Genomic DNA, 72089 nt, shown 5'->3' on the forward strand with positions numbered 1-72089 from the left:
TTTGCACATGTTGCTGCTATTTTTGTTTTATTTACCCCGTTCAAGGCATGCAAATTCCTTATGTGCATATTTCAAACAATCATAGGCTAGAACAGACTATCCTGAACCTGTAAATATCTAATCATTGACAAAATGCACCTACATTTCACTTCTGAGATGCAACACATGCTGGTGTTATGATGGTATCTTTTACTCCACATTTGTGAGTGTGCTTCTTAATGTAGTGTACCACACAATATTCCAATATTTATAACTTTCCTATTTCTAAAACAAATTCTATCAAATATTCTATTAAAGCTATCCAAACTTTCACAAATACTATCCTTTTTTCTGAATAATTTTTTTTTTTAAACTCTTCCAGCACAAAGGCTCATTTTTTCTGTAAAGTTCTAAGGCCCCATCAGAATCTATTAACAATTATGCCTGTGCACGAGAGAAATCCCAAATATATGGGACTCTGGATGGACACATGGGACCACATTAATAGAGCCTAATAAAGGATTTGAGGCCTTACAATGAACATAGAAAAGGTATTTTCAATGGGAAATTACTAATTTAAAAATGGACTTGTACAATAAATATTTGGAGATTGAGCTTCAATTAATTAAATTTACTTAAAGAAACAACTGAACTAAGGTTACTTCTCTTATGAACTTCCTTCCTTAATGAGATCACCCATCTGATATCTTGGACCTCTACAATGTTGTGATTGTTTAAGAATTTCTGAAATATATTTTATTATTGTGTTACGTTTTTCCTTCAGTTGCATACATAAGTTTTAAAGTAGATAGAGGATTTTTTTTGTATTGCTCATCTGTAACTTCAATAAAAAAGTGCCTCTTCAACAAAAAATATTGCAACACTGAAATATCAAAATAATCATTTATTCTGAAGAGATTTAGTAGACATCCAGTGCCAGCCTTCTTCAAGAAGCTTTATTTTAATGATCATGCATTGGATCAGACAAGGTAAGCCCTTGTCTTGTTTTCACATGAGCCACATGCACATACACATACATACACACACAAAGGATACTATCTTGTAAAGATAATCCCAAACTGCCACAGTTTTCTCACTGCCATAGTACTTGGTTTGGGTCATGCAAGCATGAAGCTGCATACAAGGGTAAACTGAAGCTAACAAAGAAATGTGTATACATTGTACTGACATGTAATGGATCAGTCTGACTCCTGATCCTATTGATTTCAGCTTATTGATATATTAAATAACCTATTCAGCTAATAAACATTTTGGGGCAAGGCTTCTTCTTCATATTTGTCAGCAGAATGTGTTGGCACTATCTCGTAAATAAATAAAATAAAATAAATACATTATAGATCTTGCAGTGAAAGCAATAGAACAGGAGTGTGTATGCCAGACAAGCATTGAAAGGGTAAATGATCTAAAAATCGTAGTGAGCAACCCCTCACTCTACCCATTTAAGCAGCATGTAGTAGCTCTTCACTGAACCATTAAACACCCAAGAATAATGATATCATGGCAGTTGTGACAAAAAAGGCTTTTGAATTTCTATAAAGATAACAGATGCAAAAGTACACTCCACCCATCAAACCCTGTCATACCCGTTGCTCTTGAGTGCTCATGGGAAGCATTTGCAGTAGGTTATGAGGGCATTCATATTTCTGAATTGGTAAGGAAAATTGTGTCCAGTTATTAAAGATTTCTTTAGCATTCAATATGAATCTGACAGCACTGTCAAGAGGAGGCAGAATGGTGGGAACTTGTTATAATGTAATGTTTGATGGGTTCAGTGGAGCTATGCAATGAAAAGAAGAATAAAAAATGAGGCTTCTTATTAAGATCTGGCTGAAATATCAGCCATGGGATGCAGTAATATGTAGAGTATTTTTGTTGTGACATACAAAAGGTTGAGGGTTCAGAAGGAAATAATTGTTTATCTTTATAAAACTAGACTGGGCCCATGTGCATGGATAACCACCACATACATCAGGCTGAGGGAAACAGAGTAAAATATATCAGCAATTCTGAATCTGAGTTCACAGAGAGTGAATGCAGCCCTCCAATCCAACACTTGCCTGGGGGAGAGAGGAGTGTGTGCTGAGGTGGTTTGATAAGATTGGTAGGAAAAGGACACCCCAAGGGTCCTGGCTGAAATTGGAGTGAGTGTTGCCCCCTTCACTGCCCCCAGAACCTTCTGTGGCATAGGTGGGGTTTTGGCTTGGACCAGGTTTGCTTTGCCTCTCCCACAAGTAGATCAACCAATGCCACAAGGGTTTCAATTGGCCAAGTTCCCTGCCCATTAGGGGATGGAGGGTATCATTTAAAGTCTCCACCCATATATAGAATGTCCAGTCAGCTCCCACTTTAGTCACCCACTGACCCTCCCTTCCTTCCATGCAAGTTAGGGCTTGTGTACATATATAATTCACAAAGACATTGGTGCAAAATAGCTAGTGTGTGATTTTAAAACACAGCAGCTCTTCCACGCAAGATATGACAAGCTTTCTTCCCATGCAGATGAACCCTAAAAGGCTTCTGTACTTCATGTTCTGGGCTCTGCTGGTTCCCTTTTCAGAGCTAAGACAGACTTTTCCTCATTGCAAAACTGGCACTATGTAGTTTCACTAGAGCTGAGTGGGAAATGATTTTCCCATTTCATGAACATCTTTTAGATTTCAATTTTTCCCCCCAATCCTCATTGAGATAAAACAGACCTTACAAAACTATTTGGGGGATTAAAAAAATCCACTCCAGCTCAAAGTAGAGCAGAGACTTGAACCTGTCTTTTCCATATTCTAGGCAAGTGCCCAAACCACAAAGAAAAGGATTATTCTAGGATAAGGGTAGAGGGAGGTAGAGAGAGAGAGAGACAGACTCTGTGTCTGTCTGTCTGTTTGTCTTCTGTCTGTCTCTCTCTCTCTCCCCCCAAGCCTCATCCTTCACTCCTCACACCTCCCTCCCTTACCCAATAATGAAAAATTCCTGACCAGTTCTACTTTTCACCTTCTTCAGAGCACATGAAGGGGTTGGCTTATATCTGAGGATTCTGTTTTATTGTTGCAAGTTTTTCCAGGAATCCAGTGTGGCAGCAGTAGGGCCAGAGTTGTGATTACTGGCCAACTGACTGGGGACCCTGCTTTGTATTGCTGGACGGTGAGTGGGTTTCTATGTCTGCTCCAGAACATAGTACCTCTCATCTCAATTATCACAGCTTGCGTGAGGAAAGGAGGAGAAGGATCCATTGTCTGCCCAGTCATTGATCCTAGATAGATTTAACAAGAAGAGAATAGGTTAGCCTCTATTCAAGGATTAGGCTTGCCCTTCATGCCACTTTGCCAGGGAATCACTCTGCACTTGCTCTGTCAAGTATTTGTTGGATTTCTCAGTCCTCATCATAGTAAAAGTTGTGGCATTCTTTAAGTTATTTCACACAGGAATATGACTTAAATTTCTTATTGTATCTTTTGGGCCAAACAATAGCATATTGCACAGGTCACATTACAGATGCAGCCTCACCATTGTAAATCATTCATTCCATTAAATCAGCCACTCTTATTACATTGACTGTAGAAAACAAGAAAAAGCAGGAAATAAAGTAAAACAATGGGAAATCTTTGTATAAATTATCATACACAGCTGAATTGTGACCCTAGTAGCAATGTTTCTTGAACCACAACCTTAGGCTGTCTACACTACAGAGCCTATGTTGGCATACTTATACCAGCATAGCCTCACCACCCACCAACAGAAGCAACAGCTCTTCCCCTTGGCCAATCCCAATATTTCTGTATGGTTCTCAGCCAGTGGATACAGAGAAGCTTGGCTATGCAGGCAGAGGGTCAGGAACAATCTGAATAGTTACCTTTCACCTCAACACTACCACAGTATCTTTTTTTATAGCCTTCTGCACTAAACAACTAGTGAAACACAGTGTCTGACTAGTTCACTTCCTCTCTCATGTATAGCATCTTCCATGGTTTTGCAAAATGACTAACCTATACAGTAGCCTCACACCATGCGCACAAAACATAATACACTGGGGAAGATTTTTATTATTCTTTTGAAAGACACAGCTTCATTGTCAAAAACAAACTCAGCATTTTCACTCCCCATATCATTTTTATGTTTTAGTACTTGGAGGCATTCGGATATTAAATTGATGAGGGCAGACTGTACAGGTACCTAGATAAATTTTCAGATATCCATGCACATCCCCTAGACCGAGCTAGTCATTTACACTGCTTTTTCAGTTGTCAGTGCACACAGGTTTTTGCCAAAGCTCCTCACACAAATACTTCTATTATAAATAATCTCTGGTCATGAAATCAACTGTTGGAGGATAAGCTCACATCTCAATGGGCCTATTTCATTCTGCCTATCAAAATACTTCTGTTATCTTGTGTTTCAGTTTTTCATGCATTTTTGGTATAACTATTACAGCAAAATGAACCTATTATGGCTTATGGTAATATGGCTTTTTACACTCCAGCAACTGAAAAAATAGCTTTCTATAAACAAACAAAGAAAGAAGTCTTTCCCTCTCCCACCCCCCACCTCTACCTTGTGAACTGATGCTGCAACTGCTGGTCATGAACAAATTTCCTGTCTACTTTATATTGTCTTATAAACATTGAATTGGTTTTTAGCACATGATCTGACTGTCACTTTAGAGCATATTTGTTTTATTGATGAAAAGGAGAGAAAGTCATTAGTAGTAATGTTAGCAGAGGTACATATATTAGAAGAAGCAAAATGGAAAACACAAATAGAATATTAAATACAACTAGCAGAAATGGAAAGTTAGTCAAATGCAAAATTGCAAGATCAAACACTAAAAAAAAAAAAATCAAGCAGTTACAAATAGCTAAATTTAGTCCAGCAATGCACACACAATATATTTTATGGTATATGGTATTTTATGGTATATGGTATAACAACAACTCTTTTATGGTATAATAACAAAGTGGGAAATGGGAAGATTATTGTGATGGATATTGCAGCTGCATATAGTATCTTTCAGGGTGCATATTATGTTAAGTTTATGAATGGTTTAGGCATCACTGTGACTAGTGGGGAGGGTTACTGCAGCTCCTTCAGGAACTAAAAACAGTTTGTGTGGGGGTGATTAAAATGAATCAATCAAGTTGTAAATACCCCCAGAGAGATACTGCCCCCTTGGGAGGTTTGCATATACTCATTCAAACTCAGTTTTCCAGAGACCAACAGACAAAGAAAGGGCTTTTGGCATAAAAAGGTTGCTTTTAAACAGACTCAGGGCCTACTTTCTGATCCAGCAAACAGACAGGACCTTCTGTCTAAGGAGGGCCTCAACTTTTGTGGAAGGGTTGGAAAGGGCCCCATGAGACTGATAGGTGATCTCTGCTAAGCTTTTAGCATGGCTATAGAAACTTTTATTCTTGCATATGTTTTCTCTGTCATGCTTTTACCTTAAGAATACATGTATTTTGTTTTGTGAAGGCTGGTTGATAACCTTGCTGTGTAGGCTAATAGTTAACCACAGATGCCGGAATCCAATTAGAACTCTGGGGATATCACAGTGAGGTACAGAGGGACTGTAAGCCTAAATCCCCAATCTGGGAGAGAGACCCAGGTTTACACCCAAGAGAGATGACAATTGGGAGCCTGAAACCTTAGGAGGCTACCTTTGAGGAGGCCAGGATCATTGTTGTATTATAATCTTCTAGAGGGGGACAACGTGTGCTCTGGGGTGGCATTCTACCTATAAAGTTCATCATAAGAAAACCCTGAGAACAAGCCATCTCTTATTTTCTACAGAGTAAGAGCATGGATTTGCCACTCACCCCATGGTTGCCAAGGTATAAAGAATGTAACAATATGTGCTCTATCTAGACTTCTAATATGTTAGCCTTTACATGCTTGATCATAGCCACTACAAACTGTTCTACAGCCTCATAAATGTAACATTATATTTTGATTATTTTTATTTTAGTTTGTTTTGATGACACAATAGAATGGAATGTACACCAATTCACAAGGCTGTATCCCCACTTTGAACTTTAGGGTACAAATGTAGGGGCCTGCATGAGGACTTCTAAGCTTAACTACCAGCTTAGTTCTGGTCCGCTGCCACCATTCCCTACCCTGGGAAGCTTTTAGAAACTTTTCACCAATTCCCTGGTGAATACAGATCCAAACTCCTTGGATCTTAAACAAGGAGAAATTGACCCTTCCCCCCTCCTTCCTTTCACCAACTCCTGGTGAATACAGATCCAAACCCCCTTGGATCTTAAAACAAGGAGAAATTGACCCTTCCCCCCTCCTTCCTTTCACCAACTCCTGGTGAAAACAGATCCAAACCCCCTTGGATCTTAAAACAAGGAGAAATCAATCAGGTTCTTAAAAAGAAGGCTTTTAATTAAAGAAAAAGGTAAGGTGCCACAAGTACTCCTGTTCAATTCACAGATATTACCCATAGTAGTTTCTCTAATAAGAAAGTCCATCACCCTTGAAAGACCATATAGCATTACATATGTTCAGCTTGCACTGTGTATGTGGCACTCAGAATGTGCCGTCCTTTAGCCATTCCAGATATTAAGCTGCAAACGGAACGAGTAGAGAACCTCTCAATCTGGTACGCTGAGAGCTACCATACAAATACACTGTCAAAAAGCAGCCAGAAAGCCCTTGCGCATAATTGCTGGGATTCCAAAACAGTGTTTCAGGCAGGAACTTTTTTAGCTGCTGATATTGATTTGGGTACAGAAAAGGGCTTGGGTTTTCAAAGTAGCCTCAGGGTATTATGCTGTCAGTTCCCACTGAATGTCAGTGGGATTTGTTTACCCGTCTCCCTTAGGCTTCTTTGAAGAATCCCTGCCAAGAAGTCTAACAATAAGCAAACCAATAAGCCACACGTCCCCAAGGTACTTCTTAATATCCATTGTGATTATTATTTTAGAGGTAGCATGAAGTTCCATTGTATTATTGAATGCTAATTCAGTTACATTCAGACTCCTAATTTTTTCCTAATTTTAAAATATTTTTCTAGATGCAATCTGTGTACAAATCCCTTCATTAACTCACATGCTTAGAGATAATGAAGTAATTCAGACACTGGTATAATAAATTCTCTCATTCCTCTCCATCTGTTCTTTCAATCCAAAGATCTTCCTATTTTTTCCCCATCTCCTCCAACCTGAGCCTTATTCCTGACATTCTCCTTCCTCTTGAATAAAATACATTCTGTGCCTTTTCTTTTCCCTCCCTTACTCTTTTCTCAATTTTCCATTTTCCATTGTGCACTGTTCCCTCCACTATTAGCCACTCTTTGTCTCTACCTGCTTGATTTTTTGTTTATTTTTCAGAACTGCCAGCAAAATGAAAAAAATCAATTATTCACGCAGTACTACATATGTGGCTCTCACCTCTATAGTAAAAGTGCCTCAGAAGTATTAAGGAATTTATTCTAACACCTCTGTGTGCCTGTGTGCTATTTTACAGTTAAAAATGCCAGCCAGAAAATGCTGATTTTGTTTGTCTGCTAATGATGGAAAAATGGGATTTGCTCAGATTAAGGTCAGTAATGTGTTTCATGCACTCAGTCATTTTGCAATTTACTTGTTCTCACTTCACAGTAAGTAATTACTAGTTCTGCCTTTTCTTCGTGACATACAAGTGTATTGCAGTGGCAACAGGTTACGAAGATTTTATCTGCATTTTTAAGGATTTTGAGTGCTCCCCTTTTCTCCCACTAGTTTTCCTTTAGAATTCAGATTCATTTTACTCATTGAACATTCCATTTAATCATGAAAAACAGTGGGAGGAGGAAAAGAATAGTCTGAACAAACAGATCCGAGGTCTGTCCTTTCATTTTATAAGTACTCAACACATTTTTTTCCAAAACTTGTTTTTTTCACTATGTGTATCTTGACACTTTGCATTCCTTTTACTAGCCCTTGGTTTCATTGCAATTCTGCTATTACTGCCACATTCATTTCAAGGTGTTTGTGCTACACTTAGATCCAATTTAGAATATTTTTGCACTTGCTGCCAAAGTGAGTTATTTTATATTAATAGTCTGTATTTAAATTTTAATTTGTCAAATCAAAGTAACATATCACATCAAAATCCTTTTGAATTCTTTTTAACCCAAGTTCTTCATTTAACTAATATTTACTTGATAGTACAAATTAATTAATCAATGCATTCCATTCACATTAGTCATATCTAGAACTGGGTAAGCTAGTGACACCATGTAATATATTTAATGGAAATAGGCTAAATCCATTTATTATTTATAAGTTTTAACTTATGAATTTCTTAATTATTGAAAATTAGGTGATGAATGGTTTGTCAAAAATATTTCACATAATTGACTGCTTGTGAGCTATTCAGTAGGGGTGAGATTCTCAGTCAGTGTAAATGCCCATTCCATTGAAGTCAGTGGAAGGTACATCAATTTATATCAGTTGAAGATTTGGGCCTGTGACTATTCCTTAGTAAATTTGCTGTTCGTAAGTTCCTTTTTGTGATTTACATTACCAGCTACAAAGCATAATGTGTCTGCTCTCTGATGTGATGGCTTTCCAACTGATATCAAAATAACAGTGCAAACATTTTTAATGTAAATACTTATTTTGTATTAGTATCCATCACACTGACACTTCGTGCAGATCTTTTTTTAATAAAAAATGCTCAAATATTCATTGAAGGTGAATTAAAAAAGTATAAAAACTGAACTGACTTCAGCATATACTGTTTTGAATGACTTGTCTAATTCTTAATAAACACTTGTACTATTTCCTATATAGGCAAAGAACAGAAAAGCTTTAACACGTGAAATACTTTCTCTGATGCTGCCAAAATGCATTATATTCCTTTTAACAATACTGGCCTACAATGCAATAAATGAAGCAATAGGTTTGGGGAACAATCTGAACTTTTAACAAAACTTATCAGGTCCCCATACATTCTGCTATTCTCTGGTCATACAATTTGCCACAGAATCCACCCCTTGCCATAAAAATATGGTTCAAAATCCAAGCTTTCATTTCAAGTCATGTTTTACTCTGACAGTGGTAAAGAAAACCATGAAACTGTGAATGAATGCAAACCAATGCTCTGTTATCTTTGTAAGTCAGAGACAGCTTAAAGCAGAGATTTTCAACCTTTTTCTTTCTGAGCTGCCACCCCCCCCCCCCCCCCAACATACACACCTCGCAACATGCTATTAAAAACTCCATGGCCTACCTGTGCCCCAGCAACTATTTTTCTGCATATCCAGTAGATTAAAAGTCAGGGCCAGCATTAAGGGGTAGCAAGTAGGGCATCTGTCCAGGGCCCCATACTGCACATCCAAAGTTACACAGCAAATCTCTTCTTTTATATGATGTGCACATTACAATTATTATACAGTACATACATGTTTCGTGATTGTTTTGGTCACTTTGTAGGCACCAATCATAACATAAGAAAGGCCATACTGTGTGAGACAATGGTCCAACTAGCCCAGTATCCTGTTTCCCAGCACTGACCAGTGCCAGATGCTTCAGAGGGAGTGATCAGAACAGGGCAATTTATTGTCATCTAGTTCCAGCTTCTACCAGTCAGAGGTTTAAAGATACCCAATGCTCGGAGTTGTGTCCCTAACCATCTTGGCTAATAGCTAATGATGAACCTATTCTCTTTGAACTTATCTAATTCTTTTTTGAACCCAGTTATACTTTTGGCCTTCACAAGGTACACAGGTTGTGTTGTGTGAAGAAGTACTTTCTTTTGTTTTATTTTAAACTTGCTGCCTACTGATTTCACTGGAAGAGCTCTGATGTGCTGCCTACTGATTTCACTGGAAGAGCTCTTTTGTTTTGCAAAGGGGGATAAATAACAATTCCCTATTCACTTTCTCCACGCCATTCATGATTTTATAGACCTTTATTCACACTGAGTCATCTCTGTTCCAGGCTGAGCAGTCACAGTCTTCATAATCTCTCCTCATAGGGAAGCTCTTCCATATCTCTGCTCATTTTTGTTGCCCTTCTCTGTACTTTTCCCAATTCTAATATTTTTTGAGATGGAGAAACCACAACTGCATGCAGTACTCAAGGTGAGGATGTACGATGGAGTTATATTGTGGCATTATGTTTTCTGTCTTATCTATCCCTCCCCTGATGGTTCCTAACCTGCTGTTAGCTTTTTTGACTGTCACTGCACATTGAGCAGATGTTTTCAGAGAACTATCCACAATGACTCCAAGATCTTTCTTGAGTGATAACAGCTAATTTAGACCCCATCATTTTGTATGTATAGTTGGAATTATGTTTTCCAATGTGCATTACTTTGCATTTATAAACATTGACTTCCATCTGCCATTTTGTTGCCCAGTCACCCAGCTACGTGGGATCCCTTTGTAATTCCTTGCAGTCTACTTTGCCTTAACTATCCTGATTAATTTTGTATCATCCAAAAACTGTCCCCTCACTGTTTAACATATTCATAAATGATCTGGAAAAAGGAGTAAATAGTGCTGGTCCCAGTACATATCCTTGTTAGACCCCACTATTTACCTCTCTTCACTGTGAAAACTGATCTTTTATTCCTACTCTTTGTTCCCTATCTTTTAACCAGTTATTAATCCATGAGAAGACCGTCCCTGTTATCCCATGACTTCTTACTTTCCTTTAAAGTGTTTAGTGTGGGACTTGTCAAAGACTTTAAGTCCAAATACTCTATATCTACTGGCTCACTCTTACCCACATGATTTTTGTCATCCTGAAAGAATTCTAACAGATTGCTGATGCAGCGTTTCCCTTTACAAATGCCGCATTGACTCTTCCCCAACAGATAGCATTCATCTACGTGTCCAATCATTCTATTATTTACTGTCATTTCAACCAATTTGCCTGGTACTGAAGTTAGGCTTGTCAGGATCACCTCTGGAGCCTTTTTCAAAATCGGTATCACATTAGCAATCCTCCAATATCTAGAACAAAGGCTGATTTAAGCGATAGGTTACATACCACAGTTAGTAGTAGTTCTGTAATTTCATTTTTGCATTCCTTCAGAATACCATCTGGTCCTAGTGACCTAATACTGTTTAAATTATCAATTTGTTCCAAAACTTTCTCTACTGACATCTTTGTCTGGGACAGTTCCTCAGATTTGTCACCTAGAAAGAATAGTTCAGGTGTGGGAATCTCCCTCACATCCTCTGCAGTGAAGACTGACACCAAACAGTCTTCTCTGCAATGGCCTTATCTTCTTTGAGTGCTCCTTCAGCACCTCTATCGTCTAGTGGCCCCAGTAAAGGTGCGGGACTCACACCTGCGGTGCCTCCTGCTTGTCGTCTCAGGGAATTAGCTCTTTTCCAACCTCAGAGCGCCCTCTGCAGGGCTGGTGTCCCACTTGTAGCTGGCCCTGTGTCCCTCCCGGACCCCGGTGTCCCTTTACCCTGGGGCTGCCCCCTGGCAATACCCCCACTAGTCTCTATGGGTCTCCCTTCTCTGGAACCCCCCCAACCCTCTAATCCCCACCTTGCCTCAGTCTGGGCTACTGCCAGTCATCACCAAGTCTCCACTCCCTGGGGCAGACTGCAGTGTAAAATCACTCATCATAGGCAAGGGGGTTTGGACCTGCTGCCTTTCTCTGCCTCCCAGTACCTCTATGGACCTTGGACCAGGACCTGCAGCCTGGGGAGTTGCCAGCCTGGAGCTCCCCTGCTCCTCTGGCTCTCCCCAGCCCTGCTTCACTCCCAGTACCCTTTTTGCAGGCAGCCAGGCCCTGCTCTCTCCCAAACTGGAGAGAGAGCCTTCTTGGACCTCTGGCTCACAGCCTTTTTATACAGGCCAGCTGTGGCCTGATTGGGGCGTGGCCCAGCTGCAGCCACTTCCACAATCAGCCCAGTTTAGCAGCTCTCACCCACAACCTTCTCCCAGGGCTGACTTTAACCCTTTTTCGCCTGGAGTGGGGGAGCCGCCCCACTACAGGCAGGCTTCATGCTTCTGATGTATTTAACAATATTTTTGCTGTTAATTTTTGTGACAGCTTCACTGTCCACCAACAACATACTTTTTACCTCATCTTACATTCCAGGTGTATCTTCTCCATTGTTCTCTTGTCCATTGTAAATGGTTTCCTGGGTGTTTTCCTTTATTTTAGCTAGTACAGATATTCTGTTTCCAGACTGATGATTAATTTACCTCCATAATCCTGTCTCTCAATAAATGAGGCCTTGCCCATGTCCAATTATTCATATCAAACCAGGCCTAGAAGCAATACCTCTGAGAAGTGTGAATTTACCTCAATAGGTTGCCAAGTCTAAAATCTAAAGGTGACAATTTAAACGTCACTGTTAACAATTTCAGTGCTGAACATTTTAGCAGAAACATCTTGTTAATGCACCCATTCCACAATCCATATTTCCTCAGACCTCCTCAGATGCCCCAACTGCCCCCTCCCCAACTCAACTGACCAAATGTCTATAATCTTCTCCAATGCAATTTGTATTGTCCATACAAATATATTAACATATTAAAAACTGACACTGTGTATGTCATAATTAGTGGCAGTTAAAGGGAAAACAACAACAATGAAAAATAGCTAACTATATCTTCTTTAGACTTTTAAATTAAATATCGAAGGAGAGGAGGTAACTTCACACAGCCACATTCAAAGTTTACCAATATTACCTTCATTCTCCAAGGGCAACATCATAGAAATGCCAGCAAAACCTTTCCTCTTGAGCTGAGGTGTCTTCTATTGTTATTCCCCAGTTCCTTTTCCATATGCCTTTAGAGTAGACCTTTGAGAATTCATATAATTATTTGATATGGCATTTTGTTCAGTGTTCTAAATTATATTGAATTTAATCATGAGGTCACTTGAACCACGTAGTGCTGCTTTTTCTAAACTACTAACTGCACATTTTCTCCAAAATAGGATAGGACCAGTCGTATTAGGGTTTCTGACATAGTAGGTCAATAATTCTGTATTTCATCCATAATTTTATTTTTCATTGTGTCAAGCTTTTCAGAAGTTTTCCAGTTTATATTGGAAAACTGAAATCACTCGTCACCACAACTTGATTGTTTTTTGTTCTTGTCTTCTCTTGTTGTCATAAGGCATATTACTTTTTCTTCTGTACTGTCCACTCTATCCATGAATAACTTGTCCTTTTACCCTAGTGTCTCTACTACTAGATTGTACATAAATGTAACACAAAGTGATATTTCACATTGGTACTTGGGCAGTTGTATTTTTCTACTTGAGCCAATATCACAAACTTTCCATATTTTATGAAGTTTAAACTTTTTTTTCCCCCTCAGAGTCTTTGAGTATGTATAATAGAGACACGGTGCCATTTGGAAGGTGTTTCACACCTTTGGATGAATTTGGCTCTCTTCACACAATTTTTAAATGTAACACCATAACAAAGTATTTCAGGATTGTCATTACAATTTACAACCAAGCTGAATATAAAATAGACTCACCCATCTTTTCTATGCTGGTGATTAAGACAACATATGATATTTCAGTTATCTATCCAAAAAATATTACTTAACAGGACATCAGAATCCCACATTTGAATGCTCCAATAGATGTGTAGTTTTATAAATACCAGACCTGGTTAAACAAATATTTGCATACTTTTTTTTGTCAGGTGTGGCCCCATTTTTGTACACAAATTGTCCATGAACCAATCATGAATTTGACCAATATGAGTATAATTGTTAATAATTTTATGAAAAATATTTGGCCCTCTGAGTTTTCATCTGCTGTTCATACTTGCTCTTAGTACTTGATATTTTAAATTTAATATTCATTCTGGGTGAATGGTACATTGTATAATTTCTACTCCCTGACTGGATGACTTTGCAAACCAGATTCCTAATACCATCATTGTTAAATATAAAAAGTCAATATCAACAGTTTCACAAGGAGAACCTCCAAGGAGAACAGCCCCATTTCTCTCATTGGATTTAAGTACTTCCCGACCCTTATTTACCTTTGCTGCCTTCAGAGACAGATAGCGTTCCTTCTTCAGCAATTTTTTGTGGGATCAGGGCCTCTCTCTTGCAAGGTCTTCAATGCACAAAGCAATCACTAAACCAATAATATAGCTTTAGTGGTTGCCAGGACCTGGTCTTTACTGCATGTGCCAAAACATGTTTTTATATATCTTCTATAAATACAAAAACATTTGCAAGTGTTGAGTACAAAAATTATCTGGTTGCTGATACATTTTAAGAGGTAAGAACAATGAAGGAAAAATACAGAGAACGTTACATAAAAATAACTAAAAACCTGACTATACCGCCCTGTGGGGAAATAGAGCAGGGGGCCCTTCTTTTTGATAGCCAGAGCTTTGAATCTGTAGGCCCCGAAATAAACCCTCCAACAGAGATCTGTTATGCTGATGGCCTTTACACAGAGTAGGGCAGGCCTAAAGCCTGAGCTAGACTAGACTGCACAATTCCCTGCCAAACTCGGTCAAGGGTCATGACCAGAGGAGGGGGGGCAAGGAGGGAAAGAATAAAAAAAAAGCCCCAGCAGCAGCACTAATGAAATATGTTCATGACTAATGAAATATAATAACCGCTTGTGTGAAGCAATAGGTAACTTTAGCTAAATGCAATTTCTTAACTCATGCAGCTTCTCCTTTGGGTGATCTGTGACCCACTCCGTGATTCCAGCTATCTACAAAAATAGCCAATCATAGATCCTCTTTAGGCATCCCATGGAAAACCCCCCCTAATCTTTAACCAAAAGACCCCGGAAAATAACGTGTCTTGAGAAATGTACCCAAACTGGTGCCAAGTACCACCCCTGGGGGAAACCACCAAGTGCCCCTCTACCCAAATAAACACCCAACCCATGCGAAAAATAATGAGGAAGGTACCAGGGGAGAAGGGGGAGGGGGGACTGACCCCGACCCTAGTTTCTTAACTTGCGGTTTAGGGGAGGGACTGACCCTGACCCTAGTTTCTTAACTCGCGGTTTAAGGGAGGGACTGACCCCAACCCTAATTTCTTAACTCATGACGTATTGTTTGTGCTTTGCTTGCGGTTTAATGCAATAAAGCCGCCTGCGAGCGTTACTCGGTGTGTCAGTCTTCGGACTGCACCCCAGTGCACTGGTATGTATGTCAATAAACTGGCCTCAGGCTTGAGTCTTTGAACTAAAATCACTGCGTGGGTGTCTTTGACCACAACAGCCCCCACCCCCCAGTAGCAAGAAAATTGAGAGCAGAGGGTGAAATTAATCAGACTTAGCTTTGTCCTTAACTTGATTTCCTGCGTTTGTAGGTATTGCAAGTTCACCTTCAGTCTCACCCACTGTTCTGCTGCAGCTCTGATTAAGGACTATATATTCTCCAGTCTTGTTAAATGTGTTTAAAGCTCTGTATACACTTTGTATGAGTTACTGCTCCAGTAATCTATGGAGAGGGAGGAAAGAGAATTGAGTATCTGCATAAAGTAATGTTAAGTGAATAACAAGAGAATACTATTGTAAGTAAAGCTGCAGTATTATCGTATTCTAATGAGGTCTTTCATCACTCTGAGTTAATACTTCTGGTTGCATCTGCTTCCTATGGAAACAATGGTTTCTGGAAGAGCTGTCTTAATAAAGAAAACACTTATGCATGAATAATATTCAATGTAAGATAAAGACCAAACAGTAGTGCATGCAATGCATTATTCAACCACCTGTAGTTTCTGATTAACTTAGACTAGATTGGCATGGCATGCAGTTCTATTACACAGTGATATTTTGGTCAACATAGTACACAACTCATTTGAATAATTTGGAGTATATTTTTGGCAACCACACTGAAAAGTAAGCACAGGGAAACCAAAACAAATAAATATGGCTCTTAATTTCAGTATTTAACCAAAGTTATCCTTAGCCAAGGGCAGTCTCTTCCATCTGTTCAGAGATCATGAGATGGCTATTGGGAGCTACTTATCTCTGTCATCAATGGGTTAATCACTGCTTACTAGGGTGACCAGATGTCCTGATAAAATCGGGACCGTCCCAATATTTCGGTGTCTCTCCATTTTGTCCCGATATCCGCCGGCAGCACTGTTTGTTTTTTTTGCTCAGTCAGCGGGCCCCCCCCCATTTGTCCCGATATTTTCTTCCCCTCATCTGGTCACCCTACTGCTTACTAATCTTGGTCTCCTCATTCTTTGGCCTCTATAGTTTCAGAGCCTAATATACTGCTCTTGGCACAGTCATTCTGGTTTCAGGAGGAAGTGCACAAAATGTGAAGTTAAAAAAAAAAAATCAGTGCTGGCAAAGGAAAAGGGGTGAATAAACCAAGCAAAAATACTCAGTCAATTCAGTCGGGGTGGGGTGGGGGGAGGGTAGGTTAGTGTTAGCCAAGGAGAGGGAAAAGAAAAAATAGACTTTTAAACTTATCTCCCTCGCCTTCTTCAGCTACCACTGTCACCACTCCGAGATTTTGAGAAACCTCTCAAGATTATATTCTTGAGCAACTGGCCACCTTTCTCTCCATTCCACCCAGAAGGAGTGGGCTACCTTTACTCTGACTGTCTCTCAATATATGCTGGTACAGTGTCTAGCGCAAAGGGTTCCCAACTTCAGCCTCTAGGTGATGTCAAACTATTAATATTAATAATAACAATTTACTTCAGAGATATATCAATATACACCAGCTGAAGATCTCACCCAAAATGTCTAAGTAACCTTGCATATTTTATCCATTAAACCTATTAAAAGCATTTTTGAAATGTCAAGGTTGTTACAAAGTCTACTAAACCCAAGGAAATCCATAGCTAAGTCTTATCACTATGGTTTAAAGGAAATGAAAAAAAAAAGATGCATTTGTGAGTAATCAAACCACAATATTAGAACCATGTATATGGTGCAGATATATCTAGATAAGAGTAGAAAAGGAGGAATCAGCATGGGTAATGGACAAATGCTATAATTTTCAAGTGTGGGAGACTAAAATTATACTTCTAAATTCATATTTAGTCATCTAAACAGAAATGACTTGATTTTCAGAGGTGCTACACACTCAGTTCCAATTGAAATTAATATTTATATCCCTTTTGTATTTGTTTTTCTGGACATTCAAGCAACCAAGTTTTAATGCTACTAATATTTGTCAAAATAAAATTTTAGAGTCACCTTAGCTATGTTCTGTTCCCCTGCCTGAATTTTATTTATTTTATTCATTGCTAATATTTGCACAGCTCTAAATGCTTTTTTCCTATTCCAGTCATAAAAAATATCAGCAAGATTTTATTAATGTTGAATTGAAAATGGTTTAAATTAAATTACCTTACATTATGCATTCCACTGTTGACCATGACCTGAGAAGGATGGAGGGAGGAAGCATTCCAGTTTTCCACATGCTACAGCTGTCTTGTTCCAACAATATTAATTGTTACCACTTGCAATATCCATTAATTCCTTCTCTGCATGTTTTACTTAACTACGAATAAGTAGAGCCCATCCTTTCTGTATGTTCTTTGTCAATCAAAGGGGAGCATCCATTTCAGATGGAACCTTATGCAGAAAGTGTCTTTTCTCTTCTCACTTGGTAAATCTCGGGTACTTCATCGGCAGACTGATTTACCGTCATTTCTGTTTACAGTAGGTTTTTTGTTTGTTTTAAATCTCAAATGTATAATCACAGTGTATCTTGTAAAATGGTTTAGAAGAACAGGGTAGAGAAAGTTAGCAAGTGAACTTTGTGGACTAGATAAAGCATTATTTTCCTTGACATTATTATACATTTAATATTTCAGGAATTCTTGGTTATTTTTCACTCATCCTATAATTCATGTTCTGTAATGTACATGAGGAAAACGTAAATCATAAGAAACAATTTTTCTGTCCAGCTAAATCAATGTTTGTGAATTTTATTTCAAAAGCTTACCTAGAAGAAATTGACTTCTAATTGTGTCACTATGTAAACTGAATAGAGATTGCTTGGAAGCAGTGCTGCACTTAGCCTTGTCAAACATACTGGCAAACATAGTTTAGGTACATTATCTAAAAATTTTGAGTGAGAAAAAAAGAATATAACAAGCAGAATATTTGTAATACAGTAGTAGAAGATTTCAGTTCTATTCGTCATTTCAGTTCTGTTCGTCATTTGTCCTAACAATGTGTCCCCAGTTCCCCTTCCTCCATTCTGTTCCATTATCCAGCACCTCCTTTTAATGATGCCTTCCCTATGGGGTACCTGCATTGGACATCTGCCACAAGGAGGGGCCAGCAATTTGCTTGGCTGCCTCCCTGCTCCCCCACCCCCACCTAGTCAGGTTCTCAGACATCTCCCAATGGACTCTTGTACAGCAGCCCCAATAGGTGAAGCCCCATTCTTTCAGAAGATCCCATTGTCCCTTGCACCATGCTAGGATCATCAAGGGCACCAGCAACTGGGTTGTCCTTGACCAGGTACCGCAACTACCACCCTCCGCAGTGGGCAGTATAGGTGACCCACTTTGATCCTTAAATTGAAATAACTCATTAAAAACCAACTTTTTGCATAGCTCAGCTGAGTTCCCGGAGTCAAGAATCTCCATGTCACTGACTACATCATATGACAAGTTTCCATAGAGCCAGAAGCATCTGCTCGGGTTCATTGCTAGCTCCTGGTGCAAGCTCACAAAAACTGCCAAACTGGAAACGAGACAAAGCATCTCTATGCCATTTTCTATGCTGGGCACACGCTTGGAAGAAAAACAGATGTTGAGGTTTAAACATTGTAGAACAAATGCTCTCACCAACTTCATAACCCTGTGTACTCTGGAAGTTTGGCGATTGATAACCTGTACCACTGCCATGTTGTCACACCAGAAACACAGCTCCGGTCCCCAAATAACCACCGCAACTAAAATGGGAAAAAATTCCAAGAAAGTCATATCACGCACAACCCCATTTTGCATTCAGATGGCAGGCCATTACTGGGCACACCACCTGCCTTGATAAAACACCCCCAAACCTGTACCCCCTTGTAAACCCCCTTGTAATAGCCATTCCTCCCTCCACAATGATACTGAAAAAATGTTCCCACGCCTTCAAATCCTTCTTCATCTCTCTATGCAGTGGTTCCCAAACTTGTTTCGTCGCTTATGCAGGGAAAGCCCCTGGCGGGCCGGGCCGGTTTGTTTACCTGCCACGTCCACAGGTTCAGCTGATCGCAGCTCCCAGTGGCCTGGAGCAGTGAACCGCGGCCACTGGGAGCTGCGATCGGCCGAACCTGTGGACGCGGCAGGTACACAAACACAAACCAGCCCGGCCTGCCAGGGGCTTTCCCTGCACAAGTGGTGGAGCAAGTTTGGGAACCACTGCTCTAGTGGCTTGGCTATGCCTGGTGTTGCCACTGCCATCCGGGCACAAAATGCCCTCCCCGGGGCAACAACCCTGCAGGCAAAGTTCAGGTGCCCCAGAATAGATTGCAGGTCTCACAGTTTGAGTTTTTTGGCTCCTACTGGTCTCCTGATCAATCCCAATAGCTCCTGAAGCTTATCCTGCGGGAGCCACAATATGCCCTCCCTGCTGTCTAGCTCAATCCCCAGGGAGGCCAATGTAGTGGAGGGGTCCTCTGTTTTTTCTTCCATTAGGGGTACCCTCAACTGTTTAGCCAGGACCTGAAATGAACACACTCATGTGACCTGGCTCTTCTTGCAAACAAAAAATCATTCAAATAATGCACTACATGGCATAGTCCCGCTGCCCGCACCACTGCCCAGTACAACATTGTACTAAATTTTTCAAATGCTGAACAGGATACCGAACAGCCTATGGGCATAGCCTTGTCAAAATAAAATTGTCCCTCAAAAAGGAAACCCAAGAGGTCAAAGTCCAATGGATGCACCAGCAGAAGTCAAAAAGCAGACTTGATATTGCCTTTAGCCATTAGTGCCCCTGGGCCACAAGCCCTAACCATACGAATGGCTTTGTCAATGGAGGAATAGCGCACAGAACATAGCGCTGGGTCTATCCCATCATTAACAGAGCCACTTCATGGGTAGGACAGGTGATGAATTAATCGGTATGTCCCTGGAGTCTTCTTGGGGACCAAGCCCAGCGGGGCCCTCAAGATTTAATGGGTAATTGGTCAAATGGCCCAGCCACCCTGCCCTCCTTTGATTCCTGTGTAATTTTCTCTTGAACAATATGTCCCATCCCAGTTACTGACTTTAAATTTTTTGACATCACATGAGTCCTACTTCCCACAAGGAGATCCGAAATCCCACAGTAACCCCCCCCACACACACATACACACACACAAAGTTGCCCCATCTGCCTTGTTAGGGTAATCTAACTGGCGTTAGAGCCCATGCCCATTGCACCACCCCGAGCTCCCCTCCCCCAGCTTGTGCTCTATGTCCCAGACCCTGCTCCACCCGCGCCAAACCTGCGGGTAGCACTTGAGCCACCCCCAGTCCTGTTTCCTCCTTGTGATTTCCTCCTTGTCCCTTACCGCTCTGGCAAGAACGGGCTGAATGGGTCCCAAAACATGTCTTGCAAACATGCCTGTATCTACAGGTGCTGCGAAAACAACCCCACCATCATTAAATGCCCAACAAATATTATTACATGATTCAGGCCCCTCCCAAGCTTGCTGTGGTATGAACAAACCACTGTCTCTGTGAACTCCTGGCCCCCTTGGCGTCATCCACTCCAGTCACAGTGTGTGATGAGGTATGTCCCACCGGATCCCAGTTTGTGTTGCTGCCCTCAATCGAAACTGTTCATCATAATTAAACCAGGACATGCCCTCCTGTTTATGTCCATATCCTTAAACAAGCCCCGGCCTCCCTCTGGGTAGATAAGGAAGGCAGCCTCCCAATTTTCCCATGTTCTAGGGACCGTTGGCCACTTGGGAAACTCCCTATTCTGCTTGCTCTGCCCATGCTTACTCTCTGTCAGCATCTCCCTGTGCAAGAGGGATAATATGTCCACGTATTTCCCTCTCAGGATTTTATCCTTAGTTGACGGGCTCCATCACAGAGGCCCCCTTGGGACTGCCACCTGATGTGCTGAGACTACCTCTGAGCCCGTTTCCCCTGCCAGTTTGGGACTTCAGAACCCTGTCTTCTTGAGCCAGACACGCTAGCCTGCTCCAATACAGACCCAGGGCCTGAACCACATCCCCCAAAAGCTGCAGACTTAACTGAAAACGGCTTAGAAAGTGCTCCTGTCTCTAGCATCCAGATACCCAGTTCCCAATGGGATCCAAACCCCAAACAAATCCATTTTACTCTGTATAAAGCTTATACAGGGTAAACTCATAAAGTGTCTGCCCTCTATAACGCTGGTAGAGAGATATGCACAGCTGTTTGCTCCCCCAGGTATTAGTCACTAACTCCGGGTTCAATAATAAGCAAAAGTGATTTTATTAAATATAAAAAGTAAGAGTTAAGTGGTTCCAAGTAATAACAGACAGAACAAAGTAAATTACCAAGCAAGCATCCCCATCCCCTCGAGCATCCCCATCCCTCAGTCCACGAGGCTGCCTGGGATGATCCAACACACCACCCTGGGCTTCACCAACCTCTGTCCTGGTAACAGCTCCTTGCCCCTGCTGCAATGATCTTACCCTTGAGTCCCCCTCTAGCCCTTGAACTCCATTCAGACTGCCCTGAAAAAGGGCTTCCAATGCCCAGGGCTTGCACCTTTATAGCCTTCTGACCTCACATTCCTGGGGGGTGAGTCACCACCAAAGCTGACCACCGCTCACCTTTTGCAGCAGTTTCTGACGTCCTTCCTCCCCTCCCCCTGCCCAGCCATAAAGCACTGCTGCCTTCCTTTGGAAAGCTCAGACAATGTTCCCCCCGCTTCAGGTGCAGTGTGGTCATTTTTGTCACAAAACTTCTGGCGCTATCTCCTGTTATCATTGTTAGGAAGATCAACATACAAAGTGACTTTAAACATATGATTCTATTTGGCATGTCAAAAATCCAGGCCGTTTTGGCATAGCTGTTGCTAAACAAGATTAGCGCCTGAGCACTAATGAAGTGGTAATTAAGAATTGCCACATGGAAGTCCATCATGTTTTTTCATATGTGAGCTTACCATATGCTCTAGGTCTGATTTACTACTACAGAGAAATTAAGAGGGGTCAAAGTGAAGATATCTGATAACCCTTTGTGCCTTTGGGTATCCTGACATCCCAAAATACCTGCCATCATGTAATTGTGGCTATTCTAATTTGATGAGATTGCCATATGTTTATATTCCATTCCTCAAAGTAATATATCAGCTCAAAAACCTGCTTCTGGAAACTGTCACAATAATAGACAATCAGAACTGACTGGAAATTTGAGCCCGGGATAAGCCAGAATCATAGCTGAGGCACAGGTATTTATGCTCTTGCTAATACCCCCTGGGCCACTAAACACCCAAAAAAAGACAGGCAGTGGCATAGAGGAAATGAGGCCATGATCCTTCCTCCAAGAACCAGCCTCAAGGGATATAACAGTGGGTACACTTATGTGCATCGCCTCCTACTGGAACAATACTGCACTGTGCGGCTGTGTCTTCTTTTTTGAATAGGACCAAGAAAGGAGATGTACAGTCAAGCTCATGAGGAACAATGCCAAATCTAACCCCAATCAGCAAGCACGGGGGGGGGGGGGAGTGTTCACTCTTATTTAATATAGCTGTGTGAAATATACATTGTAAAAACCAAACCACACAGCTTTGTATTCCATTATAAACTTGAAACTCATGCCAGATTCATTGTAAGAATCTTTAAGGATCATGAACTTTTGAGTGAAGATGAGTCTACTTCTGAATGAAAATTTTATTTATATAATTAAACTGTCACTTTTGTGTAGAAAGTATGAATTTTTATTCTCTGATTGCGACTCAAAACAATTAAATTCACAAACACACTTCTATGGCCTTTTAGATCGAGAAGCCCAGTTGTTAAAATATTTATAAACCTACTGGTAACAACAAATGTCCAAATAGATGACAGTGTGTATGTGCCCTTTGGGAAGCATGCATTATGGATACAGAATTGATGACATACTGCATCCTAGAGTACCCATGTGGTGTACATTAGTGGCTTTTTGGTACTGCATTTGATCACAACATGCAAAGTTCAAAGGTTATCTTCATTATTAATACACTGTTCTGACAATTTGCAAAGCATACTTTCCTAAAAAAACATGTAAAGTACACAGGGATAAACTGAGAAACCAGAGAATTGGGTGTTTATCTGGTTTATGTTTTCCTTGTTTGTTTTAGAGCTTAAAGCTAAATACCAGGTTTTGTCAGCCAATATTCTGATGTTTAATATTACAGCCTGGTGTTATAATACTAAGTCATTATACTCATCTGGTGAAAGTCTAAAGTTATTAAAACTAATATATTTCTGGTTTCTGCAACTACAAAAATGTATGTGCTGAATAACATCAATGAAACGGTATAAGGTTAGGGGTAAATGAGAGCAGAATTTATTCCAGTGCTGTTGACTTATTGTGAAAATTCAATGTTCAGTTTGCATCAGGATTTTCCATTTCTGATATGTGTTGATGTGGCCTACTGGCAAAATTACATTGTGTTTTAAAAGAGGTACAGGCCTAATCCTTCAACTCTTATTCATTGAATAGCTCTTAGGCAAAATCACACATAGTCTCAATAAAGAAATATTCACATGAATAAGGAATGTAAGGTCAGGTCCATAGCAAGCACTTAAAACATTTTTACACTGCCTGAAATGTAATCTGTACTTCTTTACTTATCAAATGATACTGTGTTTGGTTTTGGACTGTGTATATTTCTGTGTATCAAATTCAGAAGGCATAAAAGAGTTTGTAAAATTGTAATGTGAAAGGAAAATGAACATTTATGGTTGTTTAATGGTAGTAGATATTTGAGGTGCTATAGTTGGGAAGACAGTGATTATATAACTTTCCCTTAAATAAAGTTATATTTTAGCGATAGTGAGCTAGGTCCTCCAGTTTAGCAAAGGTGAGCTTGGTAAAAGATCAGAAGGCAGGTTAAAAATATAGCTAATGTAAGCCTCCATAGTTGATCAAGCTTAAGGCTACATCTTCTTTTTCTGATCTATCCCATAGTGAGGAAAGTATGCTATTGAACTGACCTTCAAGCAGCCTGGGAGGGAAATTATAACATGGGGAGTCATAATATACCTTTTCATCTCCCCCTTTCTCTGGTTAGGGAATAAAATGCAAACAGTCTATACCCGGGTGCAGTATACACATCATTGACATAACTTCACCCCAGGTACATGGAGGAGTAGTGTTATGTCTCTGCTCAGTCCTAATCCTCTCATTATTTTTCATGCATCTGCACAAAGAGGCACATAGTGCTTGCCACTGTGTGCAGGAAGGAGTGTACAGTGCACTATCACAATGGTGTATTTCCCCTCTCTTCTTTGTTGTTCTGCCATGCAGAACAAGCCATGATCTGGCCCTTAGCAAAGAAAAGATGTGTAGATGTTCCAGGCATGCAGGAATGTAATTTTTAACTTAGTAAAATCAATAGAAATTATACTGTCTGTATTATATAGTTTACTTATATGTACATAGGTATATGTGTGTGTAGCGAGAGAGAGATGCCTAGATAAAGTAATGAGAACTTCAAAAATTAATGAGTGTTAAGATTCCAAACTCTCTTCATAAAGTTTACCAGAAGGACTCCAAGAATTAAAGTCTCATTGACAGATAGTGTCGATTTTGTAGAGAAACCAGAGCTGGCAGGTTCTGCATCTGTAATGTTAAGTATCACAGTGTACTGAGTGATCTGTAGCCTTAAAAATGAAATTGGGAGTAAGAAAAACAGAACATAAAACATTTAAGATTCATTTGTTCATCTACCTGGTGTGTATTTCTCAAGCAAGCAATTAAAAGCATGCCATAAAAAAGCATGCCCCATAGCATAGGGGTAAACAACATCTCCATTATGGTAAACAAATGGAAGTCAAGGAAAGATTATTCAGTAACGGACACAAGACAATAGGTACTTAAGCCTGGGTAAACAGTATTTGAGACCTCAGCTGAAATAGCCGCTAATTAAGTGTGCACAGAAAAATTGTAGCTTAATTTGTTTGTAACTGTTCATTATATATACAAATACTGTGTAAAGAAATATTTTAACAGGTGCACCTTTGTAATTTCTCTAGGGAGAAACAGGATTGGATTGATCTTGGGGACATTCATGGTAGCCTGCTCCCACCCTTCCCCTATCTTAGCATTCACAAACAAAACCTGTAAAACATTTATACAATCCAGGCATACAATCTGCCCCTTGTCCTGTGCAGGGAGTCAGAAAAGAGTCCACCAGAATCTTCAGAAGACCTCTGCCAAACTCTTAGGAAGGCATATTGTTTGCATGGAGATATGAGAAAAGGATGATAGTTTAATAACTTCAGTGTTGCTTCACTGACATTTTTAAGCCATTTCTTAATTTCCTTAACAAAAAAAACAAAACTTGATCTTGACCAAGTCATTGTCTGCTGGTTAGCAAGGCCCTGACTGATGGGAGGAGGGTTGGTTCTGAAAGAACAATATAGGTAATTGTTTAGAATCTGGTCTGTAATTGAGAGAGAGAGGTTCCAGTGTAGGAAATCCACCAGTTTGACTGGTGGCACTGTATACCAGAAAAGCAACCTCTTTATAGTTCACAGGAATATCTCAGAACAGCTGACAAATTTGAGCTAACAAACGAAAATGGCTGTATCAGGGAAAGTTTCTGGTATTTGTTAACATTTCCAAACAAAAGTATTTCTAAATACGCTCATATGCCATCAGTGTGCCATGGTGCCCATAGTACATTACAATAAACTGAATATTTGCAAAATATGGCACATTCCATTAATGCAAGTATAGCAAATAAGATGCAATACTGAGCAGAATTTAAATGTGACTTTGTGAGAATGAAGTCTAGAGTAGCTCAGGGAGAAGAAGCATAATCATAGAATTATAGAAATATAGGGCTGGAAGGGACCTTGAGAGGTTATATAGTCCATCCCTCCTCGCTGAGGCAGGACCATGCATACCTAGACCATCCCTGGCATCTGTTTCTAAAATACTCCACTGATGGGGATTCCACAACTTCCCTTTGTAACCTATTACAGTACTTAACTATTCTCATAGTTTGAAAGTTTTTTCCTAATATCTAACCTAAATCTCCCTTGCTGCAGATTAACCTGATTGCTTCTTGCCCTATCTTTGATGGACATGGAGAACAGTTGATCACTGTCTTCTTTACAAGAGCCATTAACTATTTTGAAGACTGTTATCAGGTCCCATCTCAGTCTTTAAACCTTTCCTCATAGGTCAGGTTTTCTAAACCTTTTATCACTTTTGTTGCTCTTCTCTGTACTCTCTCCAATTTGTCATAAGAACATAAGAACGGCCGTACCGAGTCAGACCAAAGGTCCATCTAGCCCAGCATCCTGTCCACCGACAGTGGCCAATGCCAGGTGCCCCAGAGGGAGTGGACCTAACAGGCAATGATCAAGTGATCTCTCTCCTGCCATCCATCTCCATCCTCTGACAAACAGAGGCTAGGGACACCATTCCTTACCCATCCTGGCTAATAGCCATTAATGGACTTAACCACCATGAATTTATCCAGTTCTCTTTTAAACACTGTTATAGTCCTAGCCTTCACAACCTCTTCAGGAAGGAGTTCCACAAGTTGACTGTGCGCTGCGTGAAGAAGAACTTCCTTGTATTTGTTTTAAACCTGCTGCCTATTAATTTCATTTGGTGACCCCTAGTTCTTGTATTATGGGAATAAGTAAATAACTTTTCCTTATCCACTTTCTCCACATCACTCATGATTTTATATACCTCTATCATATCTCCTCTTAGACTCCTCTTTTCCAAGCTGAAGAGTCCTAGCCTCTTTAATCTCTCCTCATATGGGACCCGTTCCAAACCCCTAATCATTTTAGTTGCCCTTTTCTGTACCTTTTCTAGTGCCAGTATATCTTTTTTGAGATGAGGAGACCACATCTGTACACAGTATTCGAGATGTGGGCGTACCATCGATTTATATAAAGGTAATAATATATTCTCAGTCTTATTCTCTATCCCCTTTTTAATGATCCCTAACATCCTGTTTGCTTTTTTGACCGCCTCTGCACACTGCGTGGACATCTTCAGAGAACTATCCATGATGACTCCAAGATCTTTTTCCTGACTTGTTGTAGCTAAATTAGCCCCCATCATATTGTATGTATAGTTGGGGTTATTTTTTCCAATGTGCATTACTTACATTTATCCATATTAAATTTCATTTGCCATTTTGTTGCCCAATCACTTAGTTTTGTGAGATCTTTTTGAAGTTTGTCACAGTCTGCTTTGGTCTTAACTATCTTGAGCAGTTTAGTATCATATGCAAACGTTGCCACCTCACTGTTTACCCCTTTCTCCAGATCATTTATAATTAAGTTGAATAGGATTTGTCCAAGGACTGACCCTTGTGGAACACCACTAGTTACCCCTCTTCATTCTGAGAATTTACCATTAATTCCTACCCTTTGTTCCCTGTCTTTTAACCAGTTCTCAATCCATGAAAGGACCTTCCCTTTTATCCCATCCCATACCTATCTTAAAGCGTAGTGCCCAACATTTGACACATTACTCCAGCTAAGGCCTTACCAGTGCCAAGTAAAGTCTTACATATGATACTCTTGTTAATATACTCCAGAATATTAGCTTTTTCACAACTGCATGATGCTGTTGTCTCATATTCAATTTGTGATCCACTTTAACACCCAGATACTTTTCTGTGGTACTACTGGCTAGCCAGTTTTCCCCATTTTGTATTTGAGCATTTGATTTTTCCTTCCTAACCTTAGTACTTGTCACTTTTCTGAACTGAATTTCATTTTGTTGATTTCAAACAAACTCTCCAAATTATCCAGATAATTTTGAATTGTAATTGTCCTCTAAAGTGCTTTCTACCCCTCCAAGCTTGGTGTCATCTGCAAACTTTATAAGCATACTCCCCTCCCCATTATCCAAGACATTAATGAAACTATTGACCAGTACCAGACCCACAACACATCCCACTGGGACCCCACTAGATACACTGTCTGACAGCGTACCATTAATGACTGCTCTTTGGATACATTTTTTTAACAGATGTACATCCACTTTATATTAGTTTCATCACAACCACTTTTCAGTAGTTTGCTTATGAAAATAGTCTGTGGGACACTGTCAATAGCTTTAGTAAAATCAAGATGAATCATGTCTACTGCCTCTTATCCTTCTCCCCAGCCAGTAACCCTGTCAAAGAAGGAAATTAAGTTGGTTTGGCTTGATTAGTTCTTGCCAAATCCATGCTGGCTATTTCTTATCATCATATTATCATCTAGGCATAGGCGCCAAGACTCCATGGGTGCTCCAGCCCTGGAGCACCCATGGGGGAAAATGGTGGGTGCTTAGCATCCACTGGCAGCCCCCCATCAGAACCTCTCCCTCCCCACAGTGCCTCCTGCCCACTGGTGGGCCCACTGATCACTGCCTCCCCCTCTCTCCCAGTGCCTACAGCCTGCCGCGGATCAGCTGTTTTGTGGCGTCAGGAGGGGCTGGGGTGGGAGCAGGGAGGAGCGAGGGTGCAGTACGCTTTGGGGAGGGGGCAGAACTGGGTGGGGAAGAGGCAGTGCGGGGGTGGGAAGAGGTGGAGTGGGAATGGGAAGAAGCTGGGTGGGGTGGGGAATTGGGGGAAGGGGAGGAGTGGGGGGGTGTGGCCTAGGCAGAGCCTGTGGGGAACACCCCCCGGCCGATTAGAAACTCGTTGCCTATGCCTCTAGGTGCTTACAAATTGATTGTTTAATAATTTGTTCCAGTATCTTTCTAGATATTGAAGTTAGGGTGACTGGTCTATAATTTTTCAGGTCCTCTTTGTTCCCCTTTTTAAAGATAGGTAGAATGTTTGTCCTTCTCCAATCCGCTGGTACCTCACCCATCTTCCATGAGTTCTGAAAGATAACTAATGGTTCCAAGATTGCTTGAGCTAGTTCACTAAGGGTGGATTTTGTCGGGCCCTGCTGACTTGAATACATCTAACATCTAAATATGCTTTAACCAATTCTAGCATGTGTTCCTTATCTCTTGTTGTTAATGTTAATTGTGTTAAGCATCTGGTTACATTTAGGGTTTTTTCTTCTTCTGTGAAGACTAAAGCAAAAATAGGCATTAAAAACCTCATCCTTCTTAGTGTCATCCATTATTAACTCTCCTTCCCCACTAAATAGTGGATATATACCTTCCTTCATCTTTCTCTTGCTTCTAATGTGTATATAGAACCTCTTTTTATTGCCTTTTATGTCCCTTGTTAGGTGTTACTCATTTTGTGCCTTGACCTTTCTGATTTTGTCCCTACATGTTTGTTCTATTCTTTTGTTCTTGTCCTTTTCAATTTGTCCATGTGTCCATTTTTTGTATGACTCTTTTTTGATTTCACATCATTAAAGAGTTCCTGATGTAGCCATATTGGCCTCTGGCTATTCTTCTTATCTTTCCTTTGCATCAGGATAAATTGCTGTTGTGTCTTAAATACTGTCTCTTTGAGAAGTTGCCAGCTCTTTTGCACTCCTTCTATACTTCAAATTTTCTTCCCGGGTGGCCTTACTTACTAGTTCTCTGTTTGTTAAAGTTGGCTTTTTGAGGTCCATTGTCTGCTCTCACTCCTTTCCTTTCCTTAGAATCATGAAGCCTGTCTTTTTTTTTTTTATCACTTTCACCCAAGCTGCCTCCCATATTCAGACTCTAAACCAATTCCTCCCTGTTAGTCAAAATGATCTTCTGTTTAAGGCACTAGACTAGTGTAAGAATAAATAGATTTTGGCTCTGCCACTGACTTCAAATGTGAAATTAGGCAAGCTATTTAATCTGTTATTTCCTTATCTCTAAAAATTAGGGATACCATATATCCTGTCTACAGCCCTCTGTCTGTCTTCTCTCTTTAGACTGCAACCTCTTTGGGTCAAGGTGTGCCTTTGCTAGATTTATGTACAATGCCTAGCACAATAGGGCCTCAGTCTCAGTTGGGATCTCTAGATGCTACTCTAATAGAAATAAATGATAACAAAAATGACTTATTAATATAAAGAAATAAAACTGGATGCCTTCTACTTATTTAAAAGTGTATGGCAATGAAAAATGTATTAAAATAGCTCAAGATAGTGAGTTCTGATGTGCCAGACAAATCCCGAGGCTAAGATGCAGGTGCTGCTCTGCTGATTTTAATCAGCAATCAGCACGAATGCATTTACTCATGGGTACAAGCTATCTGACCTGCATGGATATGTGCTAACAGAACTCTGTCCCACCCTTCTGTTTCCTTTGATAAAACTACTTAAATCAACGTTTAAAAAAATCTAAATAAACAACAACAAAGAATGAAACGAAGAAATGACAACTTAGAAAAATACATTGTGCTATAGTGAAGAATTAGTCTGATAGCTAAAGGGAAAAAAAGCCCACAGGAATCCTCTAAAAGCACAGAATTATATAAAAATATGACTGATATTCCAGGTGTGTCACAAACTGCTAAAAACCTGCTGTCTATGCAGCCTTCTTTGTTTGCATACAAAGAAACAGAAAATACATTTTGATAATCAAGATGAAATATAGTACTATGAACGTTATAAAAGATTGTATGAAGCAATTAAAACTATACAGGTGTTCAAAGTGATTTTTTTTAGGATCTGTTGAAGATCATATTGAAACATACAATTAAACCATTAGGATGAATGACCTGAATGATAAAAATGTCTGTCTTAATGAAAAAATGTTTTGCCATATCTGTCTTGGGGTAAGGTGGTAGCTTTCAGTTCAGTCCTTAAAATCCTGATTTGATTATTTAATGTATCCATTTTAAAACATTATGTCTGTAGGGATATGTCATGGGGCACTGTAAGCTGTTTTTGTTGACAGAAGCATCATAAATCAGTGCTGACTTGCACATACTGTGTATGGCAATATATGAGCTCTCTGGATTTCAGCCCAGTCCCCTGTTTTGCCCTGAAACTATGCATTGTGCTGCCCATTCAGTGATGTTGCAGCGTCTAGTACCTACTTGCATAGTCCTGTATTCCATGGCAGAACTCCCTCTGGCCACCCATATATTGTGCACATTCCTGCCTAGGCTGCTTTCCCCCATTTTCTCCCTTGTGCTGTACAGGCTAGATCAGTTCTTACTCCATGGTGTTTGTCTACTATAAGCATTTTTAGTTCTTCAAGCTGTAGAGACACAATTTTTAAAGCGTGCATAACTTGTATTAACCTCCTAAAACTTGTTTTAAAAATTCTGAGAATTGGATGTGATCTGGTCCTAAAAAAATAGGGGATTTTTTATTTTTCGTGATTCTCTGAGTATATGGAAAAATTACAGAATCTTGATGCATATTCCACAAGGATTTTGAAATCAATATCTCATTAGAAATGTTAGCTTTAAAATAGCATCAGCAGACTTTCTTAAAAATATTACTGGTTTGTTTAAAAAATGCAAAAAGATAGCTAAATAAAAACTTCCTTTCCCCTTACTATTGAACAGTGTTTGAGAGAAAAAGTAATTTATTATTTGATGGAAGTGAGGTTTTATGATATTCTACTGTGTAAGAAAGATCACTTTAATATCTTCTCTGCCTATTCCATTTATTTAGAAAACTGAAACTACCATCTTAATGCAGTTGTGGGCACTATTGTAATGTGAAATCATTATTGTCTCAATCCTATAAGGTGCTGAGAGCTTTCTGCTCCCACTGACTTCAAGGTGAGTTGTTGGCCCTCAGCACTTTGTAGGATCAGCTCCTAAAGCTGTAAGGAATAATGTAATAATTCAAGGCATGCAGAAAAATGATACAGACACGGGGTGGATTTTAGAGCAGAAAATCACAACTTTATGAATTTTTAATTTTATTGGGAGGATTAAAGTGCTAAAACAAAACAAAACAGGCATTTGTCTCTAGTGTGGTATTAAATGATCTCTTTGACAAATAACCAATATTTAGGGTTGGCCCCTTCAGCCTAACCCCAAAGATTCATCCCAACTCTGAAGCTTCTTTCCTGCCCCCATTCAGGAGAGTCAGTGAAGACTTAAGTTCTCCCCTTCTAACAAGCAAATAGGCTGTGCAGTCCTCTCCTGGGTGTTTCATTCATGCTTGCCTATGGGAGCTGGCTCCTTTGAACCTCAACCCCACTGGACACCAGAGCAAGCTGTGATTTAACATTACAAACTCACTTATAATTTACAATTGTATACCCTATCCCTACTAACCCAAAACTGGCCTTCAAGCATGCTATGAAGAACGTGAAAATACTGACCAGACACTTGCCAATTTTGCCACAAAGGAAAAAAATCCTTCCTGATCCCCCAAACCCATGATCCCACAGCTTCTTGGAAACAGAGTTCAAACTATATCTCCATTGTAGGGCAGGCCCAGACACAATCACCATATGCATTTGCAGCAGGAGGGAGGGGAGAAGACTCCAGAAGAGCCAAGCCCTGCAGCTCCCTTCCCCTCTACTCTGATAGCCCTAGAAGTTGTCTCCCCCCATGATACTCTAATCAGACATTCCTCTCGCTGAGATGGTGATGGTATTGCCATTGTCTATAACATCTTTCACACTCCTCAATTATTACTTATTAAATGTGATTTTACTCTTCATATTGCAGACTCTGATGAACAGTATGGCTGCCATAGACCCAACAGGCTTGTTCTAACATATGTGAATAATCCCACTTTATCATTATAGTTAATTGTTAATAAATATTTACATTGCACCACAATTTTGCACAGCACTTTACAGAGATTTATTTTTTTAAAGACATAGGATGAAATCCTATCTCCATTGAAGTCAATGATAAAACGCCTATTGACCTCTGGGGGACCAGGATTTCACTCATAGTTCCTGACTCCCTTCCCTGAATTTTTCATAACCTAAGGGCTTTATTCTGCTATGCTTACTCATGTTCAGTAGTACTCTAATACGGGCTACGTTGTGCAACCCCTACACTCATTGGTGAGCACTTCCATGAGTAGTTCAATTGATCTCACTTATACAATACATATTGCTCAAAATATGTGACGAGGCGGCAGTAGCAGAGTCCTTGATTTAGACAACAGAACATGAAGATTGATAAAGGCGGAGGGAGTGGAGTTCTCTTCACTAAAGCACAGAAAGCGTGTATTTAACATTTAAACATTACATAACTCAACACCTGGCTTTGGTTGCTGGTGTGTTTAACTGCAGCTTGCAGCTCCCTGCAGTCTAGAGCTCCATCTTCCAAAATGGAGGACGGTCTTTTGTCTTAACACTTACCCCCCCATACACCTCCCCCAACCACCCACCCACCCACACCATGACATAATCACAGCTCCTCTGTATAAGGGATAGGGAGAAGGTGACCTGGATCAGAACAAATGAAATTTTGAATGAGTGAATCTTATAAACGTCATGCTTTCAAGTCATTGTTCATTGGAAGTTCCTAGAATAAAGAACCTTTTCCTCCGTTGCTTTGTTCAACAGTATAAAACAAAAGCTGCATGCTTCTCTGAGCCTAATGACCTTTCACCAACATTCTGTATCAAAATACAAGCAGCTGTTCTTATAATCACTTTGAATCTGATTCTTAAAAGAATTTTAGACAATAACAAAATGGTCTAGACACCTAGAGTTTTCAAACTCTGCATGCCATAGAATCAACAGTAAAATGTTCAGTGTTCAATCATTAAAAAATCATTTGATATTAATTGCAACAGCATTAATCATAATGCGTTCATTTGGCAATCATGTGGCTGTCACGTGTAAGAGTTCAATTATAATACACATTAGCTAATGATCTTATGAAGTGTTACTAAATCAACATAGCTGTGCAACATCTTATCTGCATTATTCATATACTGCAGGTTTCAAAATCTACTAACAGCAAGTGGGGTGGCATGTTAAAAAGCAGTAATGTATCACAAAGGACACATTTTTGATGCCTTGTTTTTAAATCACTTTCATCTGTCTATTTATGCAAGTTTTCATGTGGCCTCCTCACAGTAGGATCTCAGCACCTGGAGACTTGCCTAGGGCTTTCACACATGCCTAAAACCATACCATCTCTCTCTCTCTCTCTCTCTCTCTATATATATATATATATATATATATTCCTATTAATTGCAATGTGGAGTCAGGCCACATAGTATAGCACAGCATATAGTCTTTCTATGAATGTCTCTTTGTGGGCTGTATATCATGGAGGCATAAATGTGATTTTCACATTGAAGTCCATGGGACCAGGATTTCACCCCAGGCAATTAGAGGGTCTAAAACAGTGATCTAGGATTTAGTCTACACAATCCGCTACTCTAGGTGTCTAGACCATTTTGTTATTGTCTAAAATATAAGCTGCTAAAACAACTTAGCCTAACAGCTTGTCCAGACTTTATAACCAGTTAGAGACATGGTTAGCATATCCAGTTGCAGAAGCAGGATTCTGTTTACAAAGCTGCTTTTCTTCCTAGCAGCTGCCATGGTCCCTAACAATGTTTGTATAAGTAGTACATTTTGGGAAACACTGGATACTGTTTCAGAGATGCAGCACCCCAAGGACCAGAGCAGTACCAGCAGCATGTGGTGGAAAGCAAGCTGGGATGCCCAGTCACATAAATCTGGGAGTAAGGAGTACTGCTAGACTGGTTACAGAGAACAGTCGGGGGATCTGCCCACATTGTACAAAAAAAAAAGTGTGTTCATCCAGTTGCAGCAACACAGACATATTTCCATACAGGGATCTGGGAAGGTGAAATTCTATTAACTGCCAAGGCTACTAATCAAGTTTTAACCATATAGTTAGGTAACTGGTTTCAACATTAGTTTAAAGTTGAAGTATGCTCAAGGCCTAGAATAGAAGATGCTTTTATAATAGTTTATTACCGTGAAATTTATGAATTAGCTATTTCAATGATCGCTTAATCCAGATAATTCCTTATTTTCCTTTCCCCTTTTGAAAATTCGACCATGAGAACCTATATTTGCATCTGGGCAAACTTGTTCAGACAAAATATGAATGAAGCCAAAATTTAGCTGTCACTAGAACAAAAACAGAATACATTTTTAGGCTTAAATGTGGTTGTCCCAATGGTCTACTTATTGAGTGGATTGTGCCAGCAAACCTAATCATACCTGCCCTTTACTAATACATATGAGTATCACTTCACTAGCGGTATGCACTTCATGTGGAGCCTTGTAGGAATAATTGTTTACAAGATACTTGTTTAGCCTACTAGAAGCATTATATTCCCCGTACTGGAAATGAATCTGTCTAAAAGAACTTGTATTTGGAGTCTTGACCGCCACCGTTGCTCCATCTCAGAACACAGCACAAAAAATAGCATTCTTTTTTTTACCACTACTGAGATTGCTATGATTATGGTATCCAGAGTAGTATAACATGCACATTTTTTAAAATATATATATCATTTTTTAAACATAACTATTTGACAGAATATCGTGTCTGGGTTATTAACATGAAAATCTTGGGGAAAAGATTTTTGATTTTTTTTTTTTTAAATACAAATGCATAGAGGCAAAGGTTAGAAATGTAATTAAAGCATGCAGGCTTATCTATTTGACCTGGGCATACTTATTTTCTTGTGTCATTTTTAGAATCACAAAACTGTCAGAAACAGATCAGCTTCTTTGTTATTGTTCACAGGCAGCTGTTTATGGAGATATTGTTACTAACAACTCCATTACAAAATTATTTTTGATCTTGGAATAAAAATCAAAAATTTAAAAAAAAGTGAAATAAAGAAAGCTTGAAGCCATATGACCTGAAAAATTGTTTATTTCAAAGACTATTACTAAGAATTAATGATTGATGACTCTCTTAAATTCTTTGAAGGCTCAGTTTGGATAAGCAGCCAAAGGTTTGGAGGCTTATCTGAAATATTCAGCCCCAAACTAAAAGGAAATCTCTTGAGAACAAGCTTTCTTTCAATACTTTTTGCACGTAGTTAGATCAGAATTAACATGAGAACACATCTTTTTGCAGTTTACTGGCATTTCAGATTTCTGTTTTGGATGGGACCAAGAATTGTTTCCAAAAAGAAAATATTAAGTGAGCTTTTCCATTGTTAAAATAATATATATTTAGTCAGCATCATAATCAGTCTATTACTATTATCAGTCAATGAGAGATGTAAAAAAACAACAACAGGACTTCAGCACCCAGCAACTCCCATTGAGATTAATGGGAGTGGTGGGCACTGGGCACTATTGAAAATCTATCCACTTCAGCTAGGTGACTAAATGGAAGCTGTTGGGTGCTGGGGTCTCTTGAACATACTGGCCCAGTTCTGCCCTTGTGTACATGTGTGCTGCTGACATTTCTTCTAATGGGAGCTAAGCATGTTCCATCTGAAGGCAGAATTTGTCCTTAGAAACATTGTTGGAAGATTTGCACTTTCCAGAGGAAGAAACTAAAAGAAACTGTTGTTCTGAAGTTCAGAATAGTTTTCTTCTGTTTCAATTATGCTTTAGTTTAAGGTTTGGGTTAGGTTCTTGTTTAATCTAAAGCAGATCATCCATCCTACCTCATTGTTATCCATTGTGTAACAAGTGAACAAAGTAGTAGTAAGTTGTACTCTGAAAATTATGTGCAAGAGTGGTTAATGTGCAATATACACTTCCTATACTAATTTCAAAAATGAAATGCACCCTTCTGTACAGGGAGAGTTTAAAGCAATCGTGATATTTGCACCTTATGTTTACTGAGGATTTTTCAAATATCCAAACAAGAACCAAATATGTACAATATAACAAATATCATAATTCACTGCACATCTCCTTTCCATTGAGGATCTCAGAGCACTTCGCAAATATTAATTAAAATATTAATTATATCTTAGTTATACTAGGTAAATCTTAAACCCATTTTGTAAATGGGGAAACTGATGTACAGACTGGATAAATCACTTGCCCAGATTCACAGAGCTTGTCAATGGAACGTAACTGGGCAGTCATGACTCCCATTTCCCTACTCTAACCACTATATGTGTGTGTGTGTATATATATATATATATATATATATATATATATATATATATAGTCCTCTCCCTGACAAATATTGCTTTTTTGGCAAAAGTTTATAATTCTACAGTCAATTGAGTCTATTACAAACTTCTGTGTGTTCAAGGCTTTTAATTCAGCTCTGGGTAAAGTGTTCAGGGTTCTAAATTGTCAGCTCAACAGATACAGTATTTGATTTGTTTTTGTTTTTTGTTTTCTAAAAATGTAGCAATTAGCATTTTAAAATGGTTTCATTTAATTACATAATCATGAAAGTGCTCACATAGCCAACTTCTGCTCTCTAGTTAGCAGTCACACCTGTGATCTACATTCCTATTCCATTTCTTACAGATTGCTGTTTGCTCTAAATGTAACTCTCTCTTTCATTACAATATCCTTTTCCCCATCTTCAATGCTTGCATTATATGGTCCATGCCTCATTTTGTAAAGTGTTAAAAAAAGAAATGTGGTGGTGGTTCATAGTACCATATTGCACTATGCTGTTTCATTTTTCTGTAGTGGGAAACATATCCACCATGTGTTATAGGTTTTGGTACAGTGGATTTATCTGTTTTATTAACAAGTAGGTGCACAAAATCTCACAAACTCTTTGCACAGAAATTCTTGTAACCCTTGAGATTTAAGTATTTTATGCACCTTGCTTTTTCATTTTTTTGTGACTCAAACATGCTTACTGTATTTTATTCATTGAAACTAAAGAATGTTAATATATAGGAGGAATTCTCCTCTTGCATTTAAAGCGAATCATCAACCAAGCTCTTTCTTGAAAGAAAATCCATCTCAGGCTACAGCTGTTGGTGGAATCTGTTTGGTTGAAATCTGGATTTCTGTGCATTTAAAAATAATAGTTTTATCTGTGACTATTTCATGCAGTATATCTGAATTCTGCCATTACATCCCACTAACAAGCCTAAGTCATTGCTTGTGTGAGTGCAGAATCTAAGCATATGTTTGTTTTTTGTTTTGTTTTGTTTGTTTTTTAATTCTGATTCTGTCCTAAATCTGTGGCTGGATCCAGTAGCACAGAAATTTATGCTCAAGTAGATTTTGTTGACATTAGTAAAACCCCTTATAGGCTGAAGGATCCATGCTTCTGGATTCAATTGCACAATCAAGGCTTTAAACCATATGTGACCATTCTAGAGCAGATTCTGATCCTCATCAAGGCAAATCCCAAAGGGACATAGCATCCCTGCAGATTGAACACCACTCGAATCAATCTCTACCTAGGCCCTTAAGATGGTCTGGCTGGATGTTCAGTCTACATCCATCATTGAGATCTTATCACACTACTGAAGCTTTTGATGACCATGTGATCACTGGATGTGGCATTCCAAGAAAGCTGCTTAAATCAAACCAGTGTTGATAGAGGCTGTTGCTGGGTTTGATTTTGATATCCTCATTGCTGATCTAGTCCTGCTACTCAATATGAAGCATCTGACAAAGGCCAGTCTGCTGCTTTTCTGCTTTCCCAAATGTCTACATTTTGCTGCCATAATGTCAAGTCCGTATGCCCATGATTCTATAGATTCATAGCTTCATGTCATGTCCTCCACAGAGGACACTGAAGAGTCTGGAGCATGATGGTAGATGCTGCTATGTGAGCATTCATATCTTTCATAGATCCTCCAGCACTGTCTATGACTTCCCTAGTATTTGATAGTTGCCGCCTGCTCATTATCTCATCTGGACAAGTTATTATGGAGCTGGTTGGAATCTAGAATTGGAGGCTGCTTGATGGTAATGCCCAAGGACTTTTGTCTGGATTAAAAAACAGGACAAATGAGTGCTGCTGGTTGTAGGGACAGATCAGCCTTTGATTCAGATACTAATGTAGCTCTTTGTCAAATCTCAAGGTGTTCAATAGAAAATATATTTTCATGAAAACTGAAAAAAAGCTCACGGAAATCAATACAATGGAAAAGATATGAGTTTTGGCTATTCATGCTCCTTTAAAACATGCTGCTTTTTCCTCCATTTTGCTCTCGGCACCACTTGACACAAAAATAGCCTTAACAAACTGCACTTAGCTACTAAGATATAAAATTGATTATATTACATAAGCATACCCCAACATGATGAAGTATTTTTATTTGCGGGTGAACATAGGCATCAGACTATGTGCATGTAAACAAAGCTAAATCACATATATCAGGTATGTGCCCTCTCATCAGACTACTACTTCTCCAATCTCTTAAAGTATTTTCTCTACTCTGATGGTCCTGTGAAGCCTCAGAGAGGGCTCTCTAAACCATTGGTAGTGTATAGAGGACAGGAATTATTTCAGAAAATGACTGTACCAATAGATTCAGGCCAGAGTGACCTCTCAAGGGAATTAATAAACCTGTTTATCACTAGTACCCATCATGAAAGTTGAGGTATTTATTAAAGGAGAGTGAGAGAAGATAATAGATCTTTGACTCCAATAGCTCCTGATAAGCTTAGAGGGAAAAAGATTGCTCAATACAGGTTTATCATCAGGGAAGTTTTCATTTAAAAAAAAAAATCTCATGCTTATTAACATGGGCTGATGTTTTGCTCAATCTGCAGACAGAATGAAATAATAGCTGTAAGGTCCAAATCCTGTAAGGTCCCCTTCAATGGGAATGGAAGGTTCTAATCAAAGCAGACCTGCCATAGTTTTGCTGCAAGGGCAGGGAGACCATATAGAGACTCTACCCAGATGGGTGGCAAAGGCAGTTCAGTGGCGTGATTAGTAGATCTGCCACTCCATTGAAGTACGGGCCAAGAGTCCCTGAACAGGGGTGCAGCAGCTGCTACTAGAGCACTCAATTTTTTGCAAAAATGATATTCCACCAGCTCTGCAGGGATGCCATTTGGGCCTGGCACTTTGTTGTTTCTAGTCTGAGTGATGGCACAGCAAATTTCCTCAGAAGATGCGGGTGTGAGCAATAGGTTCTATTAATGGATGCTGAAGAATGGACTTGATGATGGCAGCAGAGACTTCAGATTCATGGTTCAATAGAGTCTCCAAGTGCTCCTTCCAATGTTGCTTGAGGGCTACACTGTCCTTAAGAAGGGTGGAGCTATCCTGAGATTGCATAGGGCTTGTGCTGCTTGAGTTTGGCCCGTATATGGATTTTGTTACTTGTTAGAATTTGGGTAAATGAGGAAATTACACCTGACCTAAACAATGCCAATATTGTGACCATTTTTAAGAAAGGGGACAGATCAATGTTCGGAAATTACCAAGCCATTGCCCTCCTCTCCATTGCTCGGAAGATCTTTTCTTGAATCCTTTTGAACCGTCTCCTCCTTCTTGCCAAAACTTCCTTTCAGAATCTCAATGTGGTTTCAGACCATCTCAGGGAACAACTGACATGATTTTTGTTGCATGACAGATTGAAGAGAAGTGTGGAGAACAATACCAGCCATTGCTTATAGTTTTTAATTGACCTAAATAAGGCCTTTGGTTCCATCAGTCATGACGCATTGTGGAAGGTGCTATCCTGTTTCAGTTGTCCACTGAATTTCATTCGCATTATCAGGCTACTTCATAATGGGATTACCGCCGTCCTCTGTAATATGTTGGAAATGTACCCATTCACCATATCTACTGGTGTTAATCTGGGCTCTGTTATTGTCTGAACCCTTTTTTTGCCATCAGTCTTATTATGATCTTGATTGTTATTCATGACCACATTTATTCTGGAATTGGGATTGAGTATCACATGGACGGCCAGCTCTTCAACCTGCAGCATCTTCATTCTAAAACAAAGGCCACCAGGACTGTTATTACCAATATTCAGTATGCTGGCGATGGTGCTATCCTTGCTCACAGCAAGGCTGACTTGCAATCTACTCTAGATCTTTTCTCAGGCACCTTACCTTGGTAGCCATGTCTCACAGACAGCCAATCTTGATATGGAGATCAAATATACGCTTCATTGTGCCAGCACATCCTTCGGAAACGTTATTGACAAAGATCTGTGGATGGAAACGAAGATCCTGTTCTACAATGCAGTAGTCATCCACACTCTTCTTTATGGGTGCGAGAATGGGTGACATAGCAAAGCCATGTTAAGCGTCTGTAGCGGTACCACCAGTGCTGCCTTAGGAAGATTCTCTGTATCAGATGGGGAGATTATTGCACGAATGCCAGCGTTCCCTCTGCAGCTAACGTCACCAGTGTTGAGGCAAAGATTTTGAAACAACTTCACTGGGCTGACCATTGTCTGCAGATGGCTGATACTCATCTTCTGAAGCAAGTCTTCTTTTCTCAAATTAGTCATGATAAGAGGACTCAGAGGGGCAGAGGAAACTCTACAATGACAATCTGAAAGTATATCTTAAGAAGGGTGGCACTGACCCCATGAATTGGGAAGAGCTGGCTGGCAATAGACTGCAATAGAGTTGCATCATACATCAAGCCTCAGCCTCTTTTGAAGAGAATCACCTTGCTCAAGAGGATGAGAAATGGCAGAGGAGGAAGGAAAGGGTACAGCACCCCAGCCAGCAGTTGTGCTCCTGCCAAGCAACCATCTGTCATATACATGGAAAAACCTGTACAGCACGGATTGGACTCCTCAGCCATCTTAAGTCTCATCAATGCCTTTTTCCCCCGACAGACATCATCCTCATATCAAGGGATAGCTGATGATGACTAGAGCACATAATAGTAGGATTTTCCCCAAGCCTTTGCAAATCCAATGAAAAGCAAAGCCAATTTAGTCAGTCTTGAGAGATGTTTTATGTTGATTTCAATGTTGTGTGTTAACTTAGAGGAATATTGGTGATGATTTAAAGTCCACATTACTCACTATTTCATGCTCATGATTTTAACAGAAATATTCAGTTACTTCATGACTGAGGATGGTAACTTATAATTGGAGCTTGAGCTTCAGCAGAGTAACAACCTTTCCCTCCTTTTGATCTGATCCCTACTTTCCAGACATGTTGGGAGTTGTTCAGAATTTGAAGAATCTAGACCTTCCAACCCTAGGGATTTTCCCCATAAGCTACAGGTTTTCAGCCCTTCTACAGCTTTGCAGGGGAAATCCTGTCTGATTGCCTGCCCATCCCCTTTCCCTTGAAACCCATGAAAGGACACCTAGTAAGAGCTGCTACTTGTGCCAAGGAAAAACTTGGTGTCTGAGCATAAGGAACAGTCAGAGCTCCTGTCCCCCTGGTGTGAAGACAAAGGGCTGGAGTGCTACTGAAGTCTGCACTTCATTTGATCTGAGAGCTTCTGAGGAACAGCTACTCCCTGCAAGTTCGGCAGATCCTCTGCAGCTCTGTTGATCTGGAAATTAGGACTGAAGATCATGCTGTTGCCTCCTACCCTCCTCACAGGCTTGAGACAGATGCAATTAAAATCCTGCTTGCACTGCCCTCAAGACCTAGGACAATAGCAGCAATCTGAAGAGTTACAGGGTCAGCAAGTCAGACCAATCATATCCACTTCCTGGCCTCCATTCATTTAAAAAGGAGCTGGTATGTACTATCAGTATCATAGGGATTCCCTTCCATTTCCATCCACAAGCACATTCATGTATTTTTAACAGTTCCACAGTGGAGAGAACTGTTGAAGATGAGGTAGGAGGGCGCATGGCCAGAGCACGTTGAACTCCAGTGATCCTAGACTAGTAGAATAGCCTTTAGGGATATGTCTACACTGCAATGAAACACCCACAGCTGGCCAGTGTCTGCTCATTTGGCTCACAGGAGCTTGGGCTGCAGAGCTATAAAATTTCAGTGAAGATGTCCTGGCTTGGGCCTCAGCCTGGATGTCTACACTGCAATTGTATCGCTCCACAGCCTGATCTCACACAAGCCCAAGTCAACAGACACAAGCCAGCTATGGTTGTTTTGTTGCAGTGTAGACATACCCAAAGTGACGATTCCATTTAGCCTAGCCTACAGAAATCTTGTGGGCCCAGCCCTAAGTTTATAAATCTCACAGTAGTCTCTATTAAAATAATACTTTACCTTCACTTTCTTTCTGAATCTACTGAAGATGCATGTGATGACCTGCATAATTGTCGAGGATAAGCACAGATGTAGGCAGTTACAAATCAAGCATATATTAATATTTTAAAATGCAATCTATAAAATATCAATTTTAATTAGTACATTTGACATATTAAAAATCAATAATTAAGTAGTGAAAGATTCTGCTGTTTAGGTTGCACTCCACATGGATTATCATTTCTAAATTAAGAGATGCAAATTTAATCAATAGATTTAAAACTTTACATCACTTGAGGCACTTGAAGAGCTTCTAATCAGCCTCATAAAGTGAATGTATTATTTAATTGTTTGGGATTCCCCCCCCCCCCTTTGAAAGATAAAAGTACCTTCAGGGTAGATTTTACTTGAAATAACCTACATCATCACAGCTTTTGCTATCCTGTGTCACCATTTGTTATTAAAAGTGTATTACAAGTGACAAAACAAACAAAACCCCCTTCAACATGCAGTTTGCAATTCTAGAGGTTGTTTTATCAAGGATTTTATCAAAATTTTATTGTTAGGTGCTATGTTGACATTTTAAAAATAAACAGTTCCTTACTTCAAATATAGACAATAATAAGGCATCATCATATTATAATATTTTTAACAAACCATAAGAATTTTTAATCTGATGTAAAAACTGATTGTGTTGAAGTTTTACAATACTTCCATGTCACTGGAGATGTAGCATGAAGCTGCTTGTTTTATGAAATAGTTTATATTAAGTATATATTCTCATCCTATAAATCACAACTAGTGGTGGATTGCAAAGGTCAACGTGGTTTATTTTATTTTCTCCCCTCACATGCTATTTTTCAATACCAACATCACAGGCTCACACACAAAAAGGTCTTTGAAGACCTGTAGATATGATGCCTACCAAATGTTAGCAACAATAATGCCAAATTTGACAGGTAATAAACTTCATCTATAGCTCAACTGTTTCCACTTCTTGGACAGAGTACCTTTAAGCATATTCATTACTTTTTTATGTGAGTAGTCATAACAAAGTCAATGGGACTTTTCATGAGCTCAATCCAGGATCGCTAAGGTCAATGGGAGTTTTGCTTTTGAATTTTATGAGAGCAAGATCAGACTGCATGTGTGTAAAAATGGGCATGTTATTAAGCATCTGCAGGATCAAGCCCTAAAAGTGCACATTTCTTTCACTGACACAAGGTGAGTGAGGTAATATCTTTTACTGCAACATTTTCTGTTTGTGACAGAGACAAGCTCTGTGTAAGCTCAAAATCTGGTCCAACAAAAGATATGATCTTACCCACCTTCTCTCTCTAATACCTTGGGACCAGCATGGCTACAACACTGAATACAATGATTTCATTGATAGTTAAATATCAATATGTCCAGTAAACTTTAGGCAGTTTACCAATTTCACTATATGGGAAAAATCTGCTCTGGACCCCAGAACTGGTGATCAGCTTAGCATCTGGCATCTCCAGAGATCCAGCAATTAGATGAAGGGTGGGTCAGAAACAAGGAGACTACAATATGTATCAGCCAGTCATAGCCCCACCGCCAAAGAACAGCGGTAGTGGGTGAGACAAGCCCCCAAGTCAGGACCCAAATGCAGATATGACCCCCTCCCCACTCACATACCATACAGCATGGGGAGTGGGGAGGAGAAGCAGCACCCCACACACTGCAGGTGAACGGTGAAGGATGGAAAGGATGAGAAAAGCAGAGGGCACATGGAACACTGTCTCAGCTACTCCTAAACTTCATTCCCCCTCTCTTCCCAATGAGGTTGTCTCCACTGCTCCTTGCCCCACCAATGCTGTGCTCCAGCTAGGGGAGTAAGAGTTATGTTACTCTTTATTTTTAATATTATATTTCTTACCTTTACATTTTCCAGTACAAACAAAACAAAAATATGATCACACTCTGCAGGATTTTTAATGTGGTAATATAGTGAAGGAGAGAATGTTCTTCTAGATCTAATATAGATGTCTCTCTTTCATATAGATGGTCTCTTTTTTGTGTCCATTTGACTAAAAACATTCTTCACAGAACATTACTTTTTTTTACTTTCCTTTTACATATATTTTATAGACATTATTCAAAAATAGCTAGCAAATCCCCTAAGAATATTATCTCATGCAAAGAACCCACCACTTGCTTGAGAAATTAAATGTGTTGTTGTTTGAAAATGTATATTGTTTCTAATTTTAAAACTTTTTTACCCATAATTGTTAGAATTATATATTATGTACCCAATATCCTGTTTTGTTGTCTGTTCAAAATCAATAAAATATTAACTCTGAGGGAAAAAATCATATTGCACCAAGTGTTTAAATTTAAACTATGTCATATAGTAGAAGCTGTGTGGGAATAAGGTGTTATACCAATATACTAATCCTTTTTATCTTAAAAAGTTTACAATATTGTTTAGATATTTGTAAACTATCCAGACCCAGTGACCTGTATAGTGTCTAGAAGATCAGTGGAATCTTTTAAAGTGTGAGCTATTTATTTCCTTTCATTGGTTGTGTATGAAGAATCAGTTATCCTCTGACCTCAGATCCCTCAGGCACTTTCCATCTGTCAGATGTTTCTGTAACTACATGTGTTCCTTCTGTACATCAGTCTAATGCACTAGACTTGTACACAGCCTTTATGATCAAAAAGCAGAAATGAAAACAATGGAGACACTACAAGTGAACAACATAATTCAATCATGCGCCAGCATCCCCTTCCCCCCGCAAAAGCAACAACAAAAAAACCCTTCAAATTCCAATTGTTCTCCCTAGGGATATGTGGAACATAAATTAAGGTGAGGCCATTATATCTTTTCAATCTAAATGAATGCTTGAATCTTATTCACAAAGGAACAACCATTTTTAGAACATTGCAGAAGCTCAAGTGTACAGATGTCTTTTGCCTGAGGCAGACATATCATAAACATTAACTTAACATTTTTCTCCTTAATTCTTTCAGTAGTTAATCTTAATGAAATGTTGATTAATTGGATCTCTTAAGAAGGCTAGACCTCTAAATGGATAGCAATAAAAAGAATCCCAAGGAAACTTACTATATAGGATCTTCTCACAAGGATTACTATGGGCCGTTGCTTGCTGTCTCGTATTTATATTTGATATATTAATAACGTTAATGTTGTGGACCAAATCCTCATCTGATGATGTAAATTCACTGTAAATGTAGCTCAACTGAAGTCATTGAATATACATCAGTTTTTCACCAATTAACAATCTGGCCCAGAGTTTATAAGAAAGTATGCTTATTGACAGTCAACCAGGAAACATATTAAGGCATTGTGGGGTGAGAGAGAGCTAAAAATATGATAATTGGACCTTAATCTAAGAGGGATGTCTTCTCAAACATACTCATGAAACAAGAGAGGGAAACAATCCATAAAAAATGCCCAAGAGGTACTATTTTAGCAGTAAGTCATGACAAAGTTTGTACTAATAAACATTGGTGGATGCCTCAGGTTCATCCTGAGGCACAAGGCTGAATCCTAAATGCCTTTACCCACCTGAAATGTGTACCAGTAGCCTTTGAATTCACACTCTGCTGTGACTTATTACTCTTCTAGTCTCATAGACTTTAAGGCCAGAAGGGAACATCAGGAACATCTACTCTAACCCCCTGCACATTGCAGGCCAGAGAACCTCACCCATCCTCTCCTGTAATAGATCCATTATTGCTCACTAGGGTTCATTAAATTTACATTTCAGTTAAAACAAACATTTCTAAAAAAGTTGTTGTATATGTGTGTGACAAAGTAAAGGTAAGTCAGCCTGTAAAGGGTTAATGGGTCCTGGCAGGTCACATGGCTGCCCAGGATGGAATATAGAAGAAAGGGGAAGCTGTGTCAAAGGAGGGTTTGGCCCTTCTCCCCAGTTAAAGTAGGGGAAATCTCTGTGGGAATTATTGTCCAGTGTTGTTCAGCTGATTTTCCTTGGGGTGGGGTGGGGGCAGGAGAGAGAGAATTAAAATCCTCAGGAAAGTGACTGAGACTCAGAGCTTTATATCCATTCTCTAATTGGTGAAACCACCCAGATATTATCTTCTTCTGCTATGAAAAGTAGTTCCTAATTAATTTAGAAAATAAGAGGTACATAATTTATAAATACTGTCTTTCCCTACTGTTTTGAATATATTTGTGGTTAAACATTTTTTCTTAGGGTTCTGTGGACTATTTGGACTCTTTCTTCCCATCTCCTGCAGCACATGGGCCCTCTCAGCAAGAGGTTCACACAACAGCTACTTTTAACAAAACATCCTATATATTGAACAGCTTCCAGTTTAGCTTTTACCCTTGTCATAACTATAAAGGGAAGGGTGGCAGCTCTCCTGTGTACAGTGCTGTGGAATCCCTCCTGGCCAGAGACTCCAAATACTTTTACCTGTAAAGGGTTAAGAAGCTCGGGTAACCTGGCTGACACCTGACCCAAAGGACCAATAAGGGGACAAGATACTTTCAAATCTTGGGGGGGGGGGGAAAGGCTTTTGTGTGTGCTCTTTGTTTTAAGGGGTTGTTCGCTCTTGGGACTGAGAGGGACCAGACATCAACCCAAGTTCTCCCCATCTTTCTAAACAAGTCTCTCATATTTCAAACTTGTAAGTAAAAAAGCCAGGCAAGGCGTCTTAGTTTTACTTTGTTTTCTCAACTTGTAAATGTACCTTTTCCTAGAGTGTTTATCTTTGTTTGCTGTACTTTGAACCTAAGACAGAGGGGGGTCCTCTGAGCTCTTTAAGTTTGATTAGCCTGTAAAGTTATTTTCCATACTGATTTTACAGAGATGATTTTTACCTTTTTCTTTAATTAAAAGCCTTCTTTTTAAGAACCTGATTGATTTCTCCTTGTTTTAAGATCCAAGGGGGTTTGGATCTGTATTCACCAGGAGTTGGTGAAAGGAAGGAGGGGGGAAGGGTCAATTTCTCCTTGTTTTAAGATCCAAGGGGGTTTGGATCTGTATTCACCAGGAGTTGGTGAAAGGAAGGAGAGGGGAAGGGTCAATTTCTCCTTGTTTAAGATCCAAGGAGTTTGGATCTGTATTCACCAGGGAATTGGTGAGAGGTTTCTAAAAGCTTCCCAGGGTAGGGAATGGTGGCAGCGGACCAGAACTAAGCTGGTAGTTAAGCTTAGAAGTCCTCATGCAGGCCCCTACATTTGTACCCTAAAGTTCAAAGTGGGGATACAGCCTTGACAACCCTAGAAAATGATTTACAAGTGTTGGAAAGTGCTACTGTGTAGCTTAGTAATTAAGTGATGAGGAGGCAATTTACACCACTCACTTTTTCTTCTTTAGTCCCCATTCCACCCCAAACTCACTCTCTTTCCCTCCATCCCCTTATCTTTTTCCAGTAAACAATTTATAAAGAATATAATTTGGGATATTAAGAATATTTTATTTTTATGGATTAATAGACTCCAAGTCCAGAAGTGACCACTGTAATGTCTAGTATAACCTCCTGTATAACACAAGCCACAGAGCTTCTTCAAAATAATTCCTACAGAATATCTTTTTGGGGGGCAAAAAATCCAATCTTGATTTAAAAAATTGTTAGTGATGGAGAATCCATCATGACCCTTAGTAAATTGTTCTAATAGCTAATTACACTTACTGTGGAAAAATGAAGACCTTATTTCCAGTCTCTTTATTAGTGCCATGAATAAACTAAAGCCATTATTCTATACTTTATCTCATGAAAATAAAGGTACGTTGTAGGAGCATAGAAATATAAGAACTGCCATACTTCACACCAATGGTCCATCTAGCCCACTTTCCTGTCTTCTGACAGTGGCCACTGCCAAATGCTTAAGAGGGAATGAACAGAACAGGGCAGTTTTAAGTGATCCATCTCATGTTGTACAGTCCCATTTTCTGGCAGTTGGAGGTTTAAAACACCCAGAATAGGGGACCGAGTCCCTGACCATCTTGCCTAATTGCCATTGATGAACTTATCTTTTTTTTTTAACACAGTTATACTTTTGGCCTTCACAACATTCCCTGGCAAGGAGTCCCACAGGTTGACTGTGTGTTGTGTGAAAAGAACTTCCTTTTGTTTGTTTTAAACCTGCTGCCTTTAGTTTCATTGGGTGACTTCTAGTCCTCTTGTTTTGTGAATAGAAAGCAATATTTACCCTATTCAATTTCCCAACACCATTCATGATTTTATAGACCTCTATCATATGCCCCCTCAGTCATCTCTTTGACAAGCTGAATAGACTGTCTTTTTAATCTCACCTTATATAGAAGCTATCTTTTCCATTTCTAATATATCACTTTTGAGATGGTACCGCCAGAACTGCATGCAGCATTCGAAGTGTTGGTGTACCATTCATACAATGTATTTGTATGAGGTGTAGTGGCTGCAATTATTGTTGTTGCTTCGGTGTTACTTTATATTGTTTTGACCTGGGCAAAACCTTATATGTTAAGTTAAAACCTCTTCAAGCTGATGTGTGAATGCACCCTTCATTTTAGATAGTTGTAAGAGATAGTTAAGGGACCACGCCTAAAACAAAGCCTTCTAAAGTCTGCCCAGAAGCTAGCAAATGGGTGGAGGGTTTGACTTGGTATCCTTACCAGGTGTTTTGCCCTGGGTGTGTGAAAGAACACAGGGAATCTGAGGACAAACGAAAAGAGAGAGAGAGAGAGAGGCAGAGGCAAAAGAACAAGAAATCCTAGCACTTGCCTGTGAGCGCAGTGTGACCCTGGAAAAAGCCAGAGAGTTTTGTGGTCTGTTGGCTAAAATGTCTTGGGACTGCAAACTAAGGCTACACAGCACACTTTACAACGGTGTGGCTGTGCTGCTGCAGCCATGCCATTGTAAGGTGCACTGTGTGGCCGCACTTTATTGCTGGAAGAGAGCTCTCCTGGTGACAAAATAATATATCAGAATATCCACACTTCTGCTGGTAATCAGCTAAGTTACCTGAAGCATGAAGATTAATAGACCTTGTAATATGATCCTAGCTAGTATAAATTAGTTTACAAGGGATCAACTGATGAGTTACCTAAACTGAGTGCAAGTTTTAGACAAATTAGACTATCAGAATGGAAAACGTATTATATTTGATAACTGCTGCCAGAACTTATCTTTGTTTTTCAGTAAGAGTAGAGAAAGTTTTTTTTTTTTTTTTACTAAAAAGAGTTCATAATTAAAATAGTATTTTGGGAACAATGTGTGGATTGAAGCAACAGCCAGCATTGCAAGGGATAAGGGCGGGACGTCGGACAGATGGGATGAATAAATGTAGCACAAGAGATGAGAAATGTAGCCCTGCATTTCTTAAGAGGAAATTGAGATACAAATTAACTTGAAATAAATAATGTTTGTGTGTTTATGCTTGATTTCAAAGCTAATTTACATTCTTCATTACTACATGACAGAGTTTCAAAATGTAAGACTATATCCTTCTACATACATCTATATCTTACCTTTCTAGATAACCTGCTTTTTTTGAGCACTCAATACACGCTCAATGTATAATGTAATGTTTAGCCCATGATTAATATGCTTTTATTCACTATAATGTACATTTATGTAATCAATAGTAAAAAGTACATATGCTTAACAAGATATGTACATCTTGAAATATGATTTATATCTGTTTCAGCAAAGCATATAAGCACCTGTTTAACCTCAAGTATATGCTTACATCCCTCCCTATTCAGTAAACTAGTGAAACACGTACTTAAGTCCTATTGAAGTCTGCAGGCTCTATTTAAAATTTAGGTTTAGAACTATTCACAGAGGTCAAAGTGATAGCAAAGGATCTGCCTTTATAAGCTTACTAAATCATAGCTTGTTTTGCCACTTAGCACCAACTGAATATTTTCATTCTGCATATTGGCACAAAACAAGTTGTAACATATTTCATCTATCAGTAACCAAGGAACATCTTGAAAGTATTCTTTTATTCCTGTCAAAATGAATCACCCTTGTAATATCTCAGAAGAAGAGATAATCAATTCATGAATATGTCAATTGTTATTGTTTTCAGTCTTATCAGCATTCATTGATACTTAAGGTTTAACAGTAATTGCATCCTAAGTCAACGTCTAAAAAAATATTTTCAACAACTTTTTCTTATTTTTTCTTTCATTTTCTATATTTTTTTACTAGTTTTCCATTTGTTTATAATGCAACATTTATTTACTATTCATGACATAAAAATGAAACAGGGGAGAAAAAACTCCCTGCTTCTGATTTCTGTTTATATTCTCAATTGCCATGTGCAGTTTTTGACAACCATCTGCTTAGATTAGACTTCACTTCTTTCTCCCATTCTCTCCTGTCATAATAAAATATTGACAGAAACAATTTTTGTGGGGAAAATGGAAAGTTAATAGATAAGCTGAAGCTCTACATGTTGTTTTCATTAAAGTTCTGATGTACTCCCACAACTTTTGTTGTGTGTGTATATATATATATATAATCATTTTGAAGTGTGAAAAATTATAAAGCTAAAGCTGCAGCCTGTATGTCTCAAGAGTTCAGATAGGGTTTCAGACCATATCTAATATTTATATTTTATTAGTTACTGTAGAGCTTGTCAGATATTAAGTAGATGTGAGGTTAAATATCCCCTTGACTTAATATAATGTAATTAATTAGCATGCAGTTAACTGCGTCAAAGGCAGCATTGCTTTCACCCAGTCGCTCTGTTAGGAATTTTTCTTTGTGTCTGGGGTAAGCCCCATGTTTTACAGCAGAAATACATCTACATCAGTTCAGTTACATCAGCGTAATTACAGCAGCGCAAAAATCCCTAATACACATAATCCCTAACAAACATATTTGATCATTAAACATTTTATATATTATTGTTTCCTCCCCCTCCTCTTCTTTTTCAAATAGTCTCAGTATTCAAGGTAGAAAGCTAGAGTACTATGCCTTATCACAAATAAGGGGTAACTAAAGATATCCCAGTTTAAAAACTCTCCCCTCTTTAAACACTTACTAATAACTCATTCCAAGTTGTTGGGAATGTTTTATGGTTTGCTTGGGGGGGGGGGGGGGGTTAGTATGTGTGGTGTTTTTTTGTTTGTTTTTTTGTATGAGTAGAGCTACTAGCCCAGCGACCTCACCAGATATTTGGTGTCTTAATTTTCTCCTTTATCTTCAATTTGTTACAATAGTTTTCATGCTTCCTATACCATTGATACCAATTCCTACCCTATTCTGCTTCTTATATATCTAAGGATCACTTTTTCCTTCTTAGCTACGATATTGCATTGAGAGCTCATGTTCATTTGGTTATCTACGATTAACCCCAAATCCTTTTCAGAGTCACTGCATTCCAGGACACAGTCCTGCATCTTATAAGGGTGACTACATTCTTTCTTCAGTTGTATGACCTTGTATTTGCTGTATTAAAATACATGTTGTTCAGATGAGTCCACCTCACCAAGCAAACCAGACCAGTCTGTGTAATTGATCTATCCCCACTATTGTTTACTTCTCCATCAATTGTCATCTGTAAATTTTATCAGTAATGATATATTTTCTTCCAGACCACTCATAAAGATATAGCATAATGTAGGACCAAATAATTGGGGGTCACAATTAGAAACACCCAGTTGAATAATGATTCCCATTGACAATTACATTTTGTGATCTATTTTCTTATTGTATCACAATTACTTTTTGAGAACCGTTGGATATGGTGTACACTTATTTTGTGTGGTACTGATTTTGTTTAAATCAGAATGTTATGAAGGACTAAGTCAGACGCTTTACAATGCACCCAGTCTATGCTACACCAGTAAATATGTGATATGAACAGAGGCTTAATAATGTCAATGTATTGTGCATTATTTGATCAGATCCTCAACTAGTGTAAATCAGTATAGCTCAATGAAGTACACCATCTGAGGTCTTACACTACTTAGTAGGGGAATAATTTTGGTTATTATATTAGGAAGATAAAACAGAGAAACACAGAGCTCCTCATAGAGGACACACCATGTATTGTAGGTAACAAAATCTTGGAAGAAAACCTCACATGGCAACTGTTGAGATGTCCTCTGGAAGGAAATTCTCAATCCCCTGAAGTGTCAACAGGCACTTATGTAAGAGCAAGGAGGAAGCAAACCTGATGTAGTCATAGTAAAATCTCTAATCCCTGCTTTAAGTGCAAATCTCAATGCGACCTTCACTGTGGAACCACTATGGTCCTTTCCTAACATTTTTTTTTCTGAACAAGAAAGGAGGAGTTATAACAACTAATTTAATTAAGCCACTAAGATTACCAGACCAATTCAACAGGAAATGACAATTTTGAGAATGTGAACTATATGCCATCATATCACCTCATTACTATTTTTGTAATGAAAATAAATTAATTTTGTACATTTTCTGTTCTTATTACAATACTTGTCACAAGAGGGAATTATCAAAATTCTAATAATACCTGATGTACTTTGGTAATTATAGTACTATGCTCCACAACTTTGACATTTTCAATTCTGCACTTGATTTGCTGGCTATTCCACTCCTCCCAGTCAGGTTAATAAGGCTGTAAATATGGAATCAGCTACTTGATGTATGTACAAAGTGGCAATTTCCCTGTTTTTTCCCTTTTCAGGTTAGAATATTCATCTGAACTGCAGCAATATAAGTGCATTTGTAAGTGCCATAATCTCAGAATGTGATACATAGAAATTAATTGTAAAATAAAAAGCAGATAGTATTGGAGATCAAAATTAGGTTTAAAACTGAAAGATTAAAAATTTAATCTGGAAGGAAACAGGTTATGCTAGTGGAATCTCATTAAAATGTAGGTTCCACATCTAGAGACAAGGTGGGTAAAATGATATATTTTATTTGGACCAACTTCTTTTGGAGAGAGAGACAAGCTTCAAGCTTACACAGTGCTTGTACTCAGGTCTGGGAAACTCAGAGTATCACAGCAAAATACAAGGTAGAACAGATTGTTTAGCATTGTTCCACATCTAGGCACATAAAAACCATAGCTTCGACTGACTGGACAGAATATTTCTGGGGTTCTAAAATTCCAGCAATGACAAACATTAAATCATAATCTAAAGAATGGAAGGTGTGACGTTCCTGTCCCATCTCCAACCTCCCATTTCTGGGTAGCATAATGAAAAAAGATGTAACCACCAAGTTCCAACTACGTGTGACATAAGATAACATCCTGCATGCCTCACAATCAGGGTATAGACTGGGGCACAACCAAGAGGTGGCTATGGTGTCACTAAAAGATTACTTCCTTATAGTCATGGATGCAGGCAAAAATTTTCATGCTCACACTTCTGCACATCACTGCAGCATTTGATACAGTTGACCACTACTAACATGCTTATGTGGCATGACAGGAGTAGATAAACCAGCGTTACAGTGGTTCTATTCATTCCTTTTTCAGAAAAACTCAGAGAACAGTGATGAGTTCCTGCTCCTCCTGTCCAAAGGCCCTTACCTGTGGAGCTCCACAGGGATCCATACTATCCTTGCTTCTCTTCAATGTCTACCTTAGAAAACTGCAAGAAATGACAGATACCATAGGCTTAGCAGCCTATGTGTGTCAATGACACTCACCTGTGTACCTCACTCTCAACCGCTGCTACCACTGTCATTACTAAAATGTCAATATGGCCACAAGAAATTATCTCTTGGATTACCAGATGACTCAGTCTTGAACCCAAAAAAGGCCAAAGTAATTGGGAGGAAGGGGAAATGCCACCAAGGGAAGCCTTGAGGTCCTATTTGACTTCTTGCTAAGTTGGGTAACAGTTAGCATCACTTTCTGAAAATGTTGTCTTTCAGTTTACTAGGAAACATTGTCCCTTTCTCCCAGATGAAATCCTGGCCACGGTAATCTATGTATTTGTCACTGCCAGACAGGATTACTGTAGTTTATTGTATCTGAAACTGAACATGAAGATGCACAGGCTCCAGCTGGTGCAGAACGCAGCTGCCTGCCTTCTGCATGTCTCAGGCCACTGTGAGCACAACAGACAGGTGCTTAATTCCCTCCACTGGCTCCTAGTCAGCTTCTGTTGCCAATTTAAGACCAGGGTCCTAATTTTCAAAGCAATTAATGGATCAAGCCCTTGCTACATCAAAGACTGTTTGTTGACTTATGAACAACCACAAACAGCTGTATTCTGCTGGGATAACATTGGAAGCATGTGAGAGCTGGGGACAAGGTCTGTTGAGGGGATCTGGCTGTGGAACAATCTTCTTGAACACAGCAGGTGAATCCAGAGTCTGACCATCTTTAGGAAATATTGCAAGGCCACCAATTTTGAGAAAACCTTTCTACTATAAATGACGCAATCTGAACCCCCTTTTATTCCCAGTCCTCTACCATATTCCTCCCACAAAACACACACACCTACAAACCTTGCTCCACACACACTTTTGATCTCCCTACCCCCAAAAAACGAAGTGCCAGAGACTCCATGAAGTCTGCTAGGGACCTCAGTGTTGCTATTGATTTTACATGGAAGGCACTCAACACTACAGTAATGCCCGGCAGCACAAAACCTTAAAATAGAAAGACAAATAGAAGTTCTTGACAAATGTGGAAGAAGAAATCTATGGAAAAACTTTATATTTATAATTTACATCTTAAAATTTGAAAATGGCTCCCAATTGTGCATGCTGAGATTTTATTATTTTTTTAAAATCTGACCTGTAACATATCTATAGCACTGGGATTTCAAATATAATCAGTTATTTTACACATCAAAAACTGATGCTGTCAGCAGTTTCAATTATAGTCAAATAAAATTAGTATTTGTCTAATGATATAGGGTACTCCTATATCCCAAATGAATTAAAATGAAACATCAATCTCCAGATTTCTAGCATACATCCCTCTAATTATAAAAGTTTCAGCTCTTTGGAAAGCCCTAGAATGATATGACAAATTAATTGCCATGGAGGAGATAAAAAGTTATAGAATCAATGTTAGATGAAAAGCGATGGTTATCTACCACCCCTACATTACCTGCTGTAGAAAAAGGATAACTTAAAGATTTTCCAGCTGGTTAGAAAATGTCGTAGAAAAAAGCAAAAAATGTAGAAAAATTGTTTTAAGTAGATATTTAAATGATGTAGGGAGTTAAAATCAAACAAATTACACCTGGGTGAAGTGTTGACTCCACTGAAATCAGTGTCAAAGCTCCCCTCAGTTTCTGTGAGACCAGGATTTCACCCTGTATGTCTAGCATCAGTATACCATGTTTCCAGGCACGGCAAAATTAATATTAGAAATCAACATAAACAGCTAAGTCATGTATTTAAGGCACAGACTTGCTGTGTGTACTGTGGAATCACACCACTCCAGAGGGAGTTTAGGGACAGATTGTACCTCATAGAATCACAATCATTCTCGGACACATGAAAGGTGCAAGAATGATGTAGAATCTGCTTCATCCAACAGAAGAGGCTTCCTGAGTACTTGTAATGTCCACCCTTGAAAGCCTACAGAAATGCTCCCCACATACCTCAATGGGTGGGGGAACTTGATGGGGTTGGTGGTGAAGGAGGACTATTCCAGCAGTGAGGGGGGTATCTTTCGCTGAGGGAAACCAGGTAGCTCCTCCCTCCCTGGGAATCTCTGGCACCCATTGGTAAGCTGGGGAAGAGGGGTGCTGATTGGCCAGTATTCTCCAGCTCCCAGAATTCAACCTGGAGTAGGCACCATGTGGGTCCTCTTTCAGAACCATTCTAGCAACTCTACCCTACCCACCCCAAACTAGGAATGGGAACCCAACCTGACAGATGCTGTGGGTCTAGTCGATCACCCATTTGGGGGCAGGAATTATTTTTTTTACCCATGGGCCAATTGGCAGAGGAACCTGAGGTTTTTGCCTTCCTTGGAGCATCTTCAGCTGACAGTGGGTTAATGAATCTAGTACCTCACTGAGATAATTGGGTTAAGTTGTTAATTTTTCATAATTGCTGGCCAGTTTCCAGTATGGTTAAAAGGATAAAATGAACAGTTCCCAGAAGTAAAAGACCTGGGATTTGGTGATGGGTCTTGGACTCATGAGATAGGTCAGACCTTGTGGTCCTCACAGGCAGAGGGCCCCATCCTTCTGCACCTTCTGTCCCCCTCAGGGGAGGGGGATAGGACTCAGAGAGAGCTGAGTCCTGCGAGATAGGTTGAGGATAGCTTACCCCAAGTGGTAGGTCATATGGTAAGAAGCCCTGTAACCCCCACACTGGAACCAATTAAAAGCTTGATATAGGAAAGCAGGGGTTATGGACAGGGAGTGCCCCTGCCCTGTGATAGAGTTTAATAAAAATTGCAGCCTGCCATGTAATTCCATGCATGTGTCGGTCCTCATTTCACCATTGCATCTACATCAAGGGTCTCTTGCCCTCCAGCTGATAAAAAAATACTATTAATAACCAATAGTTTGACCAATTCTAATACCAACCAAGTTTCATCTTAGAGGGATAGGCAAATTCAGAGACATTTGTTGTTAATTTAAGAGTACTAAACAATCAGAAATTCCAGATATAGCACTTTATGACTTCTTCCCATCTCTAGGGCTCCTAACCCCATGTCAGAATGAAAGAATCCCTTTAAACAATTCAAAATAAATACATTTTTTATCTTAAGCCACAGTAGGCCCCTTAGAGTCCTGTGGCACCTTATAGACTAACAGACATATTGGAGCATAAGCTTTCGTGGGTGAATACTCACTTCGTCAGATGCATGTCATGTCTGTTAGTCTATAAGGTGCCACAGGACTCTTTGTCGCTTTTTACAGATCCAGACTAACACGGCTACCCCTCTGATAGTAGGACCCTTATTTCCTTATCCAGTAATCTGTGGTGGCCTGTTGGGGACTGGGGATTGGGACATTCCTGAACATGCAAATCACAGTGTTAAATACTGATAAGTGAAGCTCTTCTCAGGCAAAGTAACTATAAAGAGCTGAATAAAACAGAAGGCTTCAAAGAACTGAATAAAATTAACCTGTTATGCCTAAATAACATAATTTTACAGAGGGCCACTGAATGTTAATGCTTTCCAAGAGATCAGAGGAAGCCTCAGGCTGTACTTCCAAACAGTATACAACAGGAGAAAAATAACAATTTCATAAATATGTGTAGATTATTAGGGGCTGCCATTTGATATTTTTTATGTTCTGACTGTTTTCCATTTAGCCAGCAGACACTGAAGTTTAGTTCTGCATAAAAAAGTAACAGAGTTATTAAAATGTGTTATGCAGTGAGGCTGGTTTTGCCCTTGAGGCACAGAATTTATTCTACATTGTCGTTGTACAATAGTTTATTCAAATTATGTACCACCAATACCTCCCCCCACACTTGAGCAAACTAGTTGGGTCAGCTGTTGTACTTCTACTTTGATTATGTGAGAAGCCCTGAAGAAAGATTTAATATTTACTAAAATATGTACCACTATACTTTTATTTTATGATCTATTGGGAGCTTACATATTTGAATGTTTAATTTACAGAAATGGTCTAAAAAGTGTTGACGCAAAGAAGCCACCGATTCAAACGTACCCTGAGTCAAAATATTAGTTTGCTTTAACCTATGTTCCATTGTTTTGTCTTAAACAATTAAAAATATCTGTAAGTAACTTATGTGATTTAAAATTCATTGTTGATTTAAATGTTTTGGCTGTGGCTATCCCCATCTATTGAGATCTAATTTTGATTACCAAATGCTTTCAGAACTCTAGGTACAATTGTAACTATCTTAACAATCATTACTCATCACAGCCATGACCACAATGAATAATAAATGCAGAGACTGAATTGTTCTCCTTGGGGTCAAATATCGCTTAATGTGTCAGAACTGTAGTGGAAGGGGAATGGGAGGAGCATTATTTGGGTAGGAACCCTGAAGACAGCAGAGGAACAAGCATAATGCCTTCAAGCACTGGAGGCAGTTTGCTTAGGAGTGGCAACTTCTGTACCTGTTTTACAGTTGTGCTATGCACACCCTCTCTACGAAAAAAAATCTTCAAGTTCAGGAGTGTCTTTATTCACCTAAGCAGTGCCTCACTGTCTACATTGCTATTTATAACCTTGGTAGGGGGCATGCACTATATGTACTGTACACATTGCTGTAAGGAGTGTGCAGTGTAGATGAACTCAAATTCTCTACAGCTAAAGGAAAAGAGAATAAGGGATATTGTCCAAATTAAAACCATATTTAATATTTTACATTTCAAATGCTTTTACTTTTTTCCCTTCATCTTTAATGAAACATTCAAAATATTGTTAGTGGTGTGTTTTGCAAGGGACTAAGCAGGCTGAAGAGTCTGTACTGAAAACCCAGAACCATGTTTAGCTATTTAGTATTGTACAGTGAGAGGGTCATGTTAGCACCCATCATTCTCTCAGACCATTTATTCCATCAAAATTAACACAAACGGCTACTATTTAAATAAATTTCATGAAATATATTAATGTTAATAGAAGAATAGTGCAAAATTGAAAATATTTGTTTATTATACTTTGTATTATTTCATGTTTTAGAAGTATAGATGCTAGCAATTTTTTATATTTTTAATTATCCTTGGATATAGTTCATCTTTCAAAATAACCATTTTTAACATGTTTATCTGTGTAAATCTGTCAAAAATATATAGTTTGAAAATCTAAATGTTAGATTGCATCTAAAAATATGTTAATACAACATTAAGGTTGAGATTTTAATTGCACAAACTTAAGAAATTCAGCAGCCATAACATTTCCCCTTTTGCCCTTATACATTATAACAAGTTCTCTCCTTACATGCTCTCATATACAATAATAACAAAATACTATCTAATCTATGTGTATCTAACATATGAAATGAAGTAGTTTAATCATTATTAACGATTTACACAACTTTACTAGAAAAGCAGTATTAAATTTAGTTTAAGGATATGGTATAAGATACTACATGTGGGCATCTCTAATATGGTTACAGAAAAGGGCAGATCATTTATATTGTGTACTATATCTGCATGTTAACATGTTACATTGTACAGCATTATGAGATCAAATAATGAGACTTTTTAAAAAAATGCATTTTCATATTGGGGCTAAATAAAGATTGTGTTGTTATTTATTAATTTATATAGTGTTAGAAGATGTGCACAGACCTTTTCAATTGGGCAATATTCCAACAAAGAAAATTATTTCCATTCCACAGAATTTACTCAGACCCCTATTCAGCAAGGTACATAAACATATAAGTTTTCCCATTTACTTCAACAGGGATTACTTACACACAAAGCTATTCTCACTTAACTGGCCTCAGGACACTAATGGGCATAGACAAATGTACAGTCCATTACAATATGAATAACTGCTATATAGGTAATAACAGAATGAGCAGTACAACTTATCAAAAAGTTTTGAAATTTCATTTTTTGAAATTTTATTTTTTCCCCCTGACTTTCACCTGCCTTAAAAAGTGGTTGAAAGTTTCTGTATTTTTGAACACTCCAATGCATGGCCAATGTAGCTAGCAGACTTCCCAAAATAAGTGTGGTTGTTTCTGAAGGAGAGAGATTGGGAGCACTAGACTTTAGTTAGGAGTCTCTTGTGTGAGTATGGAGCTGTGTGACTGAAGATACAAGGATACAAGCTTCTGAAGGAGATGAAGAGAGCTGTCAGAAGCACATATCAGTTTGATATTGAATTAGTTCCTCCGATTCCTAGATATGCTACCTTACCTCTTTTTTATTCTAGTCAAACATGCTATAAATCAGGTTTCTTATTCAATATATTCTCATTGAATGTTGATTCAAGCTAAGAAATAAAAATGCAAGGTAGCGTAACAAATATAAGACAATCTTTCAAGCTCCCTGCCCAATCCCACTGACTTCAGTGAAATTATTATTGCTATTATTATTGACCATTAGAAATTACTATTGTGTCTTCTGGTGCAATTAAGGATTTGAAGTGATTCTCAGTAAAACAAATGTAGACATTGCTGATGCTACCTAATGCTGAGGATGGTGCTGGGAGGGGGTGGGGAAGGAGGGGTCACTTTTACTGATTTGAATGCTAACAAAGAAGAATATAATAGGGAAAATAATTAATAGGTTTTTTTCCCCCTAGCATCTGTGTGATTTACTGATTGGTTTATTAATATTAACTTTGTTATCAACAGCACGGAAAGGGAATGAGGGGACGAGATAATGAAGTTGGATTAAGCACATTAAATGAAGTTTAATACAGAATGAATCATTGTGTTTGGATTACTTAATAGTTTTGAGGGCTGCTTATGTATGTATTTCTAGAAGGGACTGATAGTTATCCTGTGTCTAATACTTTTGAGAGAAATTAAAGAGTAACTAGTCTGAGATTTCATACGTTTGGACTGTTTCTATTCGGTGCTTTTTAAATCTAAATCGTAGACTAGTTCCCACTTGAGACTAGTGCTATTCAGATATTTTGTTCCCATACATATGATGCCCTAATCAGCTATACATATATTCATAGTTTCCAAGATCAGACGGGACCATTGTAACCATCTACTCTGACCTCCTGTATAACACAGGCCATAATACTTCCCCAAAATAATTACTAGAGCATATTTTTTTTTATATTGTGTTATACCTTTCTCTGCTAGAAGACCCCATTATCAAATATTGGTCCCCATGTAGGTATTTACAGACTGTAATCAAGTTACCTCTTAATATTCTCTTTGTTAAACTAAATAGATTGAGCTCCTTGAGTCCCTCTCTATGAGGCATATTTTCTAATCCTTTAGTTATTCTTGTGACTCTTCACTGAATGTTCTCCAATTTATCAGTATCCTTCTTCGTTTGTGAAAACTGGAACTGGACATAGTATTCCAGCAACAGTCATACCAGTGCCAAATACAGATGTAAAATAAACTCTATTCCTTATTGAGATTCCCCTGTTTATGCAGGCAAGGATCTCATTAGCCCTTTTGGCCACATTGTTGCATTGGGAGATCATGTTCAGCTGATTATCCACATCTCAAAATCTTTTTCAGAGTGACTGCTTCCTAGGATAGAGTCCCCTGTACTGTAAGTATGAGCTACAATTTCTTTGTTCCTAGATGCATATTTTCATATTTTGCTTGAGATCAGTTTACCAAGCAATCCCAATCACTCTGTGTGAGTGACCTGTCCACTTCATTATTTACCACTCCCCTAATTTTTGTCTTCTCTGCAAACTTTATTAGTGATGATTCCATCTTTTCTTCCAGCTCATTAATAAAAATATTAAATTGAATAAGGCAAAGAACCAATCCCTGGGGGACCCCACTAGACATACCTGCTCAGTGAGGATTCCCCATTTTACAATTAAATTTTAAGGCCTATCAGCTAGACATTTTTTAATCCATTCAGTGATGATCCATTACATGATCTTATCCTCCTTTAATTCTTTATTAATTGAATCCTGTATCAGCTCCTTCATTAGCTTGCCTATGATCAATTTCAGACTGACAAGCCTATAATTACTTGGGTGTCCTGTTTACAGGTTTTATATATTGGCACATTAGCTTTCTCCTTGTCTTCTGGAATTTCCCAAAGTTCCAAGACTTATTGAAAAGCAACATTAATGGTCAAGCAAGCTCCTCAGCCAGTTCTTTTAAAACTCTTGGACGTAAGTTGTCTGGACCTGCTGATTTAAAAATGTCTAACTTCAGTAGCTTCTGTTTAACATCCTCCTGAGGTGGTAGTGGAATAGAAAGAGTGTTATCATATGATATGACTAACATCTGTTTTTCCCCAAAAAAAGTTATTGGACACTACCTTTTTTGGAGTTATTAATAATTCTACCATTTTCATCTAATAATGAACCAATACCATTGTTAGCAATGTTTTTATTCCTAATATACTAAAACTCCTTATTTTCCTAAACCCTGCTTGCCATAGATTTCTCCTTGTATCTCTTTGCTTCCCTTATCAATTTTTTATGATTTCTCGCTTCTGATTTATATTCATTCCTCTCAACTTACTCTTTCTTTTATTTGTTATATCTATATCTATCCACACACACACACACACACACACTCTATAGCTGCCTTCACTTCTCCATTAAACCAGGTCCGTTTTTTAACCAATACTTGCTTCTTCAACTGTAGGATTGTGACTTTTGAGGCCTTGTCTACACTACGAGAGTACTTCGATTTTAGTTAATTCGACTATGTGGAATCGATATTACTAAGTCGAACATGTGTGTCCACACTAAGGACAGTAATTCGACTTTGTGAGACTTTGTGAGTCCACACTAACGGGGCAAGCGTCGACATTGGAAGCGGTGCACTGTGGGCAGCTATCCCACAGTTCCCGCAGTCCCCCCTGCCCATTGGAATTCTGGGTCGAGCCCCAAATGCCTTCTGGGTAAAAAATGTGTCGAGGGTGCTTTTGGGCGCCTGTCATCATCCGTCCGTCACTCACGCCCTCCCTCCCTCCCTCCCTGAAAGCGCCGGCGGGAAATCAGTTCGCGCGCTTTTCTGATTACTGACAGCGCGGACGCCACAGCAGTGCGAGCATGGATCCCGCTGCGACCATCGCTGCAGTTGTGGCAGTTCTCAACGCCTCGCAGCTTCTCCTCCACCTGTACCAGAGGCAGCTGCAGATCAATCATGAGAGGAGGCTACGGCACTACCGTGACGGCATGAAGTCGGACACTAGCTCCGACCTCTCTGAGAACATGAGACCCAGCGCCCAGGACATCTCGCTGTCACTGGGTCTTGTTGATACTGTTGAACGGCGATTCTGGGCCCGTGAAACCAGCACGGAATGGTGGGACCGCATAGTGCTGCAGGTCTGGGATGAATCCCAGTGGCTGCGCAACTTTTGCATGCGGAAGGGGACTTTCCTCGAACTGTGTGAGTTGCTGTCCCCTGCCCTGAAGCGAAAGGACACCCGGATGCGGGCAGCCCTGACTGTCCAGAAGCGAGTGGCCATAGCCCTCTGGAAGCTCGTAACGCCAGACAGCTACCGGTCCGTCGCTAACCAGTTTGGCGTGGGCAAGTCTACCGTGGGGGTTGCTGTTATGCAAGTAGCCAGGGCAATCGTCAAGCTACTGCTATCTAAGGTAGTGACCCTGGGAAACGTGGAGCTCATCAGAGATGGCTTTGCCGAGATGGGATTCCCAAACTGCGGTGGGGCTATAGATGGGACTCACATCCCTATCCTGGCACCGGACCACCAGGCTAGCCAGTACATCAACCGGAAGGGCTACTTTTCCATGGTGCTGCAAGCACTGGTGGACCATCGGGGACGTTTTACCAATATCTACGTTGGATGGCCTGGCAAGGTTCATGACGCTAGGGTGTTCAGGAACTCTGGTCTGTGTAGACGGCTGCAGGAAGGTCTTTACTTCCCGGACCACAAAGTAACTGTTGGGGATGTGGAGATGCCTACAGTCATCCTCGGGGACCCTGCATACCCGCTAATGCCCTGGCTCATGAAGCCCTACACTGGCGCACTGGACTCAGGGAAAGAACTATTCAACTACCGGCTCAGCAAGTGCAGAATGGTGGTGGAGTGTGCTTTTGGCCGTCTCAAGGGGAGATGGAGAAGCCTACTCACTCGCTGTGATCTCAGCGAGACCAATATCCCGATTGTGATAGCTGCTTGCTGTGTGCTCCACAATTTGTGTGAGAGCAAGGGGGAGACCTATATGTCGGGGTGGGAGGTTGAGGCAAATAGCCTGGCTTCTGATTACGTCCAGCCAGACAGCAGGGCGATTAGAAGATCACAGCGGGACGCGCTGTGCATCAGGGAGGCTTTGAAAGCCAGGTTCCTGACTGAACAGGGTCTCCAGTGACTTTTTACTTTGTGGACACAGATACTGAACCTGCCCCCGTTTCTTTACCCAGTTACTGTTGACTATCCTTCTAAGTTACATACCCCCTTCCCCAACTTCCCAACAAATAAAATCTGTTCTGTTCTGTTAATGAACAAGGTTCTCTTTTTTACTGTTTTCGCGGGAATGTTTTAAACCGGGGACGCAGACTGTGGCGGGGGGCGGGCTTAGTGTTTTGATGCAAATGATGCTTCTAAAGTCCGGGAATGACAGGCTCCGCAGTGCTGGATTGGTTGTTTCAACGCAGCCTGCCAGCAGTCCTGGGCGGGACTGGATGTATGTGTCGGCCAAGTGACTTTCTGGCAGGGGGCGGAGGGTAACAGATCCCCTGCTGCGTGGCTCTGTGATCCAGGATAAGGACCGCGGCATAGGATCTCTAACTGCCCTCCCCCGACACAAAGTCACAGATCAACCCCCTCGCACCCCAGAACAAGAAAACCGCCTCCCAGACTGACCAGGGTAACTGGTGACTGTGCTGTGTATGTGTCCTGATGCTGGACCTGCCCCCGCCTCTGTAGCCTGCTACAGGTGACTGTCCTGTCCAAGTAACAAACCCCTTCCCCCCCTTCAGACAGAATCCCCTCCAAAAGACACTCTCGGAAACAGTACTTAACAGAAACAGATGTTTTATTATGAACCGCACATGAAAAGGGGGGGGGAGGAAACTTGGACATGGGCTAGTGTGAGATGGGTAGGAAAGGACTTTTCAAACTTTGGAACGAGAGCCTTCCATTGCTGCAGCAGTGTGCAGTGGCCGACTGACAGTTTTAACGGCCCTTGCCGCCCCTCCTTCTTTGTACTTTTGGTGAGGGGGGTGTGGGACTTGGTGGCGGGGGAGGGCGGTTAGAGATAGACAGCAGCAGTGCTCTGTCCTCCTGCCTCCGGTCTTGCAGAACATCCACTAGGCGCCGGAGCGTCTCCGTTTGCTCCCTCATTAGTCCAAGCAGGGTTTGAGTAGCCTGCTGGTCCTCCTGGCGCCACCTCTCCTCCCGTTCCATGACTGCTCTGTGCATTTGTGACAAGTTCTCCCTCCACTGTGTCGTCTGGGCTGCCTGCTCTCGTGAGCACTCCATAAATTCATAAAACATGTCTTCCCGCGTTTTTCTCTTCCTTCTTCTAATCTGCGCTAGCCTCTGGGAGTGTGATGCCAGGCTGGGTTGGGAGACAGTCGCAGATGTCTGTGGGAATGGGAAAAAGGGAGTAAATTCCTGAGACAGATAAATGAAGTTGCTAACAAAGAGCATAGTCTTTCTCTGTGAACAACACCATGCACTGCACCTTTCACATGCGCACTCAGGACAAGGTCGAATTTTCGGCCCTCGCCTTATGTGTCTGGGGTCCTACAGTTGCGATCAGAGAAGCGTTGCAGGACACCTCTACTTCTGCTGCAGGAAAACATGGTAAGCCGTAGACTTGTGGCAGCTTAAACATGTAATAGTAGCACTGGGCTCCTTTCGCACTGAATGCAAGGCCACTCTCTGCTGGCAGCAATCAGGGAAGCATGAGCTCTGCCCCTGTCCCACCACCTCGCGGCTGTCCCCGGGAAAGATCCCTGTATGCTGCCCCTCTGCCACCTCCACCGCGTGGCTGTAAAGCAGTCCCAATACTAACATTCCCCTCCCTAATTTAAAGCAGGGCGTCATGTGTGACATTACACTCATGAGGATCTCGGAGACCGAGAGGGGAAGGATGCTGCGTGAGAGCATGCAGAGGCCTGGGCCGTATGCCGCCATGCTGTGCCGCGCACTGATCCCCGACTACCTGATGGACTCATGGCATGGGAACGTGTGTTACCACGGGGGACCGAACAAGATCGCCCTGCCGTGGAACCTCATGCGCATGCTGGAGCGGTACCTCCAGGAGAGCTATGCCGAGCTATCCCAGGAGGACTGTCTGTCCATTCCCGGGCACATTGACCGCCTTTTCATTTAAGTTCAGCATAACGGACTACAGAGTGGAGCGTCCTGTGGTGGACTAATCATGAATATCCGGACAGTACTTGATTTTCTATACATAGTTAGGAGTAAATAGTTCAGTAAGCCAACTAAATCATGAACAACAAATTACTAATATAGTTAATATTTCTGTTTTGTTATAAATAAAAGTTTCTATGTTTAAATGAGTGACTGAAAAGCCCATTCTTAACAATATAAATATTCCACTTATGTTACAATGAAATGTTTAGATGTTTAAAGCACTCACTGCTTGATCCTTCCCCTGATTCGGTGTCCGGGGTAAGGGCTGTGGACGGTTGGTAGGGGATCTCGGTAAGGGTGATGAAGAGCTCCTGGCTGTCGGGGAAATCAGCGGTGCAAGCGCTGTCGACTGCCTCGTCCTCCTCATCTCCTTCCTCATCTTCCCCGTCACCTAACATTTCCGAGGAGGAACCGGCCGTGGACAATATCCCATCCTCGGAGTCCACGGTCAGTGGTGGGGTAGTGGTGGCGGCCGCACCTAGGATGGAATGCAGTGCCTCGTAGAAACGTGATGTGTGGGGCTCGGATCCGGAGCGTCGGTTTGCCTCTTTGGTTTTTTGGTAGCCTTGTCTCAGCTCCTTGATTTTCACGCGGCACTGCGTTGCATCCCGGCTGTATCCTCTCTCTGCCATGGCTTTAGAGATCTTCTCGTAGATCTTTGCATTCCTTCTTTTGGAGCGCAGCTCTGAAAGCACGGACTCATCGCCCCACACAGCGATGAGATCCAAGACTTCCCGATCAGTCCATGCTGGGGCCCTCTTTCTATTAGATTGCACGGCCAACTCTGCTGGAGAGCTCTGCATCGTTGCCAGTGCTGCTGAGCTCTCCACGCTGTCCAAACAGAAAATGAGATTCAAACTGGCCAGACAGGAAAAGGAATTCAAATTTTCCCGGGGCTTTTCCTGTGTGGCTGGTCAGAGCATCCGAGCTCGAAGTGCTGTCCAGAGCGTCAACAGAGTGGTGCACTGTGGGATAGCTCCCGGAGCTATTACCGTCGATTTCCATCCACACCTAGCCTAATTCGATATTGCCATTTCGAATTTAGCGCTACTCCTCTCGTTTTCGAGGATTACAGAAATCGAATTTAAAAGAGCTCTATTTCGAACTAAGTAGCTTCCTGGTGTGGACGGGTGCAGGGTTAATTCGATTAACGGCGCTAAATTCGATATAAGCTCCTAGTGTAGACCAGGCCTGAGACATCTAGTAAAGCATTCTTAAATAATTTCCAATTATCATTAACATTTTTCTTATTAAATTCTTCCTTACAACAGATTTGACTCATAATTTTTTTTCAGGTTTATGAAAATGGCCCTTTTAAAGCAACAAGCATATATATTATTGGTCTGGACTTTAATCTGTTTGCACATTATAAAAATGATCAAGTCACAATCACTTGTACCTAATCTTTTAATTTTAGTTCCTCTTTATCTGTCGAGACAAAGTCTAATATAGATTTCCCCCATGTTGGATGCAACACTTTGAGTTATGAAATTGTCATATATGCTATTTAGAAACTCCAAGAATGTTTCATTACTGGCAGTATGAAACCTCCAGCACGTGTCACTCAAAATGAAATCCCCCCCTTCTGATACAGCCTTTTTTTCCTACTCATTAGCAATAAGTCGTCCTGTTCTCTAATGCAGAGATTGGCAACCTTTGGTACGCAGCCCATCAGGGAAAGCCCCCGGAGGGCCAGGCCGGTTTGTTTACCTGCAGCGTCCGCAGGTTAGGCCGATCGCGGCTCCCACTGGCCGCGGTTCGCTGCTCGAGGCCAATGGGGGCTGCGGGAAGTGGTGGCCAGCACATCCCTAGGCCCACACCACTTCCCACAGCCCCCATTGGCCTGGGACGGGACGCATGCCAAGGTTGCCGATCCCTGCTCTAATGTGTTTTGATGGGCTGTAAAAGATACCAACTGATACCCCATCTTGTGCTTTATCTGTTAGGACTTTGAACCATAAGCATTCAAAATCATTTTCTTTTTAACAGAATATGATCCCAGATAGAAAATTAAAGGTGAGGTTTTCAAAAACACTTAGGATTGGGACAAACTGTTCCCATTGAAGGCAATGGTACAACATCCATTGACTTGAATAGGAACATAGTTAGACCAACATCCAGCACTTATGAAAACAGTGAAGTTTTTATATATAATATTTTATCAATTCTAAAATAAATCACAGTTAATAAAAATAAATCAATTATTTTAACAAAGAAACAAAAACAATTTCCAGAAAATATTTTTTATGAAATGCATATTCAGGTTTAAAGACGCTGGAGGGCTTTAATCTAGTGGACAAAAGCATAGTAAAACCAAGTTGCTGAAAGTTGAAGACAGCAAAGTTCAAAGTTGGAAAAAGACATATTTTTTACAGTGAGCGTAATAAAACATTGGATCATATTACCTGGGCAACAAGCACTGATTGGTGAGATAGCATTGTAATGATGAGCAGTGGCTGCAGAACTTTCAGATGCACAAGGCCACATTCCTGGATCTGTGCGCTGAGCTCACCCCAGCTCTCCAGCGCCGGGACATCATAATGAGAGCTGCAAGGACACTGAAGAAGGGAGTGGTGACCACAGTGAGGAAACTCACAACACCAGATTGCTACTGGTCAGAGGGGAATCAATTTGGAGTCAGGAAATGCACTGTGGGGGCTATTGTGATGCAAGCATACAGGGCCATTAATCATTTCCTTGTCACAGGTCTGTGACTGTTGCTAACGTGCAGGACATAATGTACAGATTTGCAGCAATGGGGTTCCCAAACTGTGTTGGAGCAATAAATGGTGTATATATCCCTATTTTGGCCTTGACACAGAGTACATCAACAGAAATGGCTACTTTCCTACAGTTATGCAAGCACTGGTAGATCAACAGGGATGCTTCACCAACATCAGTGTGGGCTGGTCAGTTAAGGTGTATGACACTCGCATATTTAAGAGCACCGGCCTGTTCAAAAAGCTACAAGCAGGGACTTTCTTTCCCATTGGGCAGATTACCATTGAGAATGCTGAAATGCTAATAGTGAGCCATGGGGACCCAGCCGACCTCTTACTCCCCTTGCTTTTGAAGCTGTACAACAGCAACCTCAACAGCACCAAGGAATAGTTCAACTACTGGCTCAGCAGGAGCAGAATGACAGCGGAATCTGCTTTTGGTCATTTGAAGGGATTCTGGCATTGTTTACTCAAAGATTGGACCTCAGTAAGAAAAATATCCCAATGGCTATAGCTGCCCGCTGTGTCCTGCATAATATCTGTGAAGCAAAGTGGGGGGAAGTTTCTGCAGGGGTGGAACGCAGAGGTGGAGCAGCTTTCTGTTGAATTTGAACAGCCAGATACAAGGGCTATTAGAAGAGCTCAACGCTGAGCTATGCGGTTCAGGGAGGTTTTGGCAAGAACATTTTATCAGTGAGACAGAGTTGTTGTAGTGTACTCTACCTGGCTCTGCTCTTTTGTGGCATAGTAGGAATCATGTGGTGATTGCTCTACATGTAAGAATATAACATTGTCAATGCACCTATTAATTTAGTTTGTGAATGATCCTATGTGGTGTGTGACATTGTGCAGTAAAAAGTAATTGGTTGCTTTCAGAACTGCTGAGCACTCAGCAGCATATGTTGTGAACTAATAAAGATGAATTATGTTCCAAATAAGAATTGTATTCTGTAACAAAATCAGTGCAAACAAAAAGTGCAATTTTACAACAAATGCAAATATTACAACAAATGTAGTAAACTGAGAGAACAGAACTTCTGAAGAGAAAAGATCATTCATGTCCATTTCAGCTACGTACATACCAAGTGTGGCTTTTACAGTCAGTTTATGTGAAGCTGTGATTGCCTTTAATGTCCCTGGGATGGTGTGGTAGAGGTAGTACAGTGACGTTTGATGCCACTTGGAATGTGGGCGCGGGAGGGTGGGTAAGGGAAGTTGCTCTATGGAGTTCTCAATGGGCTTCAGAGGGAGGAGAGTATGGGATAGTTGAACTTTTTGGTCCACCAAAGTCTGCAGCATTTTTATTTGCTGCCTGAGATGCCCATTTTATCTTGGTGCATCTCCCTCTCCTTTTCCTACTGGGACTTTCTGCTTTCAACTCTTTCCTTCTCCAGGCTGTCTACAAGGTTCATCCTCCAGGCCCTGTGCTCATGGTCGGATGTAGCACTGGCTTGCAGGATCTCATTGAATATGTCATCTTGAGTCCTCTCTTTTCTCCTCCTTATCTGGTTCAGATGTTCCACTGGTGTTGAGGGGGTGACCCTGAAGGCCACAATGGCAGCAGCAGCAGCAGCATATAAAACTCACTCAGAGGTACCATTGTAAGAGTATTCACTACAGAAAGCAAAACATAAGATGCTGAACTCACTCCCCTTGCTTCCCCACAGTTGTAAGTATTACTTTCTCACTTCTACTTGGGATTACTTGTGCATGGTACAATCACAGCACCAGCCATGGTGAGTATGGACCACCGGGGTTTGGGGAAACGAGGAGGAAATTGCGTGGTTGCATGATTCTAGTAGATTAGGCCAATGGTGTTGAATACTGGTACAGTTTTCCACAGGTGGTGTGAATTTAGCTGATATTGCAATCTTGAGGGTAACAAAGGCAGTGAGAGTACAGCTGCTGCTGGCATCCTGGAGTCACCAGGGTCCATATGCTGTTAGCCTGTGTACTGCAATGGTACCTGTTGAAGTTATTGCTGAGTAGTGTGGGAAAGTGTTCTACCACCAAGAAAAAAATAAGGCAGCCCTCCCTAGAAACCTTCTGCAAAGAATTGCAGAGTAGTTCCATCGAAGTTTCGTAAAGGTCTTTCAGGAAAATTTAAGGGACATCCCCGTGTACATGAACAAATTGCTTCACATGTGCCCCCACACACTCCTGCCTAACTCTAGAGGGGAATTAAGAGCAGATAGCAACTCTGCCTCTCCTGGTTGTACTACCACTTCTTCTAGCACAAGTAAATTAAGAAAAAGTCAAAAGATGTATCTTGTTACTTTGGGGGTGCCTTCCCTATAATTGAAAATGTATCTACACACTTACCCGATGTTCCCAACCCTGCAGTGGGCTCCCCTGTGCTTGACTGGCAGGACTGGCTGGGCTGCTATGGAGTCAAAAACAGGTCCTGGCTTGCTGCAAAGCTTGATCCTCTGGTTGCCTGTCTCCCCTTACTCCTCCTCCTCCTCAACCACCACCATCTTCTCCTTGCTGTTCATGGTAGGGGCCTGTGACTTGGGATGTATCCATGGTGTTGTTTGTGGTGGTGGTGGGGTCTCCCCTGAGTATGGCATGCAGCTCTTTGTCAAAGCAGCAGGTATGCGA

This window comes from Emys orbicularis, chromosome 5 (assembly GCF_028017835.1).
Source record: "Emys orbicularis isolate rEmyOrb1 chromosome 5, rEmyOrb1.hap1, whole genome shotgun sequence".
NCBI lineage: Eukaryota > Metazoa > Chordata > Testudines > Emydidae > Emys > Emys orbicularis.